This window comes from Pelodiscus sinensis, chromosome 15 (genome assembly GCF_049634645.1).
Source record: "Pelodiscus sinensis isolate JC-2024 chromosome 15, ASM4963464v1, whole genome shotgun sequence".
Taxonomy (NCBI): domain Eukaryota; kingdom Metazoa; phylum Chordata; order Testudines; family Trionychidae; genus Pelodiscus; species Pelodiscus sinensis.
The window spans coordinates 15,271,671-15,341,810 of record NC_134725.1 but is presented as its reverse complement, the minus strand read 5'-3'; the positions used below and the strand labels follow the sequence as shown (position 1 = coordinate 15,341,810).

Sequence of the window (70,140 nt, the reverse complement as noted above, 5' to 3'; positions counted from 1 at the left end):
TTCGAGAGTTGTCTGGTTGCCTCCTGGTTATAGTCGGCCTTATTCATAATGACCACAGCAGTGTGGATAGTGAGAGATTAGCTGTTGTGACCTGCACAACAAGGGCCATGTTTGTCTTCTGCCCAGAGAACAGAAGTGACTGAAAGGACCAGAGGCCCAAATATGAACCCTGTGCTCCATCAGAGAAGATGAAGACTTTCTGGAGAGAAGGCAGCATTTAAAACTCTAGGCACAGGATGCTGAAGAACTACAGAGGACGAGGACAGTGCAGAATAGAGAAGAAAATTGGCAGCATGTGACAGCCAGGAGAAGAAAGACAACTGAGAGATTGCCAATCCCGACAGAGGTGAGGATTTGCTTTCAGGCTCTCAGCACTAGTACTACAGTGAAAAACACTTTGGCAGTAACCTTCTAAGGGAAGGAATCCAATGGCGACCCCATTGATTAGAAGACAAGGGATGCCCTATGAACACCACTCTCAAGAGAAGCTGGGTGGTGTTGGTCAGGGATTCCCTCCCAAGAGGGATGGAGTCAATCATTTCCCATCCAGACTGAGAATCTGGAGAAGTGTGCTGCTTACCCTGGAGCTAGGTGTCTGTTCAACAGCACAAGCAGGCTGGGAAACAAGCAGGAAGAATTAGAAGTCCTGGAACAGTCGAATAGCAATGATTTGATTGGAACAACGGGGTCTTGATAGGATGACTCACATGACTGGAGCACTGTCATGGGTGCATGTTGAGGCAGGACAGGTGGGTGAAAAAAAGAGGAGGAGATGCCCTCTTGTAGGAGAGCATTATGACTGGTCATTATGATTGGTCATAGCTCCAGTTTAAAGCCAGACAAAAGCCTGTTGAGAAACTTTGGGTTAAGTCTAGAGGCAGGAACAACAAAGGTGATGTCATGGTCGGTATTTGCAATAGACTACCAGACCAGGTGGGTGAGGTAGACGAGGCTTTCTTCAGACAACTAACAGATCAGAGCCCCTACTTCTCATAGGGGAGTTTAATCACCCTGACATCTGCTGGGAGACCGATACAGCAGTGCACAGACAATCCAGGAAGTTTTTGGAGAATGCTGGGGACTGTTTCCTGGTACAAGTGCTGAGGGAACCAACTAGGGGCTCACAAACAGGAAGGAATTAGAAGGGGAAGTAGACGTAGGTGGCATCTTGCAAAGCAGTGATCATGAAATGGTCAAGTTCAGGATCCTGACCCAAAGCAGCAAAATACATACCCTGGACTTCAGAAAAGCAGCCTTTGACTCTCTCAGGGAACTGATGGGAATGATGCCCTGAGACACTAAGATGAAGGGGAAAGGAGTTAAGGAGAGCTGGCTGTACTTTAAAGAAGCCTCATTGAAGGCCCAGTAAAGAACCATACCGATGTACTGTAAGAAAAGCTGACTAAAATGGCTGACCAGACAAATCCTTGTCGAACTTTAACACGAAGAGGAAGCTTACAAGAAGTGGAAACTAGGACAGATGACTAGGGAGGAGTATAAATATATTGTTCGATGAGTGAAGGTGCAGTGCCAAGACCCAGGGCAGTGTCTGTTGCTGTGTGCAGTGGTTCTGTAGCTGTACGGGACACAGGGTAGCAGAGACACAAGACGGGTGAGGTAATAGTTTCCAGCTGACCAATCTCTGCAGAGGAGAGAGACGAGCTTTCCTGGCAGACTCACCTCTGCAGCCTTTATTATTCCACAGCTTCCTCAGACTGCGTGGCCCATTGTGAGATCCTCAGGGTCTAGCTCTGGCACACGGACAGCACCTGGCTGTGATAATGCGGCATGCTCCCCGGATCCACCACCTAGGGCTGGAGCACGGCAGCTTCTCAGCAAGTCCCTGCAATGGGGGGCTCCCATCAATTGATGTTTTCCGTGCTGGCCAGTGTCTCACTTCCCAGGGTCCTGTCCCTGATGTTCTGGGGCTGCAGGTAGCATCACTGCCTGCCCCGACCATCGTTCCCCCCTTCCTCTGAGCACGTTCTGCTCCATGCTAATAAGGCTGATCAGACCCCACAACTTCTTCAGTCGCAGGTATCAGTCTGTTACTCAGGCAGTTGCAGCCACCCGGGTACAGATTGAGACATTCTAGAGTCAGGAAGCCATCGGTGCGCGGCTAGATGAAGGTCACTCTGCTAGATGCAGACAGACCAATCCCAGCGGATAGGGGCAGGGAGAAGAATCACACTGGGCTCTTTCACAGGATTTACCCTGTGATTTGAACATAGCCAGAATTTTGGGGGAACAGAGGCAAGTATTGTGCCCCCCTCGAACTGCAAGCCTGCGGGAGGCAGCCTGTGTGTGCAATGCAGTGAGATCTGCAGAGAAGTCAGACGTTGTCCTGCTCCCAACAGTACCCCTGGGGCCAGGAGTCAGAATTAGGTTGAAAAGAAGGAGATTTGCTAAAGTACCATGATCTGTCCCGAGCCTGGTGAACTGCCCAAGTAACAGGTGCGGCATGTTCATCGGTCCCAGCCACAAGGAGGAGGAGTCCTGCGGCACCGACACACAAACACATTTCTTTGGGCAAATGCTTCCTGCCGCGCGCTCGGGATCCCACTGACCCCGGGACACAATGACACTGCAGAGGAGCCGCCTTTGCCTCCTGAGGCCCAGCGCTGCTCTCACGGGGGATTCTCCACAAACCCTCCCTGGGTGAGACCCCCTGAGGTGCTCAAGCCCGGCTCTGCACATGCCCAGTCCTGCAGGTGCCGGGTGAGAGCCCTCACGGCACTTGGCAACGGCACTGCTGTGCACTTACCTCGCGCCTCTGAGCATCGGATTCAGACAAAGAGCAGCTGGTGGGCAGATGAGGAACCTGGCCAAGCTCCTGAGAGGCAGGGACGTGGCTCCCTCCCTTTCCTCAGGACCCCCAGGGTTCTCAGTCACAAGGGAAGCTTGGCTGGGGTAGGAGCCACCCTCCCAGAGCTGTCTGCTGGGGGCTTCCCTATACCCAGAGTGCGCCTCATTGCTCTGGATCATGGAGTCATGTCTCCAAACTGGTGGGCCTGTGCTAGGGGAGGGAACACTCAGCCCCAACGCACCCCACTGATTACTAAGGAGCCATACTGTGACACCAGCCCCACACGCAGTCACAGAAGAAAGAATAACTGACCCCCACCATGTCAACAGGCAGTTTGTGTCTCACTTCCCCATCAGGCTGTGTCACTGTGTGAGAGCTACTGTCACTGTCCCACACCTGACAGTAATAATCAGCGTCGTCCTGCGCCTGCACCCCAGTGATGGTTAACGTGGCCGTGTTCCCGGACTTGGCACCAGAGAATCGGTTAGGGATTCCAGAAGGTCTGTTGCTATTATCATATATCACGAGTAGAGGGGCACTGCCAGGTTTCTGTTGGTACCAGTGCACATACTTGCTACCAAGGTTGTTCCCTGAGCAGGTGAGTTGAGCGTTTTGCCCTGGAGACACAGACACTGAGGGCGGCTGAGTCAGCACGTACTGGGCCAGAGAACCTGGGAAAAGAGGAGAAAACAGAGGGATCAATTCGCTGTTTCATTGCTGTGCGGAGAGAGAGCTCACTCTGCAGGCAGCCAGCACAGGCAGCTGGGGAAGGGAAAATCTTTTTGGATTAAAATCTTTTTGGGTTACCGCACCCGAGCAGTAGGTGAGCAGGGTGAGGAGCAGGGGGGCCCAGGCCATGGTGGATCCAGACGAGCTCGGCTCCCTGAGGCAAACGGGTCTGTGGCTGGGACCCTCCGATTCCCCCTTAAAACACCAGCACTGGGGAATGGCCCCTTCATGCAAATCTGCTTGCGGCTGATTGGCTGCCAAAGCCTATGGACACCCGCCCACTTGGGAAGCACAGGAACAGAGAGGGAGGGGCAGCTGTCTGTATAAAGCCCCATTGTAACTGGGGTAAGAGCAATGCTTTGGGTTACCCTTTGCCAGGGGACAGTAGAGACCCCTGGAGCTGAGGACTCTCAGGCTGCACAACCGGCCACACCCCTTATTTCATGGTGCCGAGCATCCACCTGCCTGCCCCTGGGGTAACAAACCAGCTGAGATTTGTTGTTGTGGCCCCAACCCACAATCCCTGCAGTCACCTCCCCTGGTCTCTGGCGCTGGGATGTGGGTGGGAGGCTGGGGTGGCTCTTCCAGCTGCCTCCTTTCACCTGCTCTTTTGACTCTGGCCAGCCCCATGTCAGGAGAGCGAGGAGCTGGCTGGTCCTGTGAGTCGTGGGGCCAGCAGGGGAGCAGGGATCAGCTGATCATCCCCCTTACACGGGCTCCCCCAGGGCAGAGCATGGAGTGACTGGGGGAGCGAGAAGCCAGGTGGGGGTGGTCTGGAGGTGTAGGCAGCTGCAGGGCTTCTCCCTCTCTGCCCTCAGGTTTGGGGGTTTCATCATCCTCCAGGTGGGAGTCTCTGCCCTGGAGAACGTGGAACAGGGAGGACAGAAGGGGCTGGATGAAGAGCTGGGCCCTCAGAGCAGAAGGCCCCAGGAACCTCATTCCTACCAGCCGTGTGAGAGCTGTGAGGGTTTGAAATCCCTGAGCCCAGAGATGCCTCTAGCCCAGCAGCTGCCAGCTGGTCACTGGGAACTGCAAACCCCATTGGGTATCCTATGAGCTGTGGATGATCAGCTCCTCCTAGTGGTCAGTGTCACACACAGCCTGGGGCTGTTCCTCTGCATGGCTGTGGAGCAGCGTCACTTCACAGTCACTGTGCACACCCCAGCTGCTCCTTCAGGGGCTGGTCTCCTTCCCTGTGTGATGCAGGGTGAGCAAGTCATCAGCTTCCTCCTGCCTCTTGGGAGATTAGTCACGATATGGGGCAGCTGCAATGGCCATGATGAGGTTTGCTCCCATGTTGTGTCACTGCCAAAAGCGCTGTGGAAACAGCATCTGCAAACCAGTGTAATTCAGATTCATGGAAATAGTGACTGAGAGCAAAGTTTTCCTTTTACATTTGCTAGTCGGCGGTCAGCAGAACCGTCCTGTGGGGCACAACCTTCTTTAATGTTCTCTGTACCATTGGTGCACATTTTTCAATCAGGAGGCACAAGTTTGTAACTCTTGAGACTGTTGGAGTATTTATGCTAATCCCCAGGATGTTTAAGTATGAAGGGAGAAATGCAGCTGTTGTGGAAAGTGGCCGGCATGGAGGTGTGTGGCCCCTATACATTGCTAGTGAGCACTGTCATTCCTTTACATGCTGACCCAGCCCACCCCATCCCCTACCTTTGGGCTAGTTTTCTGCAAAATTTTTAAAGCTGCACAGGGGTAGTCATGTAATGGCAAAAACTTAAATAACAACACATAGTCTTACAGCACCTTAGAATCTATTTCCGTTCTTCCCTCGTGTCACGAATCCGGGCAGAGTTCCTCTGGGAGGCGTCCACTGGATCCATCGACAGCTTTGAGGAGCAGTGGGTGCTGTCCGGGGTTCTCTGCTCAGTGTCCCCATCCGGTTCCCTTATTTTAAACCTGTGACCCGCACTCCTTGACCCTGTTGTCATTTTTTGTCCCCCGGATTCAGTTGAACATGGGTTCAGTGTCCCTCCCATAAGGCTGGGGAGGGGCTTCCCATGATTTCAAATAGGCCTTAGAATCTATCAAAACATGTAGACGGTATCGTGTGCTGTTGTGGGCACAACCCACTTCTTTAAATGAATGGAGTTATTGAAGATCCAACTATGAAAAGGGGATGGAGAGGATGAGGAGGGCGAGGGGAGGAGGGGACATGAGAGAAGTAAAAAAAGGGAAAGAAATAATCAGTCTCTGTGCTACATAAAGCTGATAGACAAGTTGCAAACTGTTCTTAATTATTCAATGTTTCATTTTTTATGTCATTGGGATGTGGAATGTACTGGGCCTACCAGCCAATAAATGTTATTGGGGCATTTATTTATGTGGGGCCTAGTTTGGGCTGGGTGGCCGGGCAGCGTGATCCAAACCTCAGCAGGACAGGAGCCCAGGCGCTGATGGGTGAGCTCCATGTTCTCTGGATGGTGTCTCTCGCCACCCAGCACTCTGGATGCCAGAAGTCGCAGGGCGATCCTGGCCTGCCGCAAGTATCTGCTTCCCCATGAAAACTAACTCATGATGCCAGCCCGTGTGCACTGGGGCACAGAGAGCCTATTGAGTTGGGGACTTCACCGCCCCTTGTCCATCACACCGGCCCTGACAGACTCAGCCAGGGGAGTCACTGGAGCCAGTCTCCTCAAGCCTAGAGAGGAGCTATTAACAAAGGATGGGACCATTTGCAGGGGAACAACTGTTCATGTCTCACGCCGGTCTTGGGTATGGGCCCACATGATCCTGGCTCCTTTTAATCTCTGAGCTAACTCCCTTGAGACAGAGGGTTTTAGAGAAGGGATAACACAGGTCCATGAAGTCTCAATTTCCCCGTCAAGGTGCTTGGGGGTGTAACCTCCGAGAGCCCGGATGTGACTAACTATCTGAGGTTTGTGCAGCACTTGAGGGACATACAGTTCTATTGCATCTCTGGGTCGGACGTGCAGGGGAGCACAAGTCAGTAACTGTGGCAGTTCAGGGAGAGGGCGGGCGGGAGGAACAATGTTACTGTCACACTGTCAGCCAATAGCGTGGGCCCAGCGTCCCTTCCCTTGCATTCCCCAGCTTCTGGTTGTACAATAAAAACCCTGCAGAGAAGCTCTGCTGATGGGATTTGATCAAGTGCTTTGTTCCAGGCAAGCCTGGGTGGGCTGATTGAATTGGAGACTTTGAGTAGCAGGGTATCTGCTTTGAGTCAGCAGCCTTATAGCACAGACAGCCAAAGCCAACTGAGGGTTTCTATACTGCAGTTTTTAGGGAAAAAATGGCCAGTTTTCTGAAAAAAACCTCCAGTTACGTCCACACGGCAATCACGTTCTTTAAAAAAAAAAAAAAATCAAAAGAGCAGAGGGTTTTTTTCTGACATTGATAAACCTCTTTCTTCAAGGATGAAGAATTTTCCAAAAGTGCCCTTCGGAAGAAGAGATAGGATCCACCTTATGAATAAAGGAAAGAGCATCTTCACATGCAGACTTGCAAACCTAGTGAGGGGTGCTTTAAACTAAGTTGGTCAGGGAACAGTGACCTAATCCCTGAGTGAAGTGGGGAAGTGGGATACTAGGAAGAATGTGCAACAGAGAAGGACCCCAATTAGTATGGAGAAGGTAGGGAATCTGCTAGTTATCTAAGGTATCTGCACACAAACAGAGGAAACCCTGGAAATCAAAGGAAGAATTAGAAGTCCTGGCACAGTCAATTAACTGTGATTTCTTTAGAATAATAAAATCCTGATAAACTGACATGATTGGAGCACTGTAAGGGTATGTCTACACTACCCTCCTAATTCGAAATAGGAGGGTAATGTAGGCATACCGCAATTACAAATGAAGCCCGGGATTTGAATTTCCCGGGCTTCATTTGCATAAGCGGGGAGCCGCCATTTTTAAATCCCCGCTGGTTCGAACCCTGTGCCGCACGGCTACACGCGGCACGAACTAGGTAGTTTGAACTAGGCTTCCTAGTTCGAACTACCGTTACTCCTCGTGGAATGAGGAGTAACGGTAGTTCGGACTAGGAAGCCTAGTTTGAACTACCTAGTTCGTGCCCCGTGTAGCCGCGCGGCACAGGGTTCGAACCAGCGGGGATTTAAAAATGGCAGAGCCCCGCTTATGCAAATGAAGCCCGGGAAATTCAAATCCTGGGCTTCATTTGTAATTGCGGTATGCCTACATTACCCTCCTATTTCGAATTAGGAGGGTAGTGTAGACATACCCTATGGGAAGGATATAAACTGTTCAGGAAGGACAGGTGGGAGGGAAAAGGTGGAGGAGTTGCGCTGTATGTAGGAGAACAGTATGATTGCTCAGAGCTCCAATATAAAGTGGCAGAAAAGGCTGTTAAGAGCCTTTGGGTTAAGTCTAGAGTCAAGAGCAACAAGGTTGGTGTCAGTATGGTTATTTGCTTATCAAACACCAGATCAGGTAGATGAAACTTTCCTCAGACAACTAACAGAAGCTTCCAGATAACAGGCCCTAGTTCTCATGGGGGAATTTAATCACCCCAGCATCTGTTGGAAGATCAATAGAGCAGTGCATAGACAATCTAGGAAGTTTTTGGAGAATGATGGGGACAAGTTCCTGCTACAAGTGATGAAGGAACCAACCAAGGGCTATACACAGCTTGACCTGCTCCTCACAAAGAGGGAGGAATTAGTCGTGGAAGTAGATCTGGGTGGCAGCCTGGGAAGCAGAGATCATGATATTGTCAAGTACAGGATCATGACCAAAGTGAGAAAGAAGAGCAGCAAAATACAGACCCTGGACTTCAGAAAAGCAGCTGTTTACTTCCGCCGAGAACTGATGGGCAGGTCCCCTGAGACGCTAACATGAAGGGGAAAGGAGTCCAGGAGAGCCAGCTGGACAAATTCCTTGGTCGGATGGAATGCATGTGAGGATGCTGAGAGAGTTGGCTAATGTGATTGCAGAGCCATAAGCTATTATCTTTGAAAACACACGGTGATCGGGGGAGGTCCCAGATGATGGAAAAAAGGGAAATGTGGTGTCCATCTTGTAAAAAGGGGAGGAGGAGAAGCCAGAGAACTACAGACCGGGGAGCCTCACTCAGTCCGCAGAAATATCATGGAGGGGATCCTCAAGGAATCCATTTTGAAGCACTTGGAAGAGGGGACAGTGATCATCAAGGCTGTGTCTACATTGGCATCCCTTTCCGGAAAAGGGATGCTAATGAGACACTTCGGAATTGCAAATCCGTGGGGGATTTAAATATCCCCTGCGGCATTTGCATTTACATGGCTGCCATTTTTTTCCGGCTCGGGGTTTTTGCCGGAGAAAAGCGCCAGTCTAGATGCGATTTTCCGGAAAATAAGCCCTTTTCCGGAAGATCCCTTATTCCTACTTGAAAGTAGGAATAAACTTGACAGTAGGAATAAGGGATCTTCCGGAAAAGGGCTTATTTTCCGGAAAATCGCGTTTAGACTGGCGCTTTTCTCCGGCAAAAACCCTGATCCGGAAAAAAATGGCAGCCATATAAATGCAAATGCCGTGGGGGGTATTTAAATCCCCTGCGGATTTGCAATTCCGAAGTGTCTCATTAGCATCTCTTTTCCGGAAAGGGATGCCAATGTAGACACAGCCCAACAGTCAACATAGATTCACCAAGAGCAAGTCATGCCTGACCAACCTGACTGGCTTCTTTGAGGAGCTACCTGGCTCTGTACACATGGCGGATCGGTCAACAGGGGAAGCCTTTGTCGATTGCTCCTATAAACCTCCTTTCACGAAGCATAAGGGATTTTTATTTTAATGAAGCCATTAAATCCTGGCTTCATTGACTATGTCGGATAACCTATTTTACATGCCTCTGTTGGCAGAGGCATGTAGTCTAAACATACCCTCTATGGGACACTGCAATGGCCGTGATGAGGTTTGCTCCTATGTCGTGTCACTGCCAAAAGTCCTGTGGGAATAGAGCACCTGCAAAACTAGCTGTGCGCCGGCTGTTGGCTCTGCTCCTCCTGAAGTGGCTCCTGCCCTGAACTGCAGGCTCTGCAATATAAGCCTTGTGCTCTGAGGGAGCTGGCTTACAATATATACTATGATATACAGCTGTAGTATGCGGGTGCCTGTGGTATAGATAGTATAAGCCAGCTCCTTGAGTGCACTAGCTGCTGGCCCTGCTCCTGAGGAGCTGGCTGCCACTTTGGGCTGCAGTCTGTGACAATGCAGAGCCTGCACCAGCTCCCGGCTCCTGGCCCTGCTTCTGGGGAGCTGGCTGCACTGCAGGCTTTGAAGTATAAGGCTCACAATGCGTTACCTGCAGTGCAGGGTGGCAGGGCAGCCACCTGGAGCCAGCCGATGCCAGAGTTGTCACTTGCTAGCAGGGCAGAGGAGTTTAACTGCAGGTGGCATCCTTTAGCTGCTGCTTATCAGTTAACCCGTTAAACGGTTAAACTCTTCTATCCCTATCCCGTGACCACACCATGTGACCCTTCACGTGACATTGCTCTGTCCCCAACCCAGACCTTCCACACTCTTTCTCTTACCTCCCTTCCCTGCACTAGGGGCTGGGAGCGGTACTACAGCCGAAGGAGCTCTTGGCAATTCTGCTGCTTTCCCCACCCTGCCACTGCCAGCAGAGAAGGGAACAGAAGGCCCAGCTCTGGCCCTGCCTCTCCGCAGAGCTGCCTCTCCCCCAGCTGCCCAGAGCGGCAGCCATGCCAGAAGAAAGTTCTGTGGGGAGAGAAAGGTGCCTTGGGAGCTTTGCTCCATTCCCAGCTGTGAGAGATAGAGTGGGGAAAGCAGTAGAATTGCCAAATGTTCCTCTGGCTGCTGTTCTGTGCACAGCTCCTCCACCCCCTCCCCCAACTTGTTCTCCTGTGGGGGCATGTGCAGACAGAGCTGGAGTAGAGACAGTTCTGTGGAAGGGCTGGGGCTGGTGCAGTGTCCTTCCGCACACCTACCAGCTAGAAGCGCCTTGCTGGTACTGCATACGGCACCGTACTGGCCTATTGCACTGCTCTTGGTAACTGTTCCAATCCTTCCCTTCTGAACGCTTCTCCCAGGGAATCCCAAGGTCTCCTTTTTCCTGGGAGAAGAATGCATCTGTCTCGCCTACCATCAAAATTCAGCCAGGACATCAACAGCTCTGGACATGACCCAAACAGAATCCAAAGCACCGTGTCTAATGGGTTAGCTGGTTTTGCTCCAGTTCACCAACTACTGGGAGGAGCAGTTGCAAGGGGTAGATTCTGGCTGTATTAATTATAATCACCAAGGACAGGCCTGGGCCATTGTGACCACAGTGTACAAGAGACAGTCAGTAAGGCTGCAGGGCAGAGGGGTGCTGACTATGGAGTCCCTGTACCATATGAAATCCACTTGTTCAGAGGTTACACACTGGACGTAATGGCTGGGCGGTGGGAGTCTCGTCACAGCACTTTCTGTCTTACTTTATTCACAGTCCACAGGGATCCCAAAGGAGGAAACCCAGATAAAGTGAATAGTCCAGCACCTGGCAACCACCCATTACCAGACACTGCCCAGCAGGAACTGGATCCCATGCGGCTGGGAGAGATACATAGTTCCCCCTGCAGCCACCAGTTATTGTGAGACTGCCCTGAGAATTACTGCTCTTTATTGCATGGTTTCCCTAATTCAGTCAGTAGATTTTTTTACAAGCAATGATGCAGATGACAGAGAGAGAAGGGGACCTCCCTGATCTACATTGAAAGGAGCAATGTGATCAACACTGGGCAGTAACTGCATCTATAAATCAATCACTCAATCAATCACTCAGTTTCCACCCTAATCCTTTGAAATGCACTTTCTTACTCTTAAAAGCAAGAAACTGATGCAAGATGCCAGGATCCTTGTAAAAGTGCTTCAGTAATGGTCCCAGGCAGGCAACACCTAGACACAATGGCACTGCTACTCCAGAAGGGTGCACTGCATCTGAGTTCAAGTGTGTGGTCAACCCTTCCACTCGCCATAGAGGCATTAGGAGAAGGTGCAGTAAATACGGTAAAGACTAAATAAGAACCATCTTGCTTCCATCCTGGCTTTGAATTTGAACAAGTTGAAAATCAAGCAAGAGAATGTCAGTGAAAGCAAAATGCAGCCCCTCTCTCCTCAAAGTGAAAGTCTTGCCTTTCAGTAAAAAGAGAAGACGAAAGGACCCAAAGAAACAAGGGTTCCTACGGTATTGAAGTAGTAGGAAGTGGGGTAAAAGGTGTAAGGAAGAAAGAGCAAGGCCATGGCCAAAAGTAACAACCACTTACTCCCACCAGGTTCAACAGACGTGCTATTATTGATCCCAGACTTGTGACCCATCCGGAATGAACCTGCAAGGGCTGGTGCCAGGGAGGAGCACTGCAGATATAACTAGGTTTGCCAAGAAGAGAAGGGGAAAGGGAGATCCGAGGGCGTGCAGAGCTAGGGGTCAGGAAAAGAAGGGGTTCTACTGGTGTATAGAACTGTAGCTGGGAAACAGAGACACAGAGGTAGGCCCAATTAGCATGAAAGGCTTCAGAATATGCTGGCTTTTTGAACCCCAATTAACCCTCACAGGTCCTGCAGATGGGACACTGGACTGTTATTTCCTGGTCTGAGAACTGAGAGGGGGAGAGGAGCTGGACCCTGCCAAAAGGGGGCAGCTGAATAATGTGTGTGGGGTGTGAGTTGGGGGGAAATGAGTCATGTGACCCACAAGCCTACGTGGCCATTGCACAGAAAGAGATTGGGGAGATTCCAGGGGTGGAATAAGTTGTTATTTGCAGGGAGGAAAGTACCTCAGTCGTCTACAGGGTTCTCTGCTTTCAAGCTCCTATACAGGCCCCAGTGAAGGGGTATCCTGGATTTAGTTACAGAAGCCTGAAAAGAGCAGGAATCGCGGGTCCAGAGGTCAGTCCCCTATGTCTTATGCCTACGGGAGAGACTGCAGCTTTTAGGGGATTTTGCCAAGGCCAATTTGCTCCAGGCACAGGACAAACAAGCTTATCACTATAACTGGGAGGCCAAACTGAGGGGCTGTGTCTAAACTGGCAAGTTTTTCCGCAAAATCATTTGCTTTTGCAGAAAAACTTGCCAGCTGTCTACACTGGCCGCTTGAATTTCCGCAAAATCACTGACGATCTCATGTAAGATCATCAGTGCTTTTCCGGAAACACTATGCTGCTCCCGTTCAGGCAAAAGTCTTTTTTTGAAAAACTTTTGCACAAAAGGGCCAGTGTAGACAGCACAGAACTGTTTTCCGCAAAAAAGCCCCGATTGCGAAAATGGTGATTGGAGCTTTTTTGCGGAAAAGCGCGTCTAGATTGGCCACAGATGCTTTTCCGCAAAAAGTGCTTTTGCGGAAAAGCATCCTGCGAATCTAAACGTGCTTTTCCAAAAATAAAGCCTTTTCCAAAAGATCCCTTATCCCTCATTTTAAGAGGGATAAGGGATCTTTTGGAAAAGGTTTATTTTCCGAAAGATCCGTGTCTAGACTGGTGCTTTTTTGCGGCATAGCTCCGAGCCGGAAAAAAGCGGCAGCCATTGTTATGCTAATGAAGCGGGGGGTGGGAGGATTTAAATCCCCGCTTCATTTGCAATTGCGATATGTCTAATTTGCATCCCTTTTACGAAAAAGGGATGCAGTCTAGACACAGCCCTATAGTCCTAAGGAGGTGGTGATGGGAGAAGACCTCACTGTAACCCAGCAAGAGGGAGTGCAAAAGGTCCTCAAAACATATGAACAGGAGTTGTCCACGGCTCCGGGATACACTTAATTAGTAAGTCATCATATCGCCACCACCCTGGGAAACAGAAGATGTGGGACACGGTACAAGAGGAGGTACAGAATATGTTGCGTTTAGGGGAGATTGAAGAATCCTGTCATAACTGGTGAAAATTCAATAGTTCTAGTGCCGAAGCTGAATGGGGCCGTCTGTTTTTGTATAGACTTCAGAAAGGTAAACACAATTTCCCGGTTCAATGCCTATCCGATGCCCCGGGTGGGCTTTTGGAGAGGTTGGGCCAGGACCAGTATATTTCAACACTAGATTTGACAAAGGGACACTGGCAGATTCCGCTGACACCTACGTCCAAGGAAAACACAGCCTTTTCCACCCCCTTTGGGTTATTTCAGTTTAGGACTATGCCATTTGTGCTGCACGGGGCAGAGGCGACATTTCAGAGATTGATGGATTGGATAGTTAGGGAACACTAGCAATATGCCACAGCGTATACTGATGACACTGTCATTTATAGTCTGACCTGGCCTGAGCATCTGCAGCACCTGCAAGCTGTCTTGAGAGCCCTGCAGGCTGCTGGGCTCACAGCTAACCCAGAGAAAAGTTATATAGGCCAGCGGAAGGTCACATACTTGGGCTATACCGTGGGAAAGGGGAAGTTAAAGCCCCTAATGAGTAAAGTCCAAGCCCTCACGGAATATCGTACCCCTACAACCAAAAAGGAAGTATGTCAATTTTTAGGACTGGTTGGATACTATCGAAGGTTCATGCCAGACTTCCAGACACTGGCTGCCCCGCTGACCGGCTTGACCAAAGCGGCACAGCCTAAAAAGGTGTGCTGGTTGGGGCAATGCAAATGAGCATTTCAGCACTTGAGATCGTATCTGACTCAAGCTCCGGTGCTAGTGCAACCCGATTTCTCAAAAGAGTTTATTTTGCAGACCAACGTGTCCACAGTCAGGCTGGGTGCTGTCTTGACTCAGGAGATCGAAGGGGAGGAGCATCCCATATTATGTGTGAACCAAAAGCTATTTCCCAGAGAGCATGTCTACTCAACCATAGAGAAGGAGGCACTGGCGGAGAAGTGGGCTATGGACGCCTTGAGGTACTACTTACTCGGGAATCCCTTCAAATTAGTAACAGACCACACCCCACTGCGATGTCTCCACTCTATGAAGGATGCCAATCCTTGGATAATGAGGTGGTACCTGGCCCTGCAGCCATAAAGGTTTGAGGTGCTACACTGGCCAGGGAGGAAGCACAACAATGCTGACTTCTTTTCAAGATCGAGGGATGAAGAAGGAGACTCCCATGAAGGAGAAGTAAGCATCCTAAGAGTGGAAATGTGTGATGGGATGTTGAGCTCCCCGTCGGAGGAGCCCTCCAACCCCCACAGTCACCGGGAGGTGATGGAGGTGCTCTGCGGCTGGAGGCTGGCCCCACCGTGGTGGTGAGGGGCTTCTTCACGCGCCACCCCCAGCGCATGTGCAGGGACGCCTGTTGCCATGCGATGCCTCTAAGCATCTGTGCCAGCATGAGTGTCGGGGAGAAAGGGGACAACACGCCAATTCAAAAGGGCAGCACGGGATGGGAAGGAAGAATATGCCGGAGGAAGAGAACTCCAAAGGAAGAGAATACCGGAGGAAGAGAACGCCAAAAGAAGAGAATGTTGGTGGAAGAGGACACAGGAGGAGGAGTTCGGAGAGAGCATCAGCTGGGACAGCTGAATGGAACGGAGGGGAGGAAGCGGCCCAGGACAGGGTGATGTGGAGGCAACTGTAACCTGCAGGTTGGTGAGTTAAGGGGTGGTGCTTCACCAACCAGGGAGGAGAGTGGTTCCCTGGGTTGGGATGTGAAGAGGGGGAGGGCCCAGGTTCCCCTTCCCTCCATCAGTGGCGAAGGCATCACTGTGAACTTTCAACTGTGAAGCCTAGATCAGGGTTAAATGACACAACTCACAAGCCAAACACTCTGGTGGACCTTATAAGAACATGGGAGAAGGGTCTGGGTGTAAACTGTGTTTAGGGTGGGACTCCGGTGCACTCCCGATGATGAGACCAATGGGGGTCGGAGTGGGTGACATCCAGGAACCCCGCCCCTCCGGGCCCCCCGCTTGCCTGGGAAACCGGGACAAGTGGTATAAGCTGTTTGAGATCTATCATTTTTGCATCTAAAGTTGGGATATTTTCCACGTACATAACTTTGCTTTTGTCAGCATGAAATTCCATCTTCCCTTGTGTTGCCCAGTCACCAGTTCTGTGAGAACCCTTTGTAACTCTTTGCAGTCAGCTTTGGGCTTAACTATTTTGAGTAGCTCTGGAGGATCTGCAAATGTTACTACCTCACTATTCACCCCCTTTTCAAGAACATGTATGGGTTAAATACCAGTGGCCCAAATGTAAATCCCAGCAGCACAACACTCATTCCTACCTTTTCTCACTCTATCTTAAAAGTGAGAACCCAGCAAAGGTTTCAAAGTAAGTGATGTAGTCGGCAGTGGTTTCAATCCTTTCTAAAGCCCAGATTGTGAGTCTCAATACTCTGGAGCATGGAGTCCTGTGTGCAAACTGGTGGGCCTGTGCTGGAGACGGGGGCAGGGAGGAGGGGGAAGACTCAGTCCTAACCCACTCCACCAGTTGTTGAAGAGTCAAACTATAACACCAGGATGGCCAGAAGGGATTGAGCTCCACACGCAGTCACAGAGAACCAATGAATAACAGATCCCCCCATGTTGACAGGCAGTTTGTGTCTCACTTCCCCATCAGGCTGTGTCACTGTGTGAGAGCTACTGTCATTGTCCCACACTGTACAGTAATAATCAGCCTCGTCCTGCGCCTGGACCCCAGTGATGGTTAACGTGGCCGTGTTCCCGGAGTTGGCACCAGAGAATCGCTCAGGGATTCCGGAGGGTCTTTTGTTACTATCATATATCACAGCTAGGGGAGCACTGCCAGGTTCCTGTTGGTACCAGTCCACATACTTGCTACCAATGTTGTTCCCTGAGCAGGTGAGTTGAGCGTTTTGCCCTGGAGACACAGACACTGAGGGTGGCTGAGTCAGCACGTACTGGGCCAGAGAACCTGGGAAAAGAGGAGAAAACAGAGGGATCAATTTGCTGTTTCATTGCTGTGCGGAGAGAGAGCTCACTCTGCAGGCAGCCAGCACAGGCAGCTGGGGAAGGGAAAATATGTTTGGATTAAAATCTTTTTGGGTTACCACACCTGAGTAGTAGGTGAGCAGGGTGAGGAGCAGGGGGGCCCAGGCCATGGTGGATCCAGATGAGCTCAGCTTCCTGAGGCACATGGGTCTGTGGCTGAGACTCTTTGATTCCCCCTTAAAACAGCTGCACTGGGGAGTGTCCTCTTCAGGCATATCTGTTCATGGCTGATTGGCTGCCAATGCCTATGGCCCCACCCCCATAGGGAGGCCAGGATCAGAGAGGGAGGGGCAGCTGTCTGTATAAAGCCCCATTGTAACTGGGGTAAGAGGAATGCTTTGGGTTACACTTTGCCAGGGGACAGTAGAGACCCCTGGAGCTGAGGACTCTCAGGCTGCACAACCAGCCACGCCCCTTATTTCATGGTGCTGAGCATCCACCTGCCTGCCCCTGGGGTAACAAACCAGCTGAGATTTGTTGTTGTGGCCCCAACCCACAATCTCTTACCGCTTTTATTATGGAGCCTGCAGTTCAGCCGACTCCCTAGGAGCGGGAATTGCAGCCAGGATCTAGTTTGTGTCAGTAGCCTAATTTCTTTCTCCCAGTCATTTCTGTTCCCTTTTGGTACCTTTTCCAAATCCAGTATTTCTTTTCTTTAGGTGGGATGACCAGATCTGCACACAGTATTCAAGATGTGAGCATGTCATGGCTTTATATAGAGGAATTTTTTTTCGTACTATCTATTTTTTTCCTAATGACTCCCAATATTCTGTTATCTTTTTCAGTTTTCAGACTGCCACTGCATATTGGGCAGATATTTTCAGAGGACTATCCACAAGGATTCCAAGATCTCTTTCTTGAGTGGTAACAGCTATTTTAGATCCTTCATTGTTGTATTTAGAATTGGCTTTATATTTTCCATGTCCACTTTGCATTTATCATCACTGAATTCCAACTGCCTTTGTGTTGCCCAATCACCCAGTTTTGTGAGATCTCTGTGTGACTCTTTGGGATCTCACAAAACTTTGGGCTTAACTATTTTGAGTAATTTCGCAGGATCTTCAGCTTTTACCACATCTCTGTTCTCCCCTTTTTAAGAACATGTGTATGTTAAATAGCAGTGATTCCAGCAGCACAACACTCCTTCCTACTCTTTTTCCCACCCTTTTTTTTAAGTGGAGCACCCGGCAATGGTTTCATGATGGTGTGACAGACTGGGCCAGGTCTGGGCACCGCTGAAGGCATCTGTTCAGGGCGAATGCTCAAATTCGGGGCTCTCTATAGCCCCCAGACTGGAGACCCTCCCAAATAGGCCACAAACCAGTCCCACAGAGTGCTCCCGCTGCCGGCTCGGCCAGCCAGAAGCCTCACGAGCAAAACCCCTTCATTGTTATTGTCACTGTAGCACCCTATAGAATCCCTCCCCAGCAGCATGTGGCCACATGGTTCATCAGGAAAAGGTATAGTGGCTCCTCTCCCTGACACTAGAGCTGAAAGCTCCCTCTGCAGGTCAGAGCTTCACTTGAAATGTGATCTCTTGCCCTAGCTCACAGTTTCACCAGCATTTCCCATGTGGAAGGCAGTTCCCCAGCTACAGCACCATGGCTCCTATCCCCAGCCTGGATTTGCTTCCTGGCAGAATTTTCACAGTGAGAAGAAGTCACTCCGCTACTTAGTAACATTTGCATCAGTCCAGTCCCGCCTATTACCTTTAAACATTGCAGAAGACCCTGCGCTCTTCAGAACATGCATAGGGATGCACAGCTGGGAGGGAGTTAGAAATAAGGCCGGGACTACTGGGGACAGGGAAGGCTGGGAGCAGTGGGGAACTGGCTCACAGATGCCAAAGAAAGAGTTGTAGCCGCAGGGTTATGGGGTATTAATCAACTTCCCTAGGGCCCTTAACCCTTTGCTCTCCTTTGCTGCTAGCACTGCATGAAGCTTCGGGCAGCCTCCGCAAGTGACTTCAGCCAGTGCTGTGAAGCAGACAGCCCGCTCCAGGGATTCATAAATTAGAGTCAGGCTGCGGAAAATAAGGAAATGAATAAATATCCACACGGTGCCCCGTTCTATGTGTCCTTGAGTGTCTGAGCCTTTTGAGCATGCAAGGGTCACTTTTTCAATAGTTTCTCTGCAGTCCCAAGGGCTAGAAACTCCCTTAGCTGGTCACTGAGAGCTGATCATCAATCAGAATCTGGGTCTTTCAGCAAAAGCTCTAATGAGTGCCAGATTCCCTATAAAGCCACATGCGGTGCCAGGGATGATAGGCTCTTGGCACCAGACTGCTGAGTAATGGGGCTCGATTTCCCCTGCCACTGTGACTGCTCTGTGAGCATCTTTTTTGTCTGCTCCTCTTCCTGCCCCATTTGTCTGTCCCATGGGAGTCCCACAGGGCTCCCTCTTTGTCCTCTTCTGTTTTTCTCTGAGCCTTACCCTTCAGTATCACTATGCAGTGCTGTCCTGAGGGGACTGGAGTTTTGGGGAAACCTTTCCAGTGCTCCAGGGACAGGACCTGGGGCAACCTTTCTTTTGCAGGTCCCATGCCCACCTTGTTCCATCTCTTCCCCAAACCCGGTCCCTCCTCCACCCTCTTGCTCTCTCCCCCATGCAATGTGGCCCGGTGCATTATGGGGAATTAACGTGATGGCAGCAGGGATTGTCTGCCCTCCTTTTCTTCACCACATGGGTGGCAGGAGCCAGAACAGCTTGGCAGCCTCCCCTGACCCTCCACCCTCCTGGCCCCCTGTGACCTGCTTCCCACGGCAGTGGGAAGTGGAGTGTCCTGAGGCCAGGATGCTCTGCTTCCCACCACTGAAGAGAAACTGAGCACACCAGGGTGGGAGGGTGGCATGGGCGGGGTGGTAAGTAGGTCAGCAAGGAGACCTCTGCTGTCACCTTGCTATGGGTACCAAAAGCACAGGGCCTAGGGTTGCTGCCCCAATTTGTCCTACAGACGGGACGGCTCATTCTCTGTGTGCTCACCTGGGGGCAGCATCCTCTGTGCAGATGACTCCCCCCTACACTTCTGTGCTCCAGCTCATTTGCACACCTGACATGGCCGTCCTGGGATACTGCCCTTCCATGGCTCATCTGATGTCCAGCTCTCATTGGACAAAACTGAGCCCAGTTACGCCAGCCTGAATAGCTCTCCTGCTTTCTCATGCCCCATGCCCCTAAACCCGCATCAACCCACAGCCTCTGATTTGTTTCTGAATCAGAAATCTCAGGGCCTGACATTTAGTGTCCATGCTGGAGGCCTGGGGGAAGATCTGAGAAGGAATTAAATTTGGCTGGCACTCAATGCTGCAGTCGGATCAATGTCTCTGCCTCCCCTTTCTGACAGCGAGAGGATGTGGACTTGAAAAGAGAAGGTGCTAGTTCCTATCCAGCAGCAGGAGAATGAGGAAGGAGCCAGCAATAGCTGAGTGGTTTAATTTCCTGAGTATAAACAGCAGTGTGACTCGTAACACCACGCAATTGGGAAACTTTGTGGCTGTGGGAGCAGAGGAAAGGGTGAGTTGGCCTCATTTCTCCATCTGTCTATGTGACAGTGTGGAGCGCTGCCACTCCTCACAGCACAATAGTAGTTAATAACTCACTAGCTTTTTTCAGTGCATACTTTTGACAGGTGTAGCCCAGACATCCCTCCCTATGTTTTTGTGTTTGTTTCTGGTTTTGTGCCATTTGGTGCAATGCAAAATGGCCACCAGAATTGTGGGTTTTTGAGCCTTAAGTCCCGAGTAAGGATTGAGGAGATGAAGGAAAAAGGTTGAAAAAGAGAACGGGGGGCCTGAATAAAAAGGAGATTGTGAAAGCAACGAGGTTGAAGTTGAGAGGGATTTGAAACTAAAAATCAAAAGAATAGAAGAAAATAGGAAGGCTTTCAGGGGAAAAATAGGATTTGAAATAAGCAAGTGAAAAGAGAAAAATAGAGGAAAAGCAGGAGAGAGAAAGACTAGCTAGAGTGTGTGCAAGAGAAAGAATGCAATAAAAAGGTAGACTTACGGAGGAAAAGCTGGGGCAAGAAGGATTGTGTTAGTGAGCACAGGCCGAGTGAAGCATTCTACTCCAACAGTTGCCAGTAGGGGAATGATCAGGCTTGGGATCAGGTCAGTGAGCTGCAGAACACAGCCTGGCTTGCAGGCTGAACCAAGAGGGCTTGGAGCTAGGTGATGAGTCCTGCCTTCTGGCTGAATCACCCTATGGTTGACCCAGTGAAAAGAGTTCAGGGGTTGTGGATCTGGGTGGTGAGCCCTGACTCCCAGATGAATCAGACTCTGGCCAGATCAATTGGTAGAACTTAGGAGGACAGGGACCCAGGTGGTTAGCTTTTGCCTCCTGGCAGACCCAATTAAAAACAGTTTTACAATTACGTCACAAAATGCAATTTTCTGTTTCAGAAATGGGCTGCCCTTAAATGGCTTATCTGAAAAAAGCTATCAAACAAGCATTTGTCCTTGTGTATAAAAGCTTGTGTTTTTGTGTTAGGTAGTTTTAAAATCAGATGGCTAAACACCAGAACGATATGGCCAGGTTTTTGATTCTGATAGATGCCAAGAAGGCCTAATCGATTTTGGGCCCCGAGGTTTGTATATTATAAGAGGTTCCCCATTTGCACTTATTTTGCTAAAGAGACAGAACTGAATATGTGGGAAGACTTTAACAGAGCCATGCCAGTTGCAAAAAAGAAAAGAAGAGCAGCATGAGAAAAAATCTGATCTCAGCTTTCAAGGAACTAGACTTAAAGATGGTGGTAAGCTGGTTTGTATTATTTTATAGCAAAACATTGAAAATTGCAAATGTTTCATCAATATTTATGCTTTTATAGGAAAGCATGGAAGAAGAGACCATATACAACGACAGAGATTCATAGAATCCTAGAGCTGGAAGCGACCTCGGGAGGTCGTCAAGTCCAGCCCAAAGCAGAACCAATCCCAACTAAATCATCCCAGCCAGGGCTTTGTCAAGCCAGGACTGAAAAACTTCTAGGGATGGAGATTCCACCACCTCCCTAGATAACCCATTCCAGTGCTTCACTACCCTCCTAGGGAAACAGTTTTTCCTAATATCCAGAATGACACCTGAGAAGTGGGCAGAGGATAGCAATCAGGAGAACCGGCCAATGGAGACGGACTCATGGAAAGCTGTCTGGGGTAAATAACCAAACTGAAGCCATATGGGGCCACAATGAGCGGGTGTAGTAAATTGTCACCCATTGCAGAGACAGAAGAGCAGGAGGAGGTAAAAGAAACTTCAGTTATTTGAAAGAAATGAAATACATGAACCCTCCTCCCTCCCCTGTGGTGGAGGAGGGGCTGGGCTTGTGGGCTGCCCTACTTCACTGTGGTGATGGGAGGCAGGGCATAGAGTTTCCAGGTGTCCGGTATTGACCCAGACAGTCTGTTTTTTCACCTCCTGTCTGGTAAAAAAACATCAGAAAATACCGGACACCAGGAGGCAAAAATACCAGACACCTGGCAACCCTACGACACACTCAGCAACTGGGCCCAGCCACCCTCCTCCCTGCTTACCTGGTTCCAAAGGGGAGGTATCTTCTGGCTTGGAGAAGGAAAACAAGATGGCTGCTAGCAGCTTATTAAAGCCCCAAAAGCCTCAAAGGCATTTCTTAAAGGGGCCATGTTGTTTTTTTTATTTCTCGATTGTTTTTATTTTTTTAATTTTTTTTTTTGCTTAGTAACTCCCGGGGTCCTTTTTTTTTTTTTTTTTCACTCAAGAACTTTGGTTCCCCCCCTTTTTTTTCAATAGAATTTTTTCCCCGGTGTTTTTTTCTTTTGGGTGGGTGGTGTTCGATATTTTTGGTTAAACCATTTGGCAACTGTAGCAGGACCTGGGCTAAAGGGGCAGGTTTGTGGGGCTTGCCAGTATGTGCTCATGGTTTTACCCCATCTGTGGCACTCACTGTCCATGATTTTACCCCGTCTATGGCATCAGGAGACCGACCATTCCTGGAATACTTTGTCCAGGGGTGATGTCCCTACTTCAAACAAGAGTTTGAAAACTTGGAAAGGGTTCAAGAAAGAATTTCAAGAATGATTCAAAGCCTGGAAACCATGAGAGACTCAATGTGCTCAATCTGCTCGGTTTATCCAAGTACAGGCTGAGAGGCAAAGCTAGACAAACTCAGACTAAAGAGAGAGTGCAAATTGTATCTGTGGAGGAGAAGGGAAATGAGGAGGGAAAGCTATCCAGACAGGGAGCTCCAACTCCAATGTTAGTGAGCTCCAATAAATAGACAAATGGCTGATTAGGCAGGGTAGAAATAGCTGGGACCCAAGGAATGAGAATCCCAGACATCACTCTGCTGCCTCTCTAAAACAAGACTAAAGCATTGATTGTTACCCAACCATCCAACACCACTAGATCTGACCTTCTTCTTCTGTGCTGTCAGGATGAGGGAGGAATAGGCTCATGCTCAGGTCAGAAGGGCTGGGAGGGGGGATAATTGCACTGACCTGTCTCTGTGAGGAAGTTGTGCCCCGAGGAACAGTCTGTACAATTCCTGTGTGGGGCCCTGATGCAAGTGTGATCTGTGCTTGGAAGTGCGTGTTTGAGAAACAGGCCCCAGCCAGGTCCTTTGCCAGGAGAGAGTTGACAAAGGAGATATCTGAGCAGGTGACTGGAGGGGCAATCAGGGGGAGGGGCACCAGGTATTCCTGTCAATGTTTTAACAGCCTGTAGATGAGGACACCAAATACTTCCCTCCTCACAGAGACAGGTCCTCCCAAACCCTTCCCTCCTAAGTACTGTTTGGCTAAAGACCCTGCAGTGTAGGGAGCCCTCTGAGGGGACAGCGAGGGGGTGACTTTTACTTCACAGATGGTAAGAAACTTGGTTTCACTCAGGGAACAATTGGCTTCCATGCACCTTCCCACCTCTGACAGCCCCACTTTACAGAAACAATGTGACAGGTTCCCTTGCAAACGGAAGGTTTTTGTCTCACTTCCCCATCAGGCTGGGTCACTGTGAGGAGTGTTGCTGTCCCACACCTGACAGTAGTAATCAGCCTCGTCCTGCACCTGGACCCCAGTGATGGTTAACGTGGCCGTGTTCCCGGAGTTGGCGCCAGAGAATCGCTCAGGGATTCCGGAGGGTCTGTTGCTACTTTCATATATCACGAGTAGGGGGGCGCTGCCAGGTTTCTGTTGGTACCAGTGCACATACTTGCTACCAATGTTGTTCCCGGAGCAGGTGAGTTGAGCGTTTTGCCCTGGAGACACAGACACTGAGGGCGGCTGAGTCAGCACGTACTGGGCCAGAGAACCTGAGACGGAAAAAACACATCGATATAATGACTCTGCAACATGGACATTATGCCCAATGAATATAATCCAGCGGCAACAAAACTTTCCCCTTTGTAGTACCTGAGCAGTAGGTGAGCAGGGTGAGGAGCAGTGGAGCCCAGGCCATGGTGGATCCAGATGAGCTCGGCTCCCTGAGGCAAACGGGTCTGTGGCTGGGACCTGCCAATTCTCTCTTAAACCCCTAGAGTTTTAAAATGGCTTTTTCATGCAAATCTGCTCCTTGCTCATTGGCTGCTCAGGCATCTTCACTCACCCGTATGAGAGGGGGCCAACGAAGAGGACAGCCATTACTGGTCCCAATTCTTCTCTGTTTTTCATTGGTGTAAATCCAGGATAACTCCACTGTAGTTCATGCAGCTCATCTACTGTGTAAATGGTGTAAATGAGGTGTGAATCAGGACCTCTGTTTAGTAAATTGAAACACGTAATGAAGTAGAAATATTAACCAGAGGCTAAGATATCCTGCTGAGTCACTGAATCATACAGAGCCCATTATCCATAGCCACAAAAGGATACTTTGCACATTAGGGTTAGAAATATCATATCCACATAGTCACTGCACTGGAGATCCATTATATACCTGGAAATCATCCATTGCACTTTCCAAAGCCTTCTGCGATGTTAGCAGATGCAAGCTCCTGGTCTGATTGTATGGAAGGATAATAACCAATTATCTGTTGTTGGATAGTTACACACAGTTCTGGATGCAAAAAGCTGAGTTTGATAGAGACCTGCACTCTAACGCTATGTCTACATTGCACGCTTGTTTCAAAATAACTCGAGTTATATCAAAATAACAGAATGTGTGTCTATGCAGCAAGCCCATTATTTTGAAATAATTATGAAAATAAGGGGCTTCTTACTCTGACTTCTGTAATTCTCATTTCATGAGGAGGAGGAAGGAAGAATATTCTTCCTTTAGCTTCCTACTAAAAACGTCAAGTTAAGGTTCTTCGACTTCAGCTATGCATTTAATGTAGCTGAAGTTGTGTATCTTAACTCTATTATCACCCACAGCGTACCCCAATAAGGGACATATACCATTGGATTGGAGGCTGCAAGTGGAACGGAAAGGCTTTAGTTCAGTGGGAGTTCTGTAAAGCTTCACTCAAGACATGTTTATACTCAGTGTTCAAGTTCATGCCCCTGCATAGTCTCTCAGCAGATGAGAAAATGTCTCAGGAAACCACCTAGAAAACATTCTCCCAAGAGATCGATGAACTGAAGTTTTTCTTTGTTGAGTTTATTGGAATCTGAGTATTTCAAATGGGCTTCTTATATGATCCATGTCTGCCTGCACTTACCTTTCTTCTAGTCACACCCCTTTCTTGTCGTCCCTAATGAAAGTAGGGAAAGAGGGGGTCACAGGAATAGGACAGACTGTAGATGGGCAGTGAAGGAGCTGGCCCTCCAAAGCAGACCATTTTAGAAGAAGCATGATGTGAAATTAAAGGAGAGTCCTGGGTGTCAGGCAATACAAGTGTGATTAGCAGCTCGGCCACACACCATGTGAGCATGTCCAAAGTCCGAACCCTCCTGAGCCTAAATTTCCACATCAATAAAACGACTCTCCTGTCTTATGCTGGGGATTTATACTAACACTCATCACCGCAGCATCTGAGTACCTGCTGTGTATAGGCCTGCCAATGGGGGAGGGGGAAGGGAGAAGGGAAAAGGGGACAACTGCCTTAGGGTCTGGTGATTCAATTGGGCCCATGGCTCTGAGCCCCCGAAGCTTTAAATCACCACTGGAGGACCGGGCAGTGTGCTCCAGGTAGCTGTCAGGGTTACCAGAGGTTGTCTGAGCAGTTAGAAGAGCTGGCTGCCCCTGACCTTGCCCCTTCTGCCTGAGGCCATGCTCCTTGTGGAAACATGGAGCAGTTCCCCTCCTTATTTAGCCAGGAGCCTGGAGAGTCTGTTGGCTCCCCTGGCCATGGCACACTGATAGCAACAGTGAAGACCCTACTAGGCTTCATGGCACCTCTACCCTTTTCCCTATTCTGGGGTAGAAACTCTTCTGGGGGCAGGGTTTGTGGGTAAGAGTTTTCAGATTTCAGAAATTCAGTTTTCTTGATAGTTTGTTACGTTTTGATTAATTGAGGGGGAGTATGTCACTTTTTACTTTTTGTTTTTGTTTGGCTGGGATTTGGGGATAAAAGGGGGCATCCTGGCTGTGAACATCATTCGTATTGTAGAAAGGTGATTCTCACACTTTGCATGGGTACTATGAACTCTAAATTGCTAGAACCCTGCGTGGATACAAAACTGGTATTCATATCTGCAGCTGCAAAAATGAGCCAGGTGGATATCCACATCTGCAGATATCCATGAATATAAAGGGGGCATCCATAAATTTACAGGGTTCTAGATACAAAATGTTTATCCTCATCTGCAAAAATGAGTGGCAGCAATGCTGTATCCATATTTGTGCCTGTGGGATACCTGTGGCTATAAAGCTGTATCTCCACAGATTTGAAGGTCTCTATAAATCATCAGCATCTTTAGAGATCCTGTCGTTCTTAAAAGCAGCAGGTTATAAAATGAAGCTCATTAGTATTTAGTAATGGGAATTTCCTTAGGGGAATTTCCAGAAGTTATAAATGTGAAATTTCGTATTACCGATAAAATGCACCTGTAACTTAGACACACTTCTGCATCTCAGCAGCTTGGAGCAGAACAAACTATGGAAAGTCTCTTATCTTTGACATGTTACAGATGACGAGCTCCTCCTAGAGGTTACATTTCTTTCATCATTTCTGTTATGCATGTTATTATTTAACAGCAGACTTGTTTCTTGCAGGGCATGGGGGAGGACACAGAGCAAGAAAAGTTGTTCTACTGCAGGCTGGAGAGGAACTGAAACACAGGCACTAAAGACTCTCCCCTGCTCTGGGGCTGCTTTACAAATTCAGAGGAGGGCCACTGAAGCCTCAGGCCAAACTTGGGTGGTCACTGGGTTTACAGTGAAATCACTGCAGACTCCTGGAGCCCAGTCAAAGCCAGCTGGAGCCCAGTGGCTGTGACTGAGTCATTTGAGAGTTTGGACGGTCACTTGACACGGAATCACAAAGGAAAAGGTTGGAACAGCCTGGAGCTGGCATCAGACCCAACGCACACCTCGCTGGGTCCTGCGCAGGGAGCATCATGCAATCAGGTCCCTCTCAAATCAACAGACCGTGTCACCGCTGGACCCCGCACTGCATCCAGTGCAGCTGCCAGCTCAGATCCAGGCAGGGGAGGATGCGACCTGCTCAGGGGATTTGCTTGGCCTTCTCATTCCTAGTGCCTCATTAGTTTTAAGTATCTAGGACTCTGCTCTCCTTCTCAGTGGACATTCTCAGTAGTATTCCCTGGCCTTTTATAAATCCTACAAATGTACCTTCCCAGCTCATCCTTCAGTGGGGGGTCTTTGGGATCCTGAAGCCCCTGGATTCTTTGGCATATTAATGGGGTATTTCTCTTTCATCATGTTGGCCATCACTTGAGATGTCTCCTCTTGTTGAGCTGCCAGTTTTCGGACAACGTCACTTAAACTTTTCAGGGTTAACTGTGTTTGGGGCAGGGTCCTTTCCCCAGCAGTTGCATTTACTGGGCCCCAACTTCCTGTATGGGGGTTTGACTTGGCCATCTCTTCCAAAGGAAATTCCTCTTCTTCTGACCATATAATGGCAGCCCGCATGAGTTCATGGAACTTCTTACCAGGCTCTTCCTTAAACCTGCTTTTCATTTCACGGCAGAGGAAGTCGTCCAAAAGCCCCAGTACCAATGGCTCTTTCATATCTGGATTTGGAACTTGTTGGGACTCTCGCTGCTCCACTTTGCTCATTCTCTCCTGGAAGTCACGTGCCTAGACTATGTCACCAGGTGCCTGCTTTTCTGTGAGAACTTCCTTAATCAATAGGTACCTTGTCTCCATATGCTTCTAGAAGGACTTTAGATACATTTGCTACATCTTTCTTGCCTGCCATTACCATTAACTTTACTGTGGCCTTGACCTGGCCCTTGAGGTGCTCCTCTATAAAGTTCACATGATGTTCCTCAGGTAATTTTTAGCACGGGCAGAGCTACCTTCATAGACTTCACCCACTCCTCTATCCTAATGTTTCTTGGTTTATTTGGGAAGCCACCCAACTCTGTGAAGACCTAAATAGTAGGGAATTTCTTAGTTTCTGCTGCCTGTTGGTCTATGAGGGTATGTCTACACTACAAAGTTAGTTCGAACTAACGGACATTAGTTCGAACTAACTTTCCTAGGCGCTACACTAGCGCTCTGTTAGTTTGAACTTAATTCGAACTAACGGAGTGCTTAGTTCGAACTAGGTAAACCTCATTTTATGAGGATTAAGCCTAGTTCGAATTAGCTAGTTCGAATTAAGGGCTGTGTAGCCCCTTAATTCGAACTAGTGGGAGGCTAAGGCTTCCCAGGTTTCCCTGGTGGACACTCTGGCCAACACCAGGGAAACTCTATTGCCCCCCTCCCGGCCCCGGAGCCCTTAAAGGGCCACGGGCTGGCTACACAGTTTGTGCCAGTTGCAAGGCTGCAAGCACCCGTGCCAGCAGACCCTGCACCTGCCACAGGATGAGCCAGCCACCCGAGGGCTCCCAGCCCTCCACTGCTCCCCAGGACCAGCCTGGCGGCTCCCAGGAGCCTGCCCGGGGGTGCAAAAGGCGGGCGCCCGCCTGGTCAAGTGCAGAGATCGTGGACCTCATCGAGGTTTGGGGGGAAGCCTCCAATGTCCACGATCTCCGCACTAGCCACCGGAACGCGGCCGTCTATGGCCGCATGGCTGCCAGCCTGGCCGCCAGGGGCCACCAGCGCAGCCGGGAGCAGGTCCGCTGCAAAATTAAGGACCTGCGGCAGTCCTACTCCCGGGCCTGCCAGCCAGGGGCCGACCCAGAGGCCTGCCCCCACTTCCACGCCCTGGACCGCCTCCTGGGGGCTCATGCCATCCCTGCCCCCCCCGACGTGATTGACCCCGGAGCAGAGGGACCGCTCCTGGAGACGGAGGAGGAGGAAGAGGGCTCTGAGAGCCAGGAGCCTGCCGCCAGCCTGCCCGGGACCCGGGACCCCCGAGGCACGCCACAGAGCCGCTCGCCTGTGTCGTCTGAGGCCAGGGAGGCGTCCACCTGTGAGTACCCTCGTGTTCGGGGGGCTGGGGTGAGAGGGAGCCCCGGGACCGTGCGCCTGGGCCTTGCCCACCAAGGAGCAGCAGCTGGGGATCCTGCAGGGGCCCTGGCCTTGCAGAGGGGAGCTGGGTTTCACACACCTGGGCCCCTGGGGTAATTGACCGCTGGTCATGTTGCACCACAGCCGCAGCACCTGGGACTGCAGGGCACACCACCCCGCCTGCAGCAGCCGCCCGCGCCCGGGCAAGCAGGAGAGCCAGGAACCAGGAGGAGTACCAGAGGCAGCACCTCCGGTTCCTGGATCAACAGCTCCGTCTCCCGGACCACTGGGTCCAGGAGGACCTGAGGCTGCGCCGGAGGAGTCTGGAGGCCCTGGAGGAGCAGGGCCGTGCCCTGCGAGGCCACCTCCAGAGCCTGCTGGACCGCTTCCCATTTCCTCCTCCTGCTGCTCCCCCTGCTTCCCCTGCTCCTCCTGCTCCCCCTGCTCCTCCTGCTCCCCCTCCTGCTCCCGCTCCCCCTTCTGCTCCCGCTCCTGCTTCCACTCCTGCTTCCTCCACACCCCCTGTCCCTCCTGCCCCCCCCCACAACCATTTCCCACTGACGCCCCCGGACCCGCAGTGTGGCGAGACGGGAGAGGCATCCGGACTCCCACCCCTGAGCTTTCCTTTCCCTTCCTCCCTTCCCTCCCCTTCCAGCTCCCTCATCCCAGGTTTCCCCCTCCCCTCTCCAACTCTCATTCCTCCCTTCCCGCACCCAGTTATGTTAAATAAACAGACGTTTTTGTTTCAAAAACAGGTGTCTTTATTTTACAGTAGATAGGGAGGGGAAAGGGGAAAGGGGGTAGGGTGGAAGAAGGCCCCAGTGGGGCATGCAAGGAGAGGTCAGTCCTCCTCCTCCTCCACCAGGAAGCTCTCCCACAGGGCTTCCTGGTTCCGGTCGGCCCCCCGCTGGGCTTCCCGGATGGCGGCGGTGCGGGGCTGACCGTAGTGTCCAGCCATGCGGTCAGCCTCAGCCATCCAGGCTGGCAGGAAAGCCTCCCCCTTTCACTCACACAAATTGTGGAGCACACAACATGCCGCCACCACGGGAGGGATGTTGTGCTCGGCCAGGTCCAGATGGGTGAGGAGGCATCGAAAGCGGCCTTTCAGTCGCCCGAAGGCCCCCTCCACCACGATGCAGGCCCCGGTCAGCCTGGCATTGAAGACCTGGCGGGAGGGATTGAGGTGCCCCGTGTAGGGCTTCATCAGCCACGGCTGCAGTGGGTAGGCGGCATCCCCCCCCAGGCACACGGGTATGTCCACGTCTCCGACCCTGATGTGGCGGTCGGGGAAGAAGGTCCCGGCCTGCAGCCGCTGGCACACGGAGGAGTTGTGGTACACCCGGGCGTCGTGTGCTTTGCCGGACCAGCCCACATTAATGTCCGTGAACTGTCCCCGGTGGTCACAGATGGCCTGCAGGATCACGGAGAAGTACCCCTTGCGGTTGACGTACCGGGATGCCTGGTGTTCTGGGGCACGGATGGGGATGTGCGTCCCGTCGATGGCCCCCCCACAGTTGGGGAAGCCCAGGGCGCCGAATCCCCGGATGACGGCGTCCGGGTCGGCGAGGCGGACCACCCTGCAGAGCAGCACCCGGTTGATGGCCTTGACCACCTGCGGAGAGAGACACAGCAAAGCGCCAATCAGTGGGGCGCCCGGGTGGCTGGGAGCGTGCGTGCCCTGGCAGTGCCCCGCGCCCCACTCCCGGAAGCAACCCCCCGGGCGGCGTGTAGTACGGCCGGGACAGCCTGACCCCTCCGGTGCGGGGCGCTTTCGCCTCCTCCCGCCCCCCCTTTGTCCCTGGGGCGGCCCATCCCCTCCTCGCAACCCCCCCCCCCCGGCTCGGTGGCCGACGAGTGCCATACCTGCATGAGCACCGCTCCGACGGTGGATCTCCCCACGCCGAACTGGTTCCCAACGGATCGGTAGCTGTCCGGCGTGGAGAGCTTCCAGAGGGCGATGGCCACCCGCTTCTGGAGGGGGATGGCGGGCCTCATGCGAGTGTCCCTTCTTTGCAGGGCAGGGGCGAGCCACTCGCAGAGCTCCAGGAAGGTGTCCCTCCTCATCCTGAAGTTCTGGGTCCACTGTCGGTCCTCCCAGCGCTCCAGGACGATGCGGTCCCACCAGTCTGTGCTGGTGTCCAGACGCCAGACGCAGCGGGGCACGCCGGTGCCGGGGCGCCGCCGCGGCTCCTCCACGGCCCCCAGGGCGGCCAGGCGGAGAGGCAGGGGGCTGACGTTCACCAGGTGGTGCCAGGCAGCCTCGAGCCATTGCTGGCAGGCTTGCAGCAGCAAGTTCAGAATGTGCACCAGAAGGTGCAGGGCGAGCTCTGGCTCCATGTTGCCACCTGCGGCGGCCCCCCCGAAGGGAAGCACCGACACAGACGGGCACAGAGACCGACGCTTTGCTGTCCCTCGGCGAGGTTGGCAAGCAAGCAGGAAAAGCTGAGAACCGGCTGTCCAGGGGGGTCCCTTTAAGCTCGAGCCTCAGATAGCCTGAGACAGCAGCCACACAAAGCAACTACTGACCTGATGCCCTGCCAGAACCGGTTTCAGCTGCCCTTAAATGCCCCCCTGCGTCCAATCAGTGTGGATGCACTAGTTCGAATTAGCAAAATGCTAATTCGAACTAGTTTTTAGTTCTAGATGCGCTAGTTTGAATTAGCTTAGTTCGAATTAACTAATTCGAACTAAGTTAGTTCGAATTAGCGCTGTAGTGTAGACGTACCCTATTACTGTTCAGGTGCAGGCAGGGGAGGATGCGATCTGCTCAGGGAATGTTTCCATCACACCTCACTATCAGGTGTGTTACTATGAGACACTTCCCTGCTGCCATATACCGCATAGCGAGGGCCGGACGGAGGCATGGGCGAACCAGGCAGCTGCCCAGGGTACCAACTGATGGGAGGCGCCTGATGGCAGCGTGGCACCCCTTACAGCTGCCATCAGGTGCCATGTGTCCGGCTCCTGCAGCTCTGGCCCACTCGCATACCCGCGGTGCCAGGGCCTACACGGCCCAGCGTGCACGCCAGCAGCAACAGCCAGGCTGGACTGGGCCGCACTTGCACCGTTGGGTCTTCACGCCAGCAGCCATAGCTGGGTCGCGCATGCACCGTGTGCCTTGGGGGGGAGGGGCCTGCGCCCGGGGGCAGTGCCTTGCGGCCGTGCTGGGGGCGCCAGTATACCTTGCGCCGGCCCTGCCCATGGCACGGTTAGGGTATGTCTGGACTGCATGGCTCTGCTGGCAGAGGCTTTTATATTAGACTACCCCACAAAATCAATAAAGTGGGGATTTAAATATCCCCCACTTCATTAAAATAGAAACGGCTGCCACGCTGTGCCGGCTCAGCTGATCGTCAGCACAATGTGGTAGTCAAGACACAGATTGGTCGACGAGGAAAGCCTTTGCCGACCAATCCCTTATGCCTCGTGAAACGTTGAGCCAATGATCAGCTGAGCCGGCACAGTGCGGTGGCCGTTTCTATTTTAATGAAGTGGGGGATATTTAAATCCCCGCTTTATTGACTATGTCGGGTGGTCTAATTTACGTGCCTCTGCCAGCAGAGGAATGTAGTCTGGACATACCCTAATAGATGGCCTGCACATTAAACACTAACTATTGCTGAAGCTTTCCTAGGACCCAGAGAATCGCTAGCTGACCCCAGGACCACTGCTTAGGCTGCTATAACAGAGCAGGTATTGTGGATCTGGTTGTAGCTCTGTGTAACTGGGGCAATGGCCTTGCTACAGAGGAGAACTTTCCTGGCTCTACACTATCCAGTTGAAATGAACCAGAGAAAGACTCTTGGCCATTTGCTCCTAGTTTAAAGCAGCTAGTGGTGGATCTGCAACACAAGGAGCTATAAGCTTCTCCCTGTACAGAGGCCCAGCAAAGACCATCAAGGGACATCTCCCCCAGGAAGAGTGAATGGGGAGTGGGTGGAGCAGTGCCCCCTGCTAATGGCAGAGCCTGATGGCTAAAATTTTTAAAAGAGAACAAACTTTGTATCATCTGCTTCAGGCAGAAATCAAACTGTGCAGCTCCTAGGCTGGAGGTTTTTGTCTCACTTCCCCCTCTGACTGGATCACTGTGCAGAGCACTACCAGTCCATATAATACAGTAATAGTCAGCCTCGTCCTCTGCCTGCACACCGGTGATGGTCAGGGCAGCGTCATTACTGGATATGGCCCCAGAGAACCGGGCAGGGATCCCGGAGGGTCTGTTATTGGTGCTGTATATAAGCAACCGAGGAGCTGATCCAGGTTTCTGCTGGAACCAGCCAGGATAGTTGCCGCTGGTGATGGCTCCAGTGCTCAGGCTGCAGGACAGCGTGACGGACCCTCCTGGGGTCACCGACATGGAGGGCTCCTGAGTCACCACAGGCTGTGACCTGACCCCTGAAAGCAACGGAACAAACAAACTCAGCACAAGGACTCCGGCTCCTCACACACAAACCTCCTCACCTGCAGGTGGCCTCCATGTTGTGTCAGTGCAGGCAACAACCCCTCACCTGAGCAGTAAGTGAGCAGGGCGAGGAGCAGGGGGGCCCAGGCCATGGTGGGAATCCAGATGAACTTGACTTCCTGAGGTAAAAGTATCTGCAGCTGAGACCCTTCGTTTCTTTCTTAAACCCGCGGCACTGGAGAACGGCCCCTTTATGCAAATCTGCCCCGTGCTCATTTTCAGAATCTAAGTCCTGAATTTGAACAAGTACATAGATGCTTATGTGTCAAATTTAGCCTCAAATTAGCCTTTTCCCCACAATAAGATTTTTTAAAGTAATCCCCATAAAATTATTCATTTTCCATTTTAAGTTTGAATTTGAAACAGGTTTTTGCTGCTATTATTTTTATAAGGGATCCTTACATTCACCTTGAACAATATTTAACACAATCAGATGATGCTATCACAGACTGGCACATTCTCTCTAGCTGCCAGCATAGGGAGCCAGACCTTGGAGAGATGTTCATTTTGCGTGATGGGGAATCACATGTTTACAAACTACGCATGTAGAAGAGTGAATCTGGCCACACTACTTTGTCTTAGTTGTAGCTGCTGCCCAAAGACTCTGTGCATGGAGGGACACATAGGGTGTGTCTAGACTACAGGGTTTTGTCAACAAAAGTCTACTTTTGTCGATAAAACTATACCTGCGTCTACACGGCCACTGAGTTCTGTCGACATAACGTTGACAGAACTCAGCAGTATTGTTGACGGCTGTAAATCTCATTCTACGAGGAATAACGCCTTTTGTCGACAGAGTTCATTTGTTCATTTTTTTCTCTTCTCACGTGTATGCAGCCCCTGACTGATTTTTCTGTTGGTCAGTGCTCCCCCCCCCCAAAGTTTCCCCACCCCGATCTACATAACAATTATTATACAGTGTGGCTACGTCTACACTGTCGCATTCTCACACAAAAACTCTTTTGTGGAAGAGTTCTTCTGCAAAATCTCTTCCAGAAGAGAGCATCTACACTGGCATGTGCTTTTGCACAAGAGATGTGCTTTTGCACAAGAGCAGCCATGCCAGTGTAGACACTCTCTTGCGCAAGAAAGCACTGATGGCCATTTGAACCATAGGGCTTTCTTGAGGAAGAAATTCATGTTGCCTGTCTACACTGGCCTCTTGCTCAAGAACAATTGCGCAAAAGGACTTATTTCCGAGTGGGAGCGTCAGAGTTCTGATGCAAAAAGCCCTGATTTCATACATTAGAACGTCAGTTTAATTGCGCAAGTACACGCAGCCAGTGTAGACACAGCCTGTTTATTCCATGTAATATCTATTGGTATGTCTAGACTACAGGCTTTTGTCGACAGAAGTTATGTCGACAGATACTGCTGACAAAGCTTCTGTCGACAAAGAGCATCTAGACTACATCCAGTTCTGTTGACAAAGCAAGCCGCTTTGTCGACATCACAGTGTAGACAAAAAGGACAGTGAAGATGCAATAACGCCTTCTGTCGACAGAACTCTCGACAAAAGGTGTTATTCCTCGTAGAATGAGGTTTACATACTTCGACAAAACTGCTGAGTTTTGTCGACGTTATGTTGACATAACTCAAAGGCAGTGTGGACGCAGGTATAGTTTTTTCGACAAAAGTCCACTTTTGTCGACAAAACCCTGTAGTCTAGACACACCCTGAGTGGCCATCACTGGGCTGAAGGGTGGTTTAGGCAGCACATCTGACCATGTGGAGAACAGTGGAAGAGCTTTGCACTCCTGTGCATACAAACATGTTATAACACATGCACACAAAGAGGAGTCACTGCTACCAGGGCCAGCTTCCTCGCTGTGCTCCTCTCTCTTGGATACACCTCCTGTAAACATACCTATAACAAACTCATTTCCCTCCTTCCAAATTTCCTTTGCCATGATGCCTACGAACAAACTGACAGCAGTGAGACCATGGGTAAGCTGAAGGCTCCTGCTCCTCCACAGGCTACTCTGTCACCACCTGTTGTATCTGGTTTTACACTTAGGCTACGTCTAGACTGGCATGATTTTCCGCAAATGCTTTTAACGGAAAAGTTTTCCGTTAAAAGAATTTTGGAAAAGAGCGTCTAGATTGGCACGGATGCTTTTCCGCAAAAGTACTTTTTGCGGAAAAGCATCAGTGGCCAATCTAGACGCGCTTTTCCGCAAAAAAGCCCCGATCGCCATTTTCGCCATCGGGGCTTTTTTGCACAAAACAAATCTCAGCTGTCTACACTGGCCCTTTTGTGCAAGTTTTGCTCAAAAGGGACTTTTGCCCGAATGGGAGCAGCATAGTATTTCCACAAAAAGCACTGATTTCTTACAGTAGGAAGTCAGTGCTTTTGTGGAAATTCAAGCGGCCAGTGTAGACAGCTGGCAAGTTTTTCTGGAAAAGTAGGTGATTTTCCAGAAAAACTGGCCAGTCTAGACACAGCCTTAGATTGAAGGCTCCTTAGCGGAACCTTTGTCTTCTGTGTTTGTACAGAGCTCAACACAATGAGGGCCTGATTGTGACCTGGTCTACCCCGGCTACAGCAACACAGATATGTAATAATAACAGTGATGCAGCCTGCGATGAAGGCCTTCCCTGCCTCTTGCAGAGAAGTTCAGCATGAAATGGAATGTCAGTTACATTATATAAAATAGAAAAACACTTTACCAATAATACTCACCGTGCAATTCTCTTCCGAAGTGCTCCTAAACCTACAACTTAAACTAGTTCCTTGGGTGCCTCAGATCTCCTGTCGCTCCCTCCCCACCACTCAGTCTGGATGTGGGATCTGAAAGGACCCAGCTCCTCAAACCCCATGGTCTGTGCACCAGATTCTTATGCACAAATTTGTATTGAACAGCTTCCCTATGGAAATAGAAACAATTCACACTGCAAATGAAGGGAGACAGCTCCCCCTGCTGCCCAGTGAGAACGGAACCATATGTCACCCTTGTGCAGAAACATATAGGCTACATCTACACTGGCCACAATTTCCGGAAAAGCCATGCAAATCAGGTAAGTCAGGATAGGGAAATCCGCGGGGGATTTAAATATCCCCCGCGGATTTAAATAAACATGTCCGCCGCTTTTTTTCCGGCTTGGGGAAAAGCCGGAAAAAAAGCGTCTAGACTGGCGCGATCCTCCGGAATAAAGCCCTTTTCCGGAGGATCTCTTATTCCTACTTTTCCCCAAGCCGGAAAAAAAGCGTTGGACATGTTTATTTAAATCCGCGGGGGTTATTTAAATTTAAATCCCCCGCGGATTTCCCTATCCTGACTTACCTGATTTGCATGGCTTTTCCGGAAATTGTGGCCAGTGAAGACGTAGCCATATTGAAAATCCAGCTGCATTTGAAATCACACTTTATTCTCCCGACTCTCTGGAGGGGAAGGAGACATTACCTATAATTCCCAGCTTTCACTTTATGCATGTGGCTGACTTAATTCTCCCCTTCTGTGTAAATATTTTACACTCAGGTAGATCAATGGCCCAGGCCCTTCCTGTAACACCCCAGGCAAGTACAAGGAAGAAGCTGGAGGGGTCTGTGTGTGTGCAGGAAAGGGTTCTTTCTACTCGGCAGGTGTCTCTTGGCGAGGCTTTGGTCTGGGTTAATACCATCATTCACAGGCTCGCAATTTTCAAATGTGGCCTGGATATTGTCATTTCAAAAGAAACTGACCCACATTTGTTTCATATGTGAAAGACTCCTTGTAGACCCAGGCACCATGCACTGCCCTTGTTCTGCCCTTGATACTTAGGAGAGGCTTTTCCTTATGCCATGGTATCTAAGGACATCTGAACCAGGGCTGGCCTTACCATGAGGAGAACTGAAGTGGCTGCCCCAGGTGCCAGACTGTAGCAAATTGTGTCTGCTGCTGGTGCATATGTATTCTTTCTGCTCTGAAAGTTCAGTGTTACTTAAAATTTTTGATCAAGGCATTTTAAGTTGTTAGTTCTCCTTTATTGGGGTAGGCAGCAGAGCAGAACCATGAGAGGAGTAGAACAGGAAGAAGGCAGAATTGAGACCTTTCGAAGTTTTGGCCCAAGCGAGGGGACATGGGGGCGTCATTTGAGCTCCCCGCCTCAGGTGCCAAAATGTTGTGGGCCGGCCCTGATCTGAACGCTGTCCAGTATGGTTCATATCTACATTATTGATGGCTCCCTGTTTGCTGAAGGATAAAGTTAACCCCCGGCTACAGAGAGAAACAGCTGAATTGGAGTTTATGTACAAGTTCAATACTATGAACTTATGCTTGAATTAAGATTTGAACCGGTTAATGAACTACAAAAAGGAAATTTCCCTGCTTTTGATAGTTACATTTCAACATCAAATGCTGTGAATGGGACTTATCCACCCTGACTTAATCAGCTTCATTAAAACTGGTCTATAATTGACAGGTAACTTCTTTTGATGTTATATATACCCCAGACTCTGTAATTTTCACTCCAATTCATAGGAAAGCTCATGACCTAATACATTTGTTATTTTCTAAGGTGCCATAAGACTGCTCATTGTTTTTACAGTCACAGAATATTAGGGCTACCACTCTAAAGTATCTTTAGTGCAGCTATGTTACTTCAGGTGACACCCACTGCTAACACTTCAGGTGTTATAACAGAAAAGCCAGACAGGGATGGAGCCTCCAAGGGGAGGTGAAATGGTTTCAAAATGTCCATTCCTTCCTGTGAAAGTCCATCCTGCTACTGACTCATGAATACTGGGATGTTCCACAGTCACGTGATCTGGTCACCTGCTACTAACCTGCCTCTTGCACTGCTGACCTGTTCCACAGAGCTGTCAGGGAATCAAAGAATCCCCCATCCTCTGACTGCCCACTGAGCCTTACACTCTCTATCAACCACCCTCCCCTCATTGCCCCCTGACCATGGCACCCAGCACACTGGGCAGGCAGAGCTGGAACTGTGCTGGCCAAATGGAGTTTGCATTGAGCCCTGCCTCCCAGAGTATCTGCACCGGTGGGGCAATGAGGGGCTCTGAGGTTGCAGGGAAGGGGGAAAGAAGGGCATAGGTTGGATAGAAGGTAGCTTGTGGGCTGCTTGCCCCCCTCTGCTCTACAGGATGGAGGCAGGGATGAGGCAGAGCGTAGGGTCACAGCTATTAAACCACCTGCTTTGGCTGGGATAGACCCAGGCTTTTAATACAGGGGAGCACTGACTCTGAACCCAGCCACTGAAGTTTATTTTTAAGTTTCTTCCAGATTGCCAGGTGGTGGGTAACACAGGGGAACTGGATTAGTGCAGATGTGGCTCTCCAACCAAGGAATATGTGGCTGCCTGCCCCCAGTGAGCCCCAGGTAGGGCTGAGTCAATAACACAGGCATCTATAAGGCAGCAGAAGCTGCTCCTAACAAGAATGACTGGAGAGTGTAAGAATGGCTGATATTGTCCCTGAGAGATATAATGGGCAGTGGGTGGAGGAACACCCCCTGCGGGCAGCAAGTGGCTAACATTTCTGAGGAGTTATCAGAGTCTCATCTATTGCAGAGTAACCAGATTGTGCAGCCAGTGCAGAACCCAAGCTGGGGGGGATGAGGTCAGGGTGGGGTTTTTGTCTTAGTTCCTCATTTGGCTGGATCACTGTGACAAGCACTGCCAGTCCATACAGCACAATAATAGTCAGCCTCGTCCTCTGCCTGCACACCGGTGATGGTCAGGGCAGCCTTGTTACCGGATATGGCCCCAGAGAACCGGGCAGGGATCCCGGAGGGTCTAGTACTTGTCCCATGTATAAGCTGCCGAGGAGCTGATCCAGGTTTCTGCTGGAACCAGCCAGGATAGATGCTGCTGGTGATGGCTCCAGTGCTCAGGCTGCAGGACAGCGTGACAGACCCTCCTGGGGTCACCGACATGGAGGGCTCCTGAGTCACCACAGGCTGTGACCTGACCCCTGAAAGCAACGGAACAAACAAACTCAGCACAAGGACTCCGGCTCCTCACACACAAACCTCCTCACCTGCAGGTGGCCTCCATGTTGTGTCAGTGCAGCCAACAACCCCTCACCTGAGCAGTAAGTGAGCAGGGCGAGGAGCAGGGGGGCCCGGGCCATGGTGGATCCAGACGAGCTCGGCTTCCTGAGATAAAAGTATCTGCAGCTGGACCCTCCATTTCTCTCTTAAACCCATGGCACTGGAGAATGGCCCCTTTATGCAAATCTACTCTCTGTTCATTGGCTGCAGGTATTTTGAAAATCTTTTTACTATCACAGGGAAATGCTCACCTGTCAAATTTTACTTCAAATGTAGACTTTATGTTGAATGTTTAGCAAAGAACAGTAACCTCCATATAATTGTACATTATCAGCTTTTATTTCAAGTTCAAATTGAAACTGTTTTTTGCTAGCGTCAATGTAGTACAAGGGGATCTCACATTAACTCCTTGCTTGAATGAAATTCAGCAGAAGCCGATGGTGCTATCATGCAGACTGACAATTTCTGCCTGGGTAGGGAGCTGGGTGTTGGAGAAATGTTCACTTCTAGTGAAGGAGAATCACAGTTGTAAAAGCTGCACATGTAGCGGAATAAATCTGGTCTTAGGCCACGTCTCCACTGGCAAGTTACCCTGCAGTAAATCAGTCCCCAGCACTGTAACGCCTTAGTGCACACTAACTCTGATGCTGCTGTGCTCTAGGCAAACTCCCTCCATGAGACACGCAGACTGAAGAGACTGGTGCCTGCAGGATAGGGGTGCAGGGAGGACAACCCAGAGGAACAGGGAAGGAGTATGTGTGGGTAACCCATTTAGTAATGAAAATTTTGGTAGGGACATGGGGGAGCGGTTCACTTCCCAAATGCTACCATGAGTCACCTTTGAGCATAGAGCTGTCTGTGCAGTGGCAATGGGACAACAGACTCGCTGGCCTCCTAGGGAAGGGATGGAGGTTGGGCTCTGTGATGGTTTCACTCCCCTTGCTTTATGAAATTGACTTATGGATATTAATATGCACAATTCAGAGATGCTTTGAACAAAATACCTCATGTAACCTGTCTGTTTTAATGTCATGGTCTGCTGGGTCTGTATATCTTACTTTGCTGTATGTAAAATTCATGTGTGTGTAGTTAGAAATTCGAGGTAAGGGATAGTTTATGTTTTTAAATGTGCAAATGAAAGCCATCAAGGGTGTTTCCCTCAATGTCAGGGTGATCAGCTATAATCATCCTCTTTTGTCCTTTAAGTCTAAGTTGTGGATGGCCTTAAGACAACATGTGATACTCCAAACTTGTAAAGTCTGACCAGGTAATTTCCCATGGAAGATAAAAATGTAGAAAGAAAGTATTCTCACCTAAATGAAGGCTATTTAGGATTACACTGACCATCCATCCTGGATTTTCTGGGACAGTCCCAATTTTTATCTCGTGTCCCAGTGTTCCCATGAAATGTCCTGAAAAGCCCCAAGACTCCAAAGGCAACTAGAAGCAACTGCATGCTGCTGTTTCTCCTCTCCCTCCCTTGGCTGGGAGAATAGGAGTCAGGAACACTTCCTGCAGGCTTTCCCTGCTGTTTAGGAATCTGCCAATAGGAGTAGCAAGGGGCCATGCTGGTTGGGAGTGTGCGAAAGCAAGTAACTTGTTGGGGGGCACCAGGAACCTGCACTTGGCTCAGGTGGGCTGTGGGGAGGGGTGCGCGGGACCGGTGCATCTCAGCTGGGCTTCAGGGAAGGGTGGGGCTGGGACCCAGCGCTTACCTCAGCTGAGCTGTGGGGAGCGAGGGTGTTGGGAGGGAGGCTGTGGGGGGGGGGGGGCACTGGGAAGCCCAGTGGAGAGAAGGAAGCAAAAAGGGGCCTGAAATGACCCCCCCCCCTTGTCCAGAAAGATCTCTCATCCAGAACCAGTCAGTGCTTAGGGTGATGGACTAGGGAAGTCCAATCCCCACCCCCAGCCTACTCCTGCACCCTCCGTCCTGGCCAAGAATCCTTCCCCAGTCCACTCCTGCACCGTCTCTCCCGGCAGGAACCCTACCGCCAGTCTACTTCTGCACTCTTCCTCTTGGCCAGACTTTGCACCCTCCCTCTTGGCCAGACACCCTACCCCCATGCTGCTACTATTCCACAGTTGCTCCTGCACCCCCATCCTGGCTACACACTGCACCCTCTCTTGCTCCTGCTCCCTCTCCCAGGCCATACACCCTAATCCCAGCCTGCTTCTGCACCCCATCTCCCACCCAGACCTCACAACCTCTCCCCCTTCTGCACCCCATCCCTATCCCACTCAATGGCAGCCCTGTTCCACACACTGAACCCCTCATTTTTGTTTCACCTCAGAAACTAAGGGGGTCCACAAAATCCAGCAGAAAAGTAAATCTGACCTATGGGAAGACTTGAACCTCAGACCTCCATGTTGCTTCTGCTCACCCCTTAGGCCTGGACCGCCAGAAGAGAGAGTTATCTCAGTTGGGGGCTACCTCATTAATGTTTGGAGGGTTTGGGAGAAATATTTTTTGCTTCTCACTTGTGTGGTCCCCAAATCATTTTTCTGTAGGTGAGTGGCCCCGACCCAATAAAGGTTGCCTACCCCTGCCATAAATAAAGAAAACATTGAAACCTTTTGTGTTGGACATAAATTAATATTTTACTTTATTTAAAAGGAAATTTGATAAACTTACATGAGAAAGTTAAGAAGCTTAATCTTTTTAATAATTTAAATTAAACTGTTCTCCCCAGCTGAAGCACTAGTAAAAAGGCTCAGGTGTAATTATAAAATTAACGGTGAGTTTCCATTAGTAACTGGTGGTCAGCGGAAAGGTTTACATTGAGACAGCTGGTCCATAGGCCAAAAAGTTTGAGAACCAATGAAATAGAGGCATTTGTGGCCTCTCCCCCAGACAGATCTCCCCAGGCTCCCTGCTGCTCCAGGAGAGCCCACCGAGAGATCAGGTCTGTTACCATGGCACTGAAATCACCATGTCACTCCAGTGTGCATGATGGAGGGAGGGTCTAAATGGTACTGGGTCCTGCCATGAGGGCAGAGTATTGGACTTGATGACCTCTCAAGGTCCCTTCCAGTTCTCTGGTCCCCCTCCAGTGTTCTCTGATTCTCTGATTCTCTGGACAGACTCTTTGTGAGTCTTTTTCATCCAAGCAGTTGATGATTTAAACAGCATGTTAAGATGCCATGTGAAAACACTTGGGCTATGTCTACACTCACGGCTTCTTGCGCAAGAATACCTTGCGCAAGGGTTCTTGTGCAAGAAGACTAGCACAAGAAAATGTCCACACTGCCATGTGCGATCTGTGCTTTTGCGAAAGAGCGCCCATGGCAGTGTAGATGCTCTCTTGCACAAGAAAGCTCTGATGGCCATTTTAGCCATAGGGCTTTCTTATGCAAGAAATCCCTGCCGAGTGTCCACACTGGCCTCTTGTGCAAGAGCTCCTACACAAGAGGGCTTATACCTGTTAAAAAAGAGCGTAGCTCTTGCACAAGAAGTCCTCTCTTACCACATTGTACTGTAAATTTCCTTGAACAAGAGCAGGCGGGCAATGTGGATGCTCTACGGATTCTTGCGCAAGAACAGCCAGACTTGCACAAGAAGCCGCGAGTGTAGACATAGCCTTGGTGCATCCATAGAGAGGTAGAATGTATCATCTCTCTACAGAGAGGATTTTTATGACTGATGTTTTTGGGTGAACAAGCCCTTTGTGAGCTTTGTGAAGAGGTGAGATGTTTTGACTTCCAGTTTGTCTTTGGGCTGCACATTGCCTAGACCTGAAGGGAGTTAGCTGTGACAATGCATTTCTGAGTTATTCTGATACACGAAGTGAAATCTGTGCTAAAGACTCCCGCATCCATTGAGAGGAAACACTGCTGTCCGAAGTCAATTCAGAGTCTCTCCAAAGTTCTTCAAGGATCACCTCTACCAGGCAGTGGGCCTTTGATTGACTGGTCCTTTATATTTTTGAAGAGTGACTAAATGTTAACTGGATCTTCTTGGGTAATGTCAACAGATTGCTTTGGGCCCAATCTTAGCTTAGTTTACATTTGATCAGGCCCTTTGTAAACAGGTTGGGAAGTTATTTGGCAATTATTATTAGGTATTATTTACATAATGTAGGCATTGCCTTCATGAGATTGATATATACATTTCTCAGTAGCTTTACATATAAAATATCTCCGACCTAGTGATCTCCATGGGAAATGTACCTTTCAAGCAGTGGTGGGCAGGGTTAGTGACATGGTCTTCTCCACCTTGTAATTGTTATGGTTAGTTCAGTATTTTCATTACGGCTTGTGGAAATGGAGGACACTTGATACTTTTGTATTTCAAAAAATGCAGTTGCAGTACAGCTCATTAGGGATGTAAATTCCCATTCATCAGAACCTGTTAATGTTAGGTCACACAGGGGCTCCCAACCCCCTACATAGTAGCCCCTGTCCACAGAAAGCTGGACTACCCACGGAGAAAGGCTGCTCTGGATACTGGCACAGTCCCTGCCTGCAGGGCACTCAGGTTCCCCACAGACAGGGTCTGCTCCAGACAAGAGCAACCTATGTCTGCAGTGATGCTGGAGCAGTGGGGTGCTCCAGCACCCTCTGATTAACAGTTAATTGGAACCGTTAAGCATCATCCATTAAGAGAACCAAGAAAATTGTCCCATGAAATTGTGGGATAGTTCTGGATGATTCCCAGGCCCCGGACAAATGGGGCTGCATCTACACTGCAGAGTAATAGGCCTTCAGTCCTGGATCTCATCTTGAATCAAGGTTGGACCCCTAGTGCTGCAGTGTCATGGGACCCTTGGGTTGGAGCCTGGGTTAATGCAATTGTGGTATAGTTGCATAGGGGGCTCCTATAGTGCCCAAACCCATCCCCAATTGGGAGAAGAGGATGGGAGGAGTTCTTAGAGGGGTCATGTGACACCCTTAACTTCTGGTCATGTGTCCATTATATTCCTGGAAGTACTATCCCCATGGGTGGGACTTGGGGCCTAAAGGGTCAGAGGTATGGCTAATGTGTCCCTCTTTGGTTCAGAAAATAAAGTCACCGTATTTAGGATGCAAAGTTTTCAGGCCCTTTGGCTGGCATGACATAAGCAAGAGAATAAACCAAAGACCTCATGGGAAAAAATCTTCCCGAGCTTGGAGATTTAGCGGAAATAAGAACAGTTCTAGAGGAAGTCAGTAACAAGCGTTACGGTGTTAGAACTAGCTCCGTGTCTTCTGTTCATTTACATTTGTAATTTACTATGTTCTGCCTGGGTTCATTGCAACCACTTAAATCCTGCTGCTTGTACTTAGTAAAATCACGCTGATTTACTATTAAGCCTAGTGTAAATAAGTGTTACCTGGGGGAGCAATCAGTGTGTATATCATCCTTTCATTTTTAAAGGGGGCTTGCCTGAATGGTTTATTTGCAATTCTGATCCCATTTGGGAAGTGGGTTTCCTGGAAGCTGTGCCAGAAACTGCACTCTCCTCAGACCTGAAAAGGTTCAGTGTCTGCTTTGCTCTTCGGGGGTGGGGAGATGATTTCAGCTCTGTGCCTTGGTTGGGGGAGACAGCAGGACAGGGTGGTGAGAAGCCCAAAATGGGTGGGTCCTTAAGTAGAAAGTGTGGGTTTGGCGCTAGCTTCCTGCAGGCAGCCTACGCACCACCTTGACGATGCTGCGCCTACCAAAGGCAGCACTCAGTATTGCCAGAGTACACTGCCTGGGGCCCCAGCAGCAATTTAAAGGGCCTGGTGCTCTGGCTGTCCTTGCTGCACCAGCTGAGAGCCCTGGGCCCTTTTGAATCACCAGGCCTTGAGGCAACTGCCCCCTTTGTTTCCCCACCTTGCAATCAGCAGGCCTGACAGTGTTAGCAGCACTGAGGTGCTAGTGCGGATACTTTGGTTGCTTGCTGCCTTGTGACTGCCCTTTTAAAAGGCCATGTACATCACTGCCCCACCCCTACTCCCCCGCAGCGGCCCGGCTGAGCGCACAGCCCTCAGCTGAGCTGCCACAGAGGGAGGGAAAGGGGGTGGGTTGGTGACGTACATGGCCAGGGGGTGGGGCCGTGTATGCCCCCGCCCCCCTTTCCCCTCCTGCTGTGGTGCTCAGCTGAGTGCTGTTCCCCTCAGCCGTGTACGTCACCGCCCCACCCCGCTCCCTCACGGCACCCTGGCTGAGCAGGCAGCACTCAGCCAAGCACCACAGCGGGAGGGAAAGGGGAAGGGGGAAGGGGAAAGGGGATGGGGAGAGATGGAGGGGAGAGAGAGGCAGGAGGGGGAGAAGAGAAAGAAAGAGATGGAGAGAGAGGCAGAAGGCGAGAGAGCAAGGAGGCAGAGGAGAGCTGAGAGAGAGAGGGGGAGGCAGTAGGAGGAGAGAGCGCGTGAGAGAGAGAGAGAGACCGGAGGCTCAGGAGAGAAGACCAACGTGGAGGAGAGACCTGAAAATCCCGTCTTATGATGGGCTAATTGTCTATTTTACAAATGTTTATCCTGATTTAATTTTCATTTCAAAACAATGCATTGTTGGGATTTTTCTTTGGCATATTATAAAACACAGCGAAGGTTCCTGAGCCTAACAGCGGGAATTCAACACAAATGTATCCTCCTCAAGATCCACAAGATGATCCCCTGCAAGTTCAATTATGTAAAGTATAGATAGTGCATGACACAGAAAGCAGCATGCTCAGGAAGATACACCATTGTACAGATGCACAGATTATTAGAGGAAAGTGCACAGTAACACAGTAAGGCTTGGGAGAACAAAGGAAAACAGGAGCAAAGGAAACATATGACTCAGCGTAGTTCTGAAGACACAGTCAGAATTTTATCTCTGGCAGCTGGCTGACAAAACGCTGCTTTAAGGGACTGATAGCAGACTTACTCCTAGAAATGCTATTTGTACAAGTGCAATTACTGTTTTTTCTTTAGCCCTGGTCTCTCACCTGTCAAATAGTGAAAGGTTAGGCTAGATAAGGATACTTGTGTAGCCAGATGTATATATTTTGCTATATTTGAATGCAAGTGTATGCATTTAGAGAGAATATTCATTCAGCCATATCTTCTTTAGTTATCGACCAATTAGGAAACAGGGTCAGTTTTATTCTTTTTTAAAGGCCCCTCATATTGTGAGGCCCTAAGCTGTAGCTGAGTTAGCTTAGGCCTTAATATGGCGCTGGAGCCTGTGACATAGTGGGAAAGTTAGCTAGGAAATTCCCAGGTCTCAGGGACAATGTTAGCGCTATGGGGGTTAGAAGTGGGGTCAGTGTTCAGACACAGTTTTGACCTGTGTTCTCAGCCGCCTTATGCCCTGTGCTCCCTGTGTGTGCCTCCAAGAGTTGGGCCATGGCTGCAGAGTAGAGGCCCTGAACAGTCTCAGAACCTCTTGTTCTAATGTTTGGCTAAGAACAAAAGGGTTTTTGACATCATCTGTTATCTGACAGGTCTTATATCTGGATACTCCAGGCATGGAAACAGGGACACATGTAGGCTGTGTCTACACTGGCAAGTTATTCCAGAAAATCAGCCACTTTTCCGGAAAAATTTGCCAGCTGTCTACACTGGCCACTTGAATTTCCGGAAAAGCACTGACTATCTAATGTAAAATCATCACTGCTTTTCCGGAAAAACTATGCTGCTCCCGTTCGGGCAAAAGTCCTTTTTCCGGAAAACTGTTTCGGAAAAGGAGCACAGTAGTGTTTTCCGCAAAAAAGCCCCGATCGCGAAAATGGCGATTGGGGCTTTTTTGCGCAAAACCATGTCTAGATTGGCCACGGACGCTTTTCTGCAAAAAGTGCTTTTCCAGAAAAGTGTCCTGCCAATTTAGATGTGCTTTTATGAAAATGCTTTTAATGGAAAACTTTTCCGTTAAAAGCATTTCCGGAAAATCATGCCAGTCTAGACGTAGCCTAAGTGATCTAATAGGTCTTTCATCTATTGTGCAGGATATTCAGGGTATTGTTCAGCTGGCAGGGTATCAGCATCTCTTTTAGGGGAGACATGTCTCTATCCAAGGAGAATATGGGTGTCTGCTCCCACTTTGACCCAGGTAGTGGAGGGGCTGTAACACAGGGATGTATAATGCAGAAAAAGCTGCAACTGCTAGAGAAACAGACCATAAGAACTGCTAACACCTCTCTCAGAGCAAGTAAATGAGGAGTGGGTGGAGTAGCACTTCTGCTGATAGCAAGGCATGGATCTATTTTCTAAAGGAGCTATTATCTCATCTGTTGCAGGCAGGAACCAAGCTGTGCAGCCAGTGCAGAGGTGAGGCTGGCGGGGATGAAGGCAAGAGAGGTTTTGTCTCAGTTCCTCATCTGGCTGAATCACTGTGGAACACACTACCACTGCTACCTGTATACACAACACAGTAATAGTCAGCCTCGTCCTCTGCCTGCACACCGGTGATGGTCAGGACAGCGTCGTTACTTGAAATGGCCCCAGAGAACCGGGCAGGGATCCCGGAGGGTCTAGTACTTGTCCCATGTATAAGCGTCCGAGGAGCTGAGCCAGGTTTCTGCTGGAACCAGGCTGGATAGTTGCTGCTGCTGATGGCTCCAGTGCTCAGGCTGCAGGACAGTGTGATGGTCCCTCCTGGGGTTACTGACATGGAGGGCTCCTGAGTCACCACAGGCTGTGACCTGACCCCTGAAAGCAACGGAACAAACAAACTCAGCACAAGGACTCCGGCTCCTCACACACAAACCTCCTCACCTGCAGGTGGCCTCCATGCTGTGTCAGTGCAGCCAACAACCCCTCACCTGAGCAGTAAGTGAGCAGGGCGAGGAGCAGGGGGGCCCAGGCCATGGTGGATCCTGATGAGTTCATGGGTCTGTGGCTGAAGCATTATGAATTTGCCTTAAATCCCTGAGCTGGAGAACAGCCCCCTTATGCAAATTCATTCCCTGCTCATTGGCTGCAGGTTTGTTAAAAATCTTAATCCTGCGTTTTCACAAGTATAGAGATGCTCTTGTCTCAAATTTAACCTTATATGAAGGATTTATTTTAAATAAAGTTTTTCTTTAAAACTAACTCCTCCTAAATTTGTACATTTTCAAATTTTATTTCAAGTTCACTTGAAACAGTTTTTTTGCTAGTATTAATTTAACACGAGCAGCCCTACTATAACATGAATAATATCTTACATAACCAAAAGGGGGATATCACACAAACTAACACGTTCCTTTTGACTGCCTGTGTCGGGATCTAGATCCAGAAGAAATGTACATTACTAGTTATGGGGAAGCCCATTTTCACAAGCTGTATATGATGCAGAATAAATCGGGTCACTTGTTAGTCTCCTTGAACAAGCAAGTCTTTAGTTATAACTGCTGCCCACAGGCTCTCTGCATGGAGCAAATATTACACTCAGTAATCACTGTCATCTCGGTTACCTCCAGGCCCTGAAGAATAGAGACCTAAAGCAGGAGCTGCTATATCTTGAGCTGAAAAACTAAGAGGTTGATCTTTAAAGGTGCTGAGCTACAAGCTATGAGGCGAGAGGTGGGGGGACCTTAGGCAGAAGTGGTGGGGCTTTGGGCATTCAGTCCTTAGAGCCACCTGTACTGTCCTGAGCCCTCTCTCCCCGTGTGGAGCAGCAGAGTAACACTCCAGCAGAGTAACACTCCAGCAGCAATTCAAAGGGGCCTGGAGTTCCTGGGGTTCCTTTGAATCTCCCAACCCCACGACAACTGCTCTCAGCCCCCATCCCTGTTGGTAGTCCTGGGAGTGATCTGCACTGAATGGTGGGTAACAGCTTCTTGTTACTTGCTTTTCTAGCTGCTCCCGTCTCCCTTGGCCTCGCAGTGAGATCTTGTCTATACTTACCTGGAGAATGACCCAGAGATCGATCTTCCGGGGTTCTTTCTGGCAGGTCTAGTAAAGATCTTCTAAATCGACTGCTGATGGCACCTCTGTCAAGCCTCGTACTCCAAGGGGTTGCAAGGAGTCAGGGAAGCCAATGAGAGAGTTTCTCCTGTCAGCCTACCTCAGTTGGGATGCCTCAGAAATTCAACTTAGGACACATCAACTCCAGCACTGCTGTTCACGTAGCTGGAGTTTTGTATCTTAAGTCAACTTTCTCCCTAAGTGTAGACCAGGTCAGAGGGTGGGGGGGAGGAAATGAGATCATTCCCTTCCCAGAAACTCTCCCTGATCCAAACCCAGCAGGCAGGTGGAAGGGGATGTCAGTTACATGTAGGTGCAGCTAGCAGTGCTCTTCTCTGAATTTGGCCTTTGGTCTGTGAAAGGCCATTTGGGTGCAGCTGAGAGGAATCATCCGCGTAACATTTGCCCCACCCAACAGACCCCGCAGAAAACAATGGAGGAGCTTTGCATTGCTGTGCACACAGGCATGTGATAACATACGCACATGCAGCGGCATCACTGCCACCACCACTGCAGTGCAGCAGGGCCAGCTCCGTCCATGCGGCCCTCACACTTGGATGCTCCCCCTGTAAACGCCAGCAGAGCTAACTTATTCCCCTCTTCTAGCTCTCCTGGCCGTGAGGCCTGCAAACTGACAGCAGTAAGGCCATGAGTGAGCTGAAACCCTTTCCACTCTGCTGCCATTGTTTTCTCATTGCTTCCTTCTGCTCATCCACAAGCCAGTCTGTCAATGCCTGTCATCTCTGGTCTTATGCTGAGACTGTTAGAGCCTTAGCAGGGACCGTCTCTGTGTTCTGTGTTTGTACAGAGCCCAATACAAGGGGGGCCTGGACTGTGACCTGGACTCCGAGGGGCTGCGGTAACATGGATATGTAATAATCACAGTGTTACAGCCTGCGGTGAAGCATGTTCCTGGGCTGCCACGTGCAGACATGTTCAGCATGAAATGGAATGTCAGTTGCGTTACATGTAGTGGAAAAAATATCCAGAATGCAATCTCTTCTGAAGTGCTCCTAAAGATTCACTGGGCCAAACCTAGCAGGTGGGTGGAAGGGGTGTCAGGAACGGAGAGGTACAGCTAGTGGTGCTCAGCTCTGAATTTAGCCTTTTTTCTGTGTGGGGCTGTCAGTGGGCTGGACGCAGATTTGGGCAGCAAGTCTGACTATGTGGAGCACAATAGAAGAGCTTTGGTGTGCAGACAGATATGTTAAAACACATGCACTTGAAGAGCAGTCACTGCCTGTTGTTTCTAGTTTTACACCAAGCTTGTTAGCACCTTACCAAGACAAGGGACAATGACATGGTCTATCAAAGACTACAGAAACACAGATATGTAATAAACACAGTTATGCAGCCTGAAATGAAGGACTTCCCTGTTCCACATTGAAATTCTCTTCAGAAGTGCTCCAGTTCTTGGTGTGTGTGTGTGTGTTTGCATGTGAAAGAAAAGGGAGGGGGCGCAGGACGACTGGATACGCTGTGAAGAGAGGACAGGAAAATTGAAGGACCTGCCTCCCTTCCCCTTCCTTTCTGCTCAGCAGGCACCTGGAATACACAGGCTTCAGGATGCACCCATAAGGTAGAGGCTTGAGCACCATCCACCTCTTCCAACCACAGTTTCGTGTCTGCCAGCCCGGCCGCATTATTCTCCTGCTGGCACCTTGAGCTGCTGCCTCAGTTCCCAGCTACTCCCACCCAGACCTGCCCCATGAGGGTTAGTGCTGGGTCTGGAGACCACGGCCGCAACATGCAAGAGAGCCATCCAGGTGTGTTGACAGACACCCAGCTGGAGTCAGGAGTCCTAGCCTGTGCATTTGGGGGCTCTGGCCCTGATTGGAGTGGGCCCAGATGCTAAGTGATGCTAAGACCACTTTTTCCCACGCAAAACTATGCCCCTTGTGTGAGCCCAGGCTGGGGGGGATGAAGACAGGAGAAGTTTTTATCTCAGTTCCCCATTTGGCTGTATCACTGTGATTAGCACTGCTAGCCCATACAGAACAGTAATAGTCAGCCTCGTCCTCTGCCTGCACACCGGTGATGGTCAGGGCAGCGTTGTTACCGGATATGGCCCCAGAGAACCGGTCAGGGATCCCGGAGGGTCTGCTATTGGTGCTGTATATAAGTGTCCGAGGAGCTGAACCAGGTTTCTGTTGAAACCAATGTGGATAGTTGCTGCTGGTGATGGCACCAGTGCTCAGGCTGCAGGACAGCGTGACGGCCCCTCCTGGGGTCACCGACATGGAGGGCTCCTGAGTCACCACAGGCTGTGACCTGACCCCTGAAAGCAACAAAACAAACAAACTCAGCACAAGGACTCCGGCTCCTCACCCGCAGGTGGCCTCCATGTTGTGTCAGTGCAGCCAACAACCCCTCACCTGAGCAGTAAGTGAGCAGGGCGAGGAGCAGGGGGGCCCAGGCCATGGTGGGAATCCAGATGAACTCGACTTCCTGAGGCAAACGTGTCTGTGGCTGGGGACCCTTCAATCCTCTCTTAAACCCCCAGCACTGGAGAACGGCCCTTTTATGCAAATCTGCCCCATTCTCTTTGGCTGTGAGTTATTGAAAATTTCAGTCCTGCGTATTAACAACTGCAAAGATGATCTCACTTCAAATGCAACCTCAAAATGAGGCTTTTTTTTATAAGATTTTTTTTAACAGTAGTCCCCATAAATCTGTGCATTTTCACTTTTTATTTCTAGTTCAATTGAAAAGACTAGCATTAATTTAGCACAACGGATCTAACTGGACTGGAGGGAGGTTTGGGCTGCACATCTGACCATGTGGAGAACAATGGAAGAGCTTTGCTGTGCAGACAGATATGTTATAACACATGAAGAGCAGTCACTGCCTGTTGTTTCTGGTCTGACACTGAGGTTGCTAAAGCCTTACCAGGAACCAGGGACTGTGACTTGGTCTACCACAGGATACAGTAACACAGATATGTAATATTCAGTGATGCAGTCACCTCTGAAGGACTTCCCTGTGCCAGCACTCGCAGAGACGTACTGCATGAAGTGGAATGCCAGTTACATTAGATGAAATGGAAAAAACGCTTTTCCAATAATACCCAGCGTGTAATTCTCTTCCAAAGTGCTTCTGAACCTACAGCGTCAACCAGTTCCTTGGGTACCTCAGACCTCCTGTCTCTTTCTTCCCACCACTGGGTCTGGATGAGGGATCTGAAAGGACCCAGCTCATCAAACCCCATGTCTGTGCACCAGGCTTTTCTGCACAAATTTGTATTGAACAGCTGACTTACTGCAGTAGAATCAATTCACTCTGAAACTGAAGGGAGACAGCGCCTCCTGCTGGCCAGTTAGAATTGAACCACATGTCACCTCTGTGCGGAAACATAGATGGGAAAATCCAGCTGCATTTCAACTCACATTTTATTCTCCCCTCTCTGGAGGGGAAGGAGAATTCCCTATAGTTCCTAGCTGCGTGCAGCTTTGCTTTCGCTTTTTGTATGAGGCTGCTGTCAGTCTCCTGTTCTGTGCTAATATTTTACACCCAGGTATATTAAGGGCCCAGGCACTTTCTGTAATTCTCCAGTCAGATACAGGGCAGAGTCTGGGGTGGAATGAAGGTTCTTTCTATGCAGGTATCTTGGAGAGGCTTTTATCTGCATTAACACCATCATTTACAGGCTCTTAATTTCTAAATGTGGCCTGGGTCTTGTTACTTCAAAAGAAATTGACCCATGGTTTCTTCATGTGTGACAAGCTCCTGTCAGCCCCCGGCCTCATGCGCTGCCCTCACTCCGCCCTTGATATATAGCAGAATCTTCCCCCCATGATACCTAAACCATCTGAATTCCACCCAGTATGATTCATACCCCACTCTAGATGGCTCCCTGTTCGCTGAGGAATAAAGTTAACCCCCTGGCTGTGTCTAGACTGCATCCCTTTTCCATAAAAGGGATGCAAATTAGACACATCGCAATTGCAAATGAAGGGGGGATTTAAACCCCCTCGCCTCATTTGCATAAACGTGGGTCCCGCTATTTTCCGGCTCGGAGCTTTGCCGGAAAAAAATGCCAGTCTAGACGGGGATCTTTTGGAAAATAAAGTCTTTTCTGAAAGATCCCTTATTCCTCTTAAAATAAGGAATGTCTAGGGGGTTCCCTTTAACAAGTGATAAAGATGTAGCCGTTTTAGTCTGGTGTAGCTGAAACAAAATACAGGACTATGTAGCACTTTAAAGACTAACAAGATGGTTTATTAGATGATGAGCTTTCGTGGGCCAGACCCACTTCCTCAGATCAAATAATGGAAGAAAATAGTCACAACCATATATACCAAAGGATACAATTTTAAAAAAATGAACACACATGAAAAGGACAAATCACATTACGGAACAGAAGGAGGATGTAGGGTGGGGGGGAGGAAGGTGAATGCCAGTGAGTTAATGATTTTAGAGGTGGGGAAGGGGAAATGTCTGTGAGTTAATAGTATTAGAGGTGATAATTGGGGAAGCTATCTTTGTAATGGGTAAGATAGTTGGAGTCTTTGTTAATTCCCCTGCGGAGAGTGTTGAATTTTAGCATGAATGCCAGTTCAGAGGATTCCCTTTCAAGTGCAGATTTGAATGTCTTCTGAAGTAGGATGCAGGTTAGCAGGTCATTGAGACAGTGTCCTTTCTGGTTGAAATGACAAGCAACTGTTTTTTCTTTGTGATCCTGTCTAATGTCTGTTTTGTGGGCATTGATTCTTTGGCGAAGTGTCTAATCTATGCTATCATGTGCCGAAAGTGTCCGTCTGCTATGTAGATTGGACAAACGTCTCAGACACAGCTTCAGCAGGCCAAGCCTCAGAGGAGTCTCAAATCATGATCAGTGAACCCCAACTCCTCTACTCAGTATTGCCTGACCAGTAAGCCTGACTTGAGCCACAACAGACTGGTAACTAGATCCATCATCTGCAGGACATGTGAGTGTGTGTATATGTGTGTGTGCATACGCTGTTTTTCCTTTATCTTGTGCTTTCAGTAAGTGTGGCATATTGCCTTTTCCCCTGAAAAAAGATCCCGTCTGCTTCTTATAAGCATAACACATCAGCTGGCCGAAGCTCACACTGCGTTGAGCCACCTAGAACATCTCCAAAGGCAGTGCAGAGAGCTGAGGCTGTGGGGAAGGTCGGGCAGAAGGGGAGGGGTCAGACAGAATGGTTCTGTGGCCCAGATGTGGCCCACTGGGTCATGAGCTATTGCTACAGGCCAGTGTCTTTCTGGACTGCAGAGTTCAGGAGAAGCAGGGACCAGCAAGGCACTAATGAATTTCTAGACGGCACCATGGAAGCTGAAAAGCAGATGGGCTGGGCAGAGGTAGACGATTCTAGGAAGGAGGGATTTTGAAAGCATCTTTATCTGACACAACTAGTACCTGAGCACTTCCTCCAGCTATGGACATGGGGAGGAAGTGTTCCCACTAACTTCCCACTAACTTCCAAGATGTGCAGGGCGGTGTCCAGCTGCCGGAGGGAGATGGGGGTGGTAACACAGGAAACTGGCAGCCAGAACAGGGGTCTTTACACAAGAAACACACGGCCAGTGGCCATCAGCTCCCAGACTGAACTAGGCAGAGGTGGGTCTGTAAGACAGGAATCCCTAAGGCAGCCACAGCTGCTCCCTTGCAGACACCTAGCAGACAGCATAAGAGCTGTGCACCCTGTACCCAAAGGGAGTCAATGGAGATTGGCTGGAGCAGAACTCAGTGCTGGTAGCTCAGATTCTTAAGGAGGAGCAACTGGCAGGCAGGAATGGAACTGAGCAGCCAATGTGAGCCCTTGCACTAGCAGAGACAGGAAAAGAGGGTGGGCTTCAGGTTACAGATGCATTGGCAGGGGAAGGGATGATGGGGCTGAGAGGGCAGGAACAACTGGGGGTGGGAAAGATCAGATGTGCAGGTGGAGTCCAGTGCCCTGTAGAGATGAGGGGGATCCAGTGCTCTGGGGTGGGACAGACGCTGAAGAAAGCGGTGGGGGCACAGGACAGATTGGGTGTCCAGTCAAGCGAGGACGGGTGAAATGGGGGACCTGCCTCCCCTCCCCTTCCTTTCTGCTCATCAGGCACCTGGAATACACAGGCTGCAGGATGCAACCATGGGACAGAGGGGGCCCTGACAAGACTTGAGCACCAACCATCCCTTCCAGCCATAGCTTGGTGTCTTCCAGCCTGGCCACATTGCTCTCTTGCTGGCTCCTTGAGCTGCTGCCTCAGTTTCCAGCTCCAGTGCTACTCCCACCCAGACCTGCCCCAAGAGTCACTCCCCCCCCCCCCCACAGGACTAGTGCTGGGACTGGAGACCAGGACCACAGCATGCAGCTATGGCAGGAGAGCCATGCAGATGTGTTGACAGAGACCCAGCTGGAGTCAGGTATCCCAGCCTGTGCATTCAGGGGCTCTGGCTGTGATTGGGGTGGATCTGGATGCTAAGCGGGTTGTCCATAGACCAATTCCTCCCACGCAAAGCTATGCTCCTTGTGTGAGCCCACTCTGAGGGGGATGAAGTCAGCGTAGGTTTTTGTCTCAGTTCCCCTTTTGACTGGATCACTGTGTGAGCACTACCAGTCCATATAGAACAGTAATAGTCAGCCTCGTCGTCTGCCTGCACACCAGTGATGGTCAGAGCAGCCTTGTTACCGGATATGGCCCCAGAGAACCGGTCAGGGATCCCGGGGAGTCTGTTATTGGTGTCATATATAAGTGTCCGAGGAACTGAGCCTGGTTTCTGTTGATACCAGTATGGATAGCTGTTGGTGGTGATGGCTCCAGTGCTCTGGCTGCAGGACAGCGTGACGGCCCCTCCTGGGGCCACCGACATGGAGGGCTCCTGAGTCACCACAGGCTGTGACCTGACCCCTGAAAGCAACGGAACAAACAAACTCAGCACAAGGACTCCGGCTCCTCACACACAAACCTCCTCACCTGCAGGTGGCCTCCATGTTGTGTCAGTGCAGCCAACAACCCCTCACCTGAGCAGTAAGTGAGCAGGGCGAGGAGCAGAGGGGCCCAGGCCATGATGTGAGATGCAGGTGAGCTCAGCTCTCTGAGGCAAATGGGTCTGTTCCTGGGTTCCCCCAATTCTCTCTTAAACCCTCAGTGCTGGAGAACGGCCCCTTCATGCAAATCTGACTTCCTTGACTGTGACTTACTGAAAATCTCAGTCCTGAGTATTAACGACTACAAAGATGATCTCACTTCAAATTCAACCTCAAATTAAGGCTTTTTTTAATACGATTGTTTTTTAAAATAGCCCACGTAAATTTGTGCATATTCACTTTTTATTTCAAGTTCAAGTGAAAAGAGTTGTTGCTAGCATTAATTTACCACAAAGGTCCTTACTTAAACCTACCCCTTGCGTAATATTTTATGCAAACTGACGTGTTCTCTTTAGTTACCTGTGTTGGGATCTAGATCTGGAAGGAAGATTTATCTTAAGTGATGGGGAATCACATTTTCACGAGCTGCACATGCAGCACAGTAAACCAGGTCACTACTTAGTCTCTTAGCAAACAATTTCTTAGTTGTAATTTCAGCCTCCAGACCCTCTGCATTGACAAGGACAAATTTTACCCTGCTCCAAACGCTCTGTTACCACCGTGATCTTGGTCCACCACACTGGGGACCGAACAATAAAATGGTGGAACTAAGGCAGGATCTGCTGCATCTTGAGCCAAAGATTTTCAAACACACTGAGCAACATTATTATGCATCTAAACACTTTTAGAAATCAACCCTGTCAGCTCAACACATCCTGTGCTTGGTGCTGGGCTCTATTGTGGCGAGAGAGGAAGCATGATCCACACAGAATGGCGGCTTACAGCTACAATACCTCTTAATGGCCCCTTGTTACTTGCTTTTCTAGCTGCTTGCCAGTCCTTTTTGCCCCCCACAGTGAGAGAGAAACAAACGTGGAGCATCGCCTCCCAGTCAGACTCACTGGGCTAACCTAGCAAGTGGATGGAAGGGGTGTCATGTACAGAGAGGTACAGCTAGTGGTGCTCAGCTCTGAATGTAGCCTTTATTCTGTGAGGGACCGTCAGTGGGCTGGTGAAAGAAGTTTGGACAACATGTCTGACCATGTGGGGAACAATGGAAGAGCTTTGCTGTGCAGACAGATATGTTTGCGGAAGAAAACAAGCCTCCACTCTGTATTGTGTTTAAGAAACAAGTAGCCAGAGGCAGTTTTATTATGAGCTGTAGCAAGGGAAAAACTGGTTCGGACAGGGGAAGAAGAATCGCACGCCCCCTCCTTCCGAGGCAGATCTTCAAATACAAGCAATTATGAAGCAGTTTATATACTGTCTATTAGATATAATAACAATAACAATTAGTCTCCTTCCCATTACAAACACCAATGGCTAACAGTTATTTAGTTCCACTCAGATGCTCCTTATCTCAAGGTCCCTGCCAGAGTCAGCATTCTATCCTTATCTCCCTATGGAGGCGAGAGGCAAAGGCAGCGTTTAATTACAGATCTCGCGTTGTCAGGCCACAGACTTAGCCTGACTCTTGCTCTCTTGTTAACAAGACCGAGATGGCTGCACACAAATTCCCTTATTCTCTTTTCCTGCCTCCACATGTTATAAAACATGCACATGACGAGCAGTCACTGCTGTTGTTTCTGTTCTTACTGTGAGGTTGTTAGTGCCTTACCAGGGACCAGGGACCGTGACCTGATCTACCACAGGCTACAGTAACACAGATATGTAATATTCAGTGATGCAGTCACCTCTGAAGGACTTCCCTGTGCCACCACTCGCAGAGACGTACTGCATGAAGTTGAATATCAGTTACATTACATGAAATGGAAAAGAGACTTTGCAAATAATACCCAGTATGCAATTCTCTTCTGAAGTGGTTCTAAACCTACAACTTCAGCCAGTTCCTTGGATGCCTGAGACCTCCTGTCTCCTTCTCCCTGCCACTCAGTCTGGATGAGGGATCTGATGGGACCCAGCTCATTAAACCCTACAGTCTGTACACCAGGCTCTTATGCACAAAAAGTGAACTGAAGAGCTGCCTTAGTGCAGTAAAAACAATTCACTCTGTACATCAAGGGAGACAGCGCCCCCTGCTGCCCAATGAGAACTGAACCCCTGTTCAGAAACATAGATGGAAAAATCTAGCTGCATTTCAAATCACATTTTATTTTTCCTACTCTCTGAAGAGGAAGAAGAATCACTATAGTTCCCACCTGCATGCAGCCCGATTTTGCTTTATGTATGTGGCTGCCTTCAGTCTCCCCTTCTATGCCAAAATGTTACACCCAGGTAGATCAAGGGCCCAGGTACTTTCTGTAATTCCCAAGGCAAATACAGGGCAGAATCTGGGGTGGAATGAATGTTCTTTCCACGCAGCAGGTATCTTGGCGAGGATTTTGTCTGTATTAATACCATCATTTACAGGGCCAGCGCACAACATTTTGGCACCTGAGGTGGGGACCTCAAATGATGCCCCCATACGTCCTCGCTTGGGCCAGAACTTTGAAAGTTCTCAATTCTGCCTTCCTCCTGTTCTACCCCTCTCATGGTTCTGCTCTGCTACCTACCTATGCACCAGCAGCAGACACAATTTTCTACACTCTGGGTCCTAGTGGCGCCTCCCTCCCCCGCTCAGTCTGGCATCTGAGGCGGCCGCCTCAATTTGCCTCATTTTAGCACCAATCTGATCATTTACAGGCTTTTGATTTGTAAAGTTAACCCCCAGGTTTTTTATGTTTTTGAACATTCAACAGGCTCAGTCCTTGCTCAGGGGCTGATTCTTCACATACTGATTTTAATGGTTGTTTCCAGACTTTCCTGGGTTCACGAGTGTGTACAAATCCAGCTGTTACACTGAGAAGTGGTTCATAATCTTACAGCTAAGTCACTACATCTGCATTCTGTCATTCCTCTGTCCCAGCCCACCCCCACCCAGACTGCCTGCAGCATCCAGTGAAACAGATGCAGTTCCCAGAGCACCACCCTGCTCAAGGCAAAAGCCTGTTAAATAGATACAGCACTGAATTTCAATGCCAAAAGATCACACAAGTGCAGGGAGACAGCGCCCTCTTGTGTCCAGCATCAGAGCTGCAGCATGAGTTACAACGCACCCTACAGTCCCTTCTCTCATCCCACAGAATTCTCTCCAGTGCAGAATTTAAGGAGAGATTCATTCCTGGTCCCAGCTGCATACAGCCTGGGCTGCCATTTGCAAGTGTCGCTGCTTGCTACTGTGTCCCTCCAGCTCAACTCCTGGACTAATAGTTACATTTGCGAATAGCGAGAGTTTGGGAACCCCTGTGACCTGTCAGAAATGCTTATAGCGGGCCTGGGCAACTCCCCTGTCTTCGCTGCTTGTTCGCTCTCAATGGGGCTTGTGTGTCTTGTTTAACCTGGTCTCTTCCCTAATGGAGCTGTTTGTATCATGGCCGCTGGTCCTGCTTGTGTGTGAAATGCGTTGGCTCGGGGATTTACCACCCAGCTCTTCTCACTCTGAATTTCAATGAAAAATGAGGTGGTCATGATCAGAGAGCAGATCAGGGGTCCATCCCATGTTTCATCCACTGGGGCAGGTCTCAGATGCACTGTGGGGGGTAATAACAGAGGGGATTCCATGACTGCACAATTAAATTGACCTTTCACTCAGACAGCTAGTTACAGACGCTGCACCTGCCACTGCCCTTCCAATCGTGCCTGTCATTTGAATGAGACACAATTGAGATGTGTTGCTGAATATTCAGTTCACGTAAGGTAATGAGTTACTGACTATGAGCATCCTATTTGAATGCATGTTTGAATTTGGTATCTGAAAGCAGGAGTATTAATTCAGGTATCTAGTTTGGCTGTGCTTCTGTGGGCGACACTCATTGCTAACACAGAGGAAAAGCCAAACAGTCTGAGGGCCCATCAGCAAGGACATTGGGCAGTGAAAAGGCTCAGCCTTCCTGACAATGCTCCATTCCTTCACTGGCTCCTGGTCCATGGGATGCTACAGAGTCAGGTCACGTAGTCACCTGATACTAACCTGCCACTTGCACAACTGAACGGTTCCACAGAGTGGTCAGAGAATCAAACAATGGATTCCCACATTTGGGAAATTTAATGTTAGGATGGGGAGGAAGCCAATCAGGGCATTCATTTCTGTTTCTGTTCCACCTCCCCACGCAAAGAGACACTGGAGAACTCCTGGAAACAAAGGAACTTGAACTGAGGAAGTGGCATAACTGCTGGACTCAGGCTGGAAAGATACCTCTGGCCTGGAAAGGACGCTACCTAAAATGTATATGTAGAGTGAGAAACTGGTATTTATAAGCAGCTTTTTATAGTGAATCTAGTTTAGCTTGCATACTTTGTATTATTTTCTTAGGCTACATCTACACTGGCCGCCTATTACGAAATAGGCATGCTAATGTAGAACTTTGGAAGAGGCAAATGCGCGGGGGATTTAAATATCCCCTGTGGCATTTGCATTTTCATGGCCACCGCTTTTTTCCGGCTTGGAGATAAGCCGGAGAAAAGCATCCAGACTGGCGCGATCCTCCGGAATAAAGCCCTATTCCTTGCAAGTAGGAATAAGAGATCCTCCGGAATAGGGCTTTATTCCAGAGGATCGCACCAGTCTGGATGCTTTTCTCCAGCTTATCTCCAAGCCGGAAAAAAGCGGCGGCCATGAAAATGCAAATGCCGCGGGGGATATTTAAATCCCCCGCACATTTGCCTCTTCCAAAGTTCTACATTAGCATGCCTATTTCGTAATAGGCGGCCAGTGTAGACACAGCCTTAGGATATGTCTACACTACCATCCTAGTTCGAACTAGGGTGGCTAATGTAGGCAAATGAAGCCCGGGATTTGAATTTCCCGGGCTTCGTTTGCATCTTGCCAAGTGCCGCCATTTTTAAATCCCAGCTAGTTTGGACTCCATGCCCGCGTCTACACGCGGCACGGACTAGGTAGTTCAGATTAGGCTTCCTATTCCGAACTACCGGTACACCTCGTTCCACAAGGAGTACAGGTAGTTTGGAATAGGAAGCCTAATCTGAAATACCTAGTCCGTGCCATGTGTAGCCGTGGGCACGGAGTCCGAACTAGCCGGGATTTAAAAATGGCGGCACCCGGCAAGATGCAAACGAAGCCCGGGAAATTCAAATCCCGGGCTTCATTTGCAACTTCGGTTGCCTACATTAGCCACCCTAGTTCGAACTAAGGTGGTAGTGTAGACATACCCTCTGTTATCTGCTTTGTTCTGATTAGTACTTCTTTGACTACTTAAATACACTTTACTGTACTTCATAAAAATGTCTCTTATGTATAATACTAGCCAATTAGCCCGTCATAAAATGGGATTTTCAGGTCTTCTCTCCTGAGCTCTCTCACTCGGTCTCTCTCTCTCTTCCTACTGGCCCCCCTCCCCCAGCTCTCCTCCACCTCCTGCCTCTCTCTCCCCTCTGTCTCTCCCCACCTCCCTTCCCCTTTCCCTTCCCCTCCGCAGTGGTACTTGGCTGAGTGCTGCCTGCTCAGCCGGGCTGCTGCGAGGGAGGGGGGCAGGGCAGTGATGTACACAGCTGGGGCCAGAGCCGTGTACAGCACCGCCCTCTCTTCCCCTTCCACTCCGGGGGAGCCCAAACAGCCCCTTGCGCTGCTGGCTCCCCTGGCGGCCTGGCTGAGGGGTACAGCACTCAACTGAGTGCCACAGCAGGAGGGGAAGAGGGGCGGTGATGTACCCGGCCCCGCCCCCTGGCCGTGTACGTCACCGCCCTGCCCCCTTCCCCTCCCTCCGTGGATACCAGGGCCACAGCATGCAGCGCTGGCAGGAGAGCCATGCAGATGTGTTGACAGAGACCTAGATGGAGTCAGGAATCCCAACCTGTGGATTCAGGGGCTCTGGCTGTGATTGGGGGCGGAGGAGGGCTGGATGCTAAGTGGGTTGTCCATAGATCAATTCCTCCCACGCAAAGCTATCCCTAAGCTGGGGGGGGATGGAGTCATGGTAGGTTTTTGTCTCAGTTCCCCATTTGACTGGATCACTGTGTGAGCACTACCAGTCCATATAGAACAGTAATAGTCAGCCTCGTCCTCTGCCTGCACACCGGTGATGGTCAGGGCAGCATCGTTACTGGATATGGCCCCAGAGAACCAGGCAGGGATCCCGGAGGGTCTGCTATTGGTGTCATATATAAGCGTATGAGGAACTGAACCAGGTTTCTGTTGATACCAATATGGATAGTTGCCGCTGGTGATGGCTCCAGTGCTCAGGCTGCAGGACAGCGTGACGGCCCCTCCTGGGGTCACCGACATGGAGGGCTCCTGAGTCACCACAGGCTGTGACCTGACCCCTGAAAGCAACAGAACAAACAAACTCAGCACAAGGACTCCGGTCCTCACACACAAACCTCCTCACCTGCAGGTGGCCTCCATGTTGTGTCAGTGCAGCCAACAACCCCTCACCTGAGCAGTAAGTGAGCAGGGCGAGGAGCAGGGGGGCCCGGAACATGGTGGATCCAGACGAGCTCGGTTTCCTGAGGTAAACGTGTCTGTGGCTGGTACCTCCAATTCTCTCTTAAACCCCCAGTGCTGGAGAACGGCCCTTTTATGCAAATCTGCCCCATGCTCTTTGGCTGCGTAATCCTGAGTATTAACCATTACAAAGATGACCTTGCTTCAAATGCAACCTCAAAATAAGGGTGTTTTTAGATAATATTTTTTTGTGCATTTTCAGTTTTTTTCTAGTTCAATTGAAAAGGGCTTTCGCTAGCTTTAATTTAACACAAGGGATCTAATTATGACCTACTCCTTGCGTAAGATTTTACACAACCCGACGAAACTTTCACACAGACTGATGTGCTGATGCTAGTTGCCTGTGTAGGAATCTAGATCTAGGAGAAAGGTTGATTTTGAGTGATGGGGTTTCACATATTTACAAGCTGCACATGCAGCCGAGTAAGCCTGGTCACTATTTAGTCTCCCACCAAACAATGTCTTAGCTCCATCTGCTGCCTCCAGACTCTCTTCATGGGCAAAGACAAATTTTACCCTGCACTGAACACTCTGTAACCGCTGCGATATGGGTCACCCTCAGGGACTGAACAATAGAATTGTGGAGCTAACGCAGCTACATCTTAAGCCAAAGATTTTCAAACACACTGAGCAACATTATTATGCATCTAAACATCTTTTTAAAACAGCCCTGTCAACTCAACACATCCTGTGCTTCGTGCTACAATACCTCTTAATGGTGCCTTGTTGGTTGCCATTCTAACTGCTTGCCAGTCCTCTTTGCCCCTCAAGGTGAGAGAGAAACAAACTAGGAGCATATCCTCCCAGTAAGACTCACTGGGACAATTCTAGCAAGTGAGTGGAAGGTGTTATGTAGAGAGAGATACAGCTAGTGGTGCTCAGCTCTGAATTTAGCCTTTATTCTGTGAGGGACCATCAGTGGACTGGAGGAAGAAGTTTGGGCAACATGTCTGATCATGTGGGGAACAATGGAAGAGCTTTGCTGTGCAGACAGGCATGTTATAACACATGTGTCACATTACTGAATTTGTGGGAAGCAGCCAGATCACTGCTGCACCCATCGGTGGGGGTGTTGGCCCCAAAAATGGGATAAAAGGGGGCCATGTGGGGTATTGAATAGAAGCTTACTGTCTGCTAATCCTATGTACGCTAATCATGTGATTGTATAATGCCTGTGTGTGAGATTATAAGCATGTTCTTTGTATGGATACTGAATATTTCTCTGCATGTGGTTGAGCACTGGGCAGAGCCCGGCCTATGAACATGCTAATTAGCGAGGCCCTGTGGGACAATGGCACTCAGTGGGCCAAGGGCACACCCAAAGAATGAGAGCTGACACCTTAGGGCTGCCAGCAAGGAACACAGGTATAGGCCACTGGCTGGTGAACTGCTGCAGCCAAGAAGAGACCAGCAAGGATGTATAAATAGGCCATGTGGCGGACTCCATCTTGGTACTCAGCTCAGCAATTCATCCCAGAGGCAGCAATGCAGGGATCGAAGAGCTGGAAAGAACTGTGGACCCATCCTGACCCTAGGATGCGCAACAAGGACTTTTAAGCCAGCAGCTGTAACTTCTCTGCTAGAGCCTGCATCGAGAACTGGGAGATTCGATGCATGTAATGTACTATCCTTTAACAACCTCACTCTCATGCTTTTCTTTATTGTAGTAATAAATTTTAGATGTTAGATGCTAAAGGATTGGCCCAGCGTGATTTGTGGGTAGGATCCAGAGGGTAAATTGACCAGGGATCTGTGGCTGGTTTCTTGGAACCGGAGAGAACTTGTTCGGGGTAGGTGGGATTGGGTTCTAAGAATCCCCAACGGTATATGAGGCCCAGGGCCATCTGGGACATGGATATTGCTGGGGTGTCGGAGGGGTTTTGCTCATGAGGCTTCAGGCAGGCTGCTGCAATGCTCTGTGGAACTGGCTTGTGGCCTGTTTGGGACTGTTTTGGCCACAGTCTGAGGGCTGTAAGAAGCCCCGAAGTTGAGCAATTCGCCCTGAGTGGACGCCCTCAGCTGTGCCCAGACACAGCCCGGTCCCTGACAGTGTCTGACCATGTGGGGAACAATGGAAGAGCTTTGCTGTGCAGACAGGTATGTTATAACATATGCACATGAAGAGCAGTCACTGCCTGTTTTTGATCTTACATTGAGGTTACTAGAGCCTTACCAGTAACTAGGGACCATGACCTGGTCTACCACAGCCTACAGTAACACAGATATATAATATTCAGTGATACAGTCACCTCTGAAGGACTTCCCTGTGCCACCACTCGCAGAGATGTACTGCATGAAGTGGAATGTCAGTTACATTATATGAAATGGAAAAATACTTTACCAATAAATACCCAGAATTGAATTGTCTTCCAAAGTGCTTCTAAACCTTGAATCTAAACCAGTTCCTTGGGTGCCTAAGATCTCTTGTCATTTCCTCCCCACCACGCAGTCTTGAGGGATCTAACAAACCGCACAGTCTGTGCACCAGGCTCTTATGCACAAATGTATATTGAACAGCTGCCTTCCTGCAGTAGAAACAATTCACTCTGCAAGTGAAGAGAGACAGCGCCCCCTGTTGCTCAGTGAGAACTGAACCACATGTCACCTCTGTGCAGGAACATAAATGGAAAATCCAGCTGCGTTTCAAGTCATATTTTATTCTTCCCACTCTCTGGAGGAGAAGGCACTTTCTGTCAGCTGCAGGTAACCAGTGGAAGTGGCTATCCGGCAGGAGCGGTTGGCAGGTGGCCAACAAGGGGCTATCGGGGCTATCTTGTGGATGCATTGACATATGCTCAATGAGGGGAGACATCATGATCAGGGCTGGACAATCTATGTAATCTACTCACCCGTGGCGAGTAGATTACATCCCAGAAGAGCCGGGTTCAGGTGATCTGTGCATGCACAGAATGCCGGACAGTGCAGCTGGCGAGCGGGGTCGCTGCGGCTCGGCGAGCCCTGATCATGATGATGTACCTAAGGACTCTGGGTCGGCACTGGCTGGACAGAGCTGTGAGTGGGGTGTTTGAAGTGAGGGAAGAGCACACGAGGGCTGTGTCTACACTGGCAGGTTCTTGCACAAGAATGGCTGATCTTGCGCAAGAACCTACAGAGCGTCCACACTGCCCACCTGCTCTTGTGCAAGAAGAGTTACAGTACAGCGTGGGAAGACAGGGCTTCTTGCACAAAAGCTACTCTCTTTTCTAACAAGTGTAGAGGTCAGAGTGGACACGCAGCTGGGGTTTCTTGCACACGAAAGCCCTATGCCTAAAATGGCCATCAGAGCTTTCTTGCACAAGAGAGCGTCCACACTGCCATGGACGCTCTTGCGCAGAAGCACAGCTCTTATGCAAAAGAACATGGCCGTGTGGACATAGACTATATCAGCTGCGATTTGGAAGTGATAAACATGGAGATCTGGGAAATAAGTTAGGTACTGGAGGAAGAATAGGAAGTTATAAAAGGGATAAAGGAGAGACAATACAGAACTGAGGGGCAAAATTAAATCAGTATTTTAGTTGTCTACATACTTATGTGAGAATTATGGCAAGAAGGATAAACTTGAAATGCAGAGGTAGGCGTGGGGATTATGGCAGGTGCTAGTGATGGGACAGACTCTACAGTGTAGTGATCAGGAAGGAGGGAAGATTTGGGAAACGGCCACCAACACTTCTGTTTTCACTAGAACAGCTCTGACCGTGGCCGCAGTGGGATGCTGATTCTGCAGCCAGCAGCTGAACTTTCCGTCTGAGGTTCCTGTGCCACATCCATCACTGTGGTATCTGGGCACTGAGACTGACCCACAGTCATTAGCCATTGCCACAGGCCAGTGGCTTGCTGGACAGCAGAGGGACCAGGGGTAATGGAGGGTGCTGATCAACTTCTGGAGAAGACGGGGGAAGCTGAAAGCATCTGGGTTGGGGCAAGGGAGAAAGTTCGAGGGAGTTTGACACCATCTGTTATCAAACACAACTTGTACCTGGGCACCTCATCCAGCCCTGCCAACTAGAACATACTAAGTAAGGTGATAGGACTTTGCTACATGGCCTTTAATGTCCAGGCCAGTGAGGGTGTTTCCAGCTGGTGGATACCAGAGGGGAACTGGGTTCAGAGAGACGTGTCTCTTTATACAAGCAGCACCTGGCCACCTGCCCCCAGTGTGCAGAGGTGGGGTTGTAACACAGGGACATAGAGGGCAGTAGAAGATGACCCCTGTAAAGAGACTGAGGCTATGTCTAGACTACAAGCTTCTTATGGAATAAACTTTTGCAGAAGAGAGCTTAGGGGAAAGCATATTTAGACAGAGAGTGTCCACACATCATAAAGCACAACAAAATAGCAATGTGCTATTTCAAAAGGTAGCATCCACACTGATTGGACACTATCTTGCATTTAAGGCCAGCTGGAACCAGATCACACAGGGCATTAGGTTTGCAACTGCTTCCTGAGACACGTGCTTAAAGGGACCCCACTGCACAGCCATTTCTCAGGTTCTTCTGCTTGCTTGCCTAGCTTTCCAAGAGACAGCAAAGAATTTCCTCTGAATGCTCTGGTTGCCCTGCCTTTGGACACCACAGTACTCTTTGCCATTGAGCTGAAAGTGCTTCTGGGCATACGATGGCCCCACACTGCCAGGCTGCAGTTTCTGCTGCATTTTGTGCAGGCTGCCTCCATGATCCTGTAGGAGCTCGACTCTGAGCTCATCATGGAGACCTCCTGCCTGTGTGCGGGAGCAAAGCCCTTGTAACCGTACCCCGTGGTGGAGCGACGCTTCTGGAGGCTGGACACTAGTTCCGACAGGTGGGACTGGCTGGTGATGGAGCAGTGGAATGACCAGAAGTGGCTCCAAAACATCCATACGAGGAAGAAGACAGTCTTGGAGCTGTGTGCCTGGCTCGCCCCTTCCCTCCGACAAAGGGACACTCAGATGAGACCTGCCATCCCCCTGGAGAAGCTGGTCACCATCACCACATGGAAACTCTCCATGCCGGACACTTACCAGTCCATGGGCAACCAGTTTGACGTGGGAATGTCAACCGTCAGAGCTCTCCTCGTACAAGTTCTACAGTGCTGACCTCACACAGCCCTGCCATGGGGGGGAGGGCTTTCTAGGGGGTGGCTTTTGGGCTGTTTGTGGAGGGCAGGAGGGAGGGCTCAGGGACCTCCCAAGGGCCCTTTGATTCTCTGATTAGTGTGTTTGTTTGTCTCCTTCTGCAGATGGAGAGGGCCATGTGTGGCCAGGTGTGCACCCTGGTTCCCAGCCTCCTTCCAGGGGTGGCTGGTGGTCGGAGGGCGACCCCCCCATCCCAAAGGTTAAGATGTGTGTGGCAGCTCCTCCCACCCCGGGGCTCAGACACGTGCGTGGCCTCCTCAGAGCCTGTGAGCAGGAGCCTGGGGGTGCTCCAGGGCTGCGTCGTGGGGCTGCGTGGCACAGACTGGTGCTGAATGTGCACCCACACGTACAGACTGCAGTGCAAGGGCCATGCTGAGAAGGCCAAGCAAAGATCGTACCACAGCCCCTCAGCATCTGCCTTCCCCAACTTGTGTGTGTGAAAAACTAAGAGCGCTCACTTGATGATCCCTCCCCAGCCTTGAAGGATGCCTGGGAGACATCCAGGCCCTGGGTTACCAGCTCCAGGCTGATGGTGAGGGTGCTGGCTCTCTCTTCCTCCTCCTCCAGCTGGTCGTTGCCGTCCTCCTCCTCATTGTTGGCCAGGAACCCTGGGCCAATGGGTGTCTTCAGCCCCGAGTCCACTACTGGGATGAGGAACGGGCAGCTCAATCCTCCAGGATGCAGTGGAGCTCATTAAAGTGTCATTTTGCACCGGAGCAAGAGCTGTTCTCTCTGGACCAGGTGAAACCCTGCTGGAGCTCCTTGACATTGCCCCTCACCTGCTCCAGACACCTGGGATGGTGGCCGTGTGGCCAAGGCCTTGTCCATTCAGCCATAGATGTTGGCATTCCTTTGTCTGGAGTGGAGATCCTGGAGGGTCTTTCATTCACCTCAGACCTCCAAGAGGGCCAGCATCTCTGCTCCAGACCAGGATGGTGCTTATCTTTTTGTGCCTCTGGCAGACTCCTGGGAACCCTGTGCATGCTCCCTGGGATGGGTAGTGGGCTTTTGTGGGGCTTGAGGCTGGGACATGGGTGCCGAGTAGTATGGCAGTGTGAGCTGCACTGTGAGATGTAGCTTCCATTGCCAGCTTCCTGCACCAAGCCTTCTCCCTGGTTTCTGCAACTTTAAGAGCTGCCAGGAGAAAGGAACTATAGAGTTGTGATGAGTGTGGATGGAGTGGCCAGCAGAGCACCTGTGTTGTTTCCTGGAGGGCTCTTTTTTGGATAGAACTCCCTCTTCTACTTCCACACAAAAGATTTTACGGAAAAGGAGTTATTCCTTGTAGAAAGTGCTTTAGCGTTGTTGGGAAAAACCCTCAGTTCTTTTGACTTTTTCTCAAAAGAATGCAATTGCTGTGTGGACACAAGTATTGTTTTTCTAAAATAATGGCTATTATTCTGGAAAAATGCTACAGTATAGAGGAACCCTGAGTGGGACCAAAAACTTGGCTGACATCATTCCCCTGAGGGAGTGGTGGAACAGCGCTCCCTGCTCAGAGCAAGAGGCTGAAATGCCTAAGGAAGAGCAATCAGGAACAGAGAGGGACCAAACTGTACAGCCGGTGTAGTGCCAAGACTGTGGGGGATGAAGACGGGAGGTTTTTGTCTCAGTTCCCTATTTGGCTGGATCACTGTGATGAGCACTACTAGCCCATACAGAACAGTAATAGTCAGCCTCGTCCGCTGCCTGCACACCAGTGATGGTCAGGGCAGCCTTGTTACCGGATATGGCCCCAGAGAACCGGTCAGGGATCCCGGAGGGTCTGCTATTGGTGTTATATATAAGCAGCTGAGGAGCTGAGCCGGGTTTCTGCTGGTACCAAGCTGGATAGTTGCTGCTGGTGATGGCTCCAGTGCTCAGGCTGCAGGACAGCGTGACGGCCCCTCCTGGGGTCACCGACATGGAGGGTTCCTGAGTCACCACAGGCTGTGACCTGACCCCTGAAAGCAACGGAACAAACAAACTCAGCACAAGGACTCCGGCTCCTCACACACAAACCTCCTCACCTGCAGGTGGCCTCCATGCTGTGTCAGTGCAGCCAACAACCCCTCACCTGAGCAGTAAGTGAGCAGGGCGAGGAGCAGGGGGGCCCAGGCCATGGTGGATCCAGACGAGCTCGGCTTCCTGAGGCAAGTGGGTCTGTGCTGGGACCCTCCAATTCTCTCTTAAACCCCCAGCGCTGGGGAATGGCCCCTTCATGCAAATCTGCTCGCTGCTCACTGGCTTCTGCTGTAGAGTTTTCTGCAGACCCGGGGTTGCCTTTCGCATTCTCTGCCTCCCCACCCCTCACACCTCCTGAGCTGAGGGTATTTTTAACTCACAGTGGTTCCTGTCGGCTGTTACTGGCTGTTACGTCCCTTTGAGTCCTG

General features: G+C 50.0%; 3 protein-coding genes across 3 annotated transcripts; all 3 read right to left on the bottom strand.

Moving 5' to 3' along the window:
• Positions 1 to 38,919: 38,919 nt before the first annotated feature.
• Positions 38,920 to 48,078, bottom strand: LOC106733070 (uncharacterized). Its single transcript, XM_075897776.1, has 4 exons — positions 48,033 to 48,078; positions 47,602 to 47,964; positions 39,359 to 39,469; positions 38,920 to 39,245 (listed from the first exon to the last, which is right to left on the bottom strand). The coding sequence occupies exons 1-4, from the start codon at positions 48,076 to 48,078 to the stop codon at positions 38,920 to 38,922; spliced, it is 846 nt and encodes a 281-aa protein (XP_075753891.1).
• A 2,335-nt stretch (positions 48,079 to 50,413) lies between these two features.
• Positions 50,414 to 56,236, bottom strand: LOC102446315 (uncharacterized). The gene is made up of 4 exons (XM_075897775.1): positions 56,130 to 56,236; positions 55,709 to 56,016; positions 51,027 to 51,422; positions 50,414 to 50,473 (listed from the first exon to the last, which is right to left on the bottom strand). Exons 1-4 carry the CDS (start codon positions 56,173 to 56,175, stop codon positions 50,414 to 50,416), a joined length of 810 nt encoding a protein of 269 aa, XP_075753890.1. The 5' UTR covers positions 56,176 to 56,236.
• A 5,840-nt stretch (positions 56,237 to 62,076) lies between these two features.
• Positions 62,077 to 69,905, bottom strand: LOC102446550 (uncharacterized). The gene is made up of 5 exons (XM_075897774.1): positions 69,825 to 69,905; positions 69,403 to 69,711; positions 68,285 to 68,412; positions 63,365 to 63,482; positions 62,077 to 62,474 (listed from the first exon to the last, which is right to left on the bottom strand). The coding sequence occupies exons 1-5, from the start codon at positions 69,868 to 69,870 to the stop codon at positions 62,077 to 62,079; spliced, it is 999 nt and encodes a 332-aa protein (XP_075753889.1). The 5' UTR covers positions 69,871 to 69,905.
• Between the last annotated feature and the right edge of the window lie 235 nt (positions 69,906 to 70,140).

Bases quoted from the DNA above. Each gene is read 5' to 3' on its own strand.
- LOC102446550 (XM_075897774.1), bottom strand. From the start codon at position 69,870: ATGGCCTGGGCCCCCCTGCTCCTCGCCCTGCTCACTTACTGCTCAG. The intron at 69,712-69,824 runs GTGAGGGGTTGT...CGTTGCTTTCAG, and splicing joins CCTGCTCACTTACTGCTCAG to GGGTCAGGTCACAGCCTGTG. The intron at 62,475-63,364 runs GTATTGTAGCAC...TGTTGCTTTCAG, and splicing joins CAACAAGGCACCATTAAGAG to GGGTCAGGTCACAGCCTGTG.
- LOC106733070 (XM_075897776.1), bottom strand. From the start codon at position 48,078: ATGGCCTGGGCCCCCCTGCTCCTCGCCCTGCTCACTTACTGCTCAG. The intron at 47,965-48,032 runs GTGAGGGGTTGT...TTTGTGTGTGAG, and splicing joins CCTGCTCACTTACTGCTCAG to GAGCCGGAGTCCTTGTGCTG. The intron at 39,470-47,601 runs GTGATTCAGCCA...CATGGGTTTAAG, and splicing joins CAGTGGTAGTGTGTTCCACA to AGAGAAATGGAGGGTCCAGC.
- LOC102446315 (XM_075897775.1), bottom strand. From the start codon at position 56,175: ATGGCCTGGGCCCCTCTGCTCCTCGCCCTGCTCACTTACTGCTCAG. The intron at 56,017-56,129 runs GTGAGGGGTTGT...CGTTGCTTTCAG, and splicing joins CCTGCTCACTTACTGCTCAG to GGGTCAGGTCACAGCCTGTG. The intron at 50,474-51,026 runs GTCTTAGCATCA...GTGTTTCTGTAG, and splicing joins GTTTTGCGTGGGAAAAAGTG to TCTTTGATAGACCATGTCAT.